Source organism: Onychostoma macrolepis, chromosome 20 (genome assembly GCF_012432095.1).
Source record: "Onychostoma macrolepis isolate SWU-2019 chromosome 20, ASM1243209v1, whole genome shotgun sequence".
In the NCBI taxonomy this organism is placed as follows: Eukaryota; Metazoa; Chordata; class Actinopteri; order Cypriniformes; family Cyprinidae; genus Onychostoma; species Onychostoma macrolepis.
This window is the reverse complement of record NC_081174.1, coordinates 29,430,943-29,503,031: the sequence shown is the minus strand read 5'-3', so window position 1 is coordinate 29,503,031 and position 72,089 is coordinate 29,430,943. Positions and strand designations below refer to the sequence as shown.

Genomic DNA, 72,089 nt, shown 5'->3' with positions numbered 1-72,089 from the left:
TATACCCTTTATTTACCCTCTATAATATATTATACATAAAGACTTTAAGTAAAGTGTTACCAAACTTTTGTACAGTGGACATTTTCCGTTGGATATTAACAGTTCTTCATGGAACCACTGATGACTTTTTTTCAGAGTGTATTGACCTTTCCAAATCACAAAATCATCTTTATAATAGAAAATGGTTCTTTAGATTATTAAAATGTTTTTCACACTAAGAAAAATTGGCTATTAATAGTGTTTTTTTTTTTTTTGTCGTCTTCTTTTTCTTCTTTGAGTTTCTTCTGTAATATCACTACAAAAAAACCCTCTTTTGGAAAGTATACTTTTAAGAGTGTAAGAAACTAATAAAGGTTGTGGGAGTAAAAATGGTTTTAGTTCTTGGCGATTTTTTTTCTTTTCTTTTTACTAAATAAAAGACTATAAATATACATTTGAAAAAATGACTAATAGGAAAAGGAAAACAAGGCACAGGTGTGAACGGGAAACGAGGGCAGGAATCAACCAGGTTAAGCAAGACAATAAAAGTGTCATGAACAAAATATACGAACACAGACAATAACAAGTCATGATTCATGATGTTCCTCTAATGACCTTTATGTGTGTAAAACTTGTCCCTTGTTTTCATTCTAAGCATGAGCGTAGATAGAAATAATGGTCTCACTTTATAATATGTGCTTACATTTAAATTAATAATTTGGTACCATGCACTTATTGTGTACATACATGTTTTTACATTGTACTTATGTTTTTAAAAATACCTATATGTAATTACATCTGTAATTAATTTCTGTAATTACATTTATAATTACACTGTTGACCCATCCCTTACACCGTAACCCACCCTTAAACCTATCCATACCACCAAACCTGTCCCTAACCTTACCCGTATCCCACCTCAATAGCAGCAAAAGTGTTTTGCAACATATAATGAACACAATAAGTACATTGTACTTATTTTTTTATGTAAGTACATAGTAATTAAGGCCACCTAATATAAAGTGTGACCGAAATAACATTTAAATAAGGGATATTTTCAACATGAATAAATAAGCATTTCAGCTACATGTAGTTTATAATAATATTTAAGCCAGGATTGCCTGCGGTGCTTTTTTCCTTATATGATTTATTCAAGGTTTGAAGCCTTGAATCAGCTCTGAGACCAATCACATTTATATCACAGCAAAAACCTTGAAGAGAGATCATGTAGAAGAGTAGAACTATCACACACTTAAAAATAAAGGTGCTTAAAAGGTTCTTCACAGCGATACCATAGAATAACCATTTTTGCTTCCACAAAGAACCATTCAGTCAAAGGTTCTTTAAAGAACCATTTCTTTCTTACCTTTTAATAATCTGAAGAATCCTTCTTTCGCCTTTTGTGAAACAGAAAGTTTTTTCAGATGTTAAAGGTTCTTTATGGAACCATTTAGACAAAAAGGTTCTTCTATGGCATCGTGCAGCACCTTTATTTTTAAGATTGCACCAGCTTTGACAAGAGCTTGTTAACAGGCTTTAAACATAACTCTGAGAATTTGAATGAAGATATCCAGAACTCCACTGTTAAGTCCTATTCTGCAAAATCGAAAGAAAAGATGTTTAACTCTACACCAGGTAGTTCTGGCCCATTACACTACAAGATTTTAAAAGGGTTTTTTTGCAATAATTCCACAGAAGACCATTTTTGGTGCCCCAAAGAACATTTCATATGGCTCTATCAAATCAGTTCTGTTTTTCCCCAAATTAGATTTTTTTTTTTTTTTGTCCCTGAAGTCAGTTTTTTTTTCATTTAAATTTTTCTGGTTTAATTAAATTTTACTAATCAAAATCATGTCTAAATAAATTTATAAAAACAACTTAATTTATTCATTTGTTTAAAATAATAGGGCCCTATGAATTCTTTTATTTTTTTTTTTCAGAAAGAAAGCATAAAATGTTTATTTAATTTATCTTTTAATCAAATTGAATCAAACCCTTTCATTTCTGGGGGCGAACAAAATGCTGCACAAAAGAGGTTTACTGTTAAAATTAAGCCATGTAAAATTATGTGATTTTAGCTTTTAACAATAATTTTATTATTATTATTACTACTACAACTACTTTGAGAAAGCAGTGTTATTATTACAACTTACAATTAATAATACTACTACACAGTAGTAGTAGTATTACTACTTTGAGACATACATTCTACTGTACAATAGTGATATATTTGTCACAATTTCTTCAAGTTAAACCAAACTTTTATTTTGATGGGTTGCCATTAAGACCTTTTAAGTTTCTGTTTATATATGATATTATATGGCAATAAGACATTCACAGAAGTTCACAGACACTAGTCCATAGCACTATTTGATTCTGACCTAATTTTGGTTTATTCATTAAAAATTAGACAAATTCTGCATCATTCCACGATATACAGTAAATTCCATTGTTATGACTGATTCTATGATTTTGTCTGTTTTCCACCCTACTTTCAGTGAACAGTCCTTAAAATAAGAATTTTTTTCTTTATGTGAAGAACATTTTAATAATCTAACCTTTTTTCTCTCACTGTAAAGGACCTTCTATGTGTCGCGGTGTGTGTAGCGGGAAGAACGCAGGAGACAGGAGATGCAGTACAAACGGTCTTTGTTTTAATAAATCCACTTTCAAATATAGCCAGACGGGAAGCACAACGTAAAAGGACGAGTGAACGGACAAAGACTCAGGGAGAACTCAGGACTTATAAACACATTGAACGTAATCAGGGAGAACAGAAATAGGTGAGGAGTGATCAATGAACTTAACAAGAACAGGAAAATAACCAAATAAGGAAACTCAGGATGGACAGGGGAGAAACAAAAAACACGGAGTCCAGAACCCTAACACTATGTTAAATTTTCTTCACAGAACCATCGATGCCAATAAAGAACCTTTATTTTTTTATGAGTACAGCTGTCAATCAACGCCCACGTTTGCAGGCCGATACTCTATAAAAATCCATTTCAAGCGTCTCTCGTCCTCCTCCAGTGAGGTCTGGGCAGGTAAACTCGATCAAACGGGCACATAATCATCTCAAAGGCGGCTGAGCGGTGAGCGGTGGGCGGGACGCGCTGGGATTTTCTCAAAGGCTCCGTTCGGACCTCAGAGGGTTGCAGGCACATCGCCTTGGCAACAGAATAACAGTGAGATTAAAAGGTCAGTGTTTGGAGGGGGTGTAAATATATCATTGGAGTTTGTTCCTCTTCCTGTCGAGTTCAGCTCGTTCCTGCAGCCCGAGGGAGAATTAGACCAGAAATCAATTCAACAAAGAAAGACTTTACGGCGTATGTCTTACTAAAAACACAAGCTCTCATGCATGTCCACGTGCCGATTTCACATTTACAGCCACTGTTTTTAATGAAATTAGTGGTGTTTGCCAAATTAAGCATCTCCACAGCTTTGAATAAAACAAAGTCTCTCTACTTCAAAATTGATGTTTAATTCAATGTGTCATGTGCTGTTTACTTGTAATCAATTGTGAAATTTACTGAGTGAAAATTATTTCTACACCGGTTTTTTGTATTAATCAAAATATAATATGCAATGAGGGTCCATTTGTTAACACGAACTAAAAATTACACACTTATAAAGCATTTCTTAATCTTAATTTTAACATTTACTAATATACAGTTTTTTTTTTCTTCCCAAAATTTAAATTACAACAGATTTTTGAACCACAATTTGCAAGAAACTACAATTTCAAAAACGACAAAGTTTCAAATTAAAAATGCAACACTTTACAATAAAATTACTTTTGTTAACATTAAGTTAATTGCATTAGTAACATGAACTAACAATCAAAAATACTTCATGTTATCTTCATGAAGTATTACAAAACATATATAATATTATACTACAATATTATACTTCAAAATGTTATATTTAATTCAAATGTGTAACTTGCCAGTTCTTTGTAATTATTTACTAATTTTAATAGCAATTAAAAAATGTTGAAAATTGTTTTACACGCTTTTTTAAAATTATTTTAGTAGTATTATTTAATTGATCTAAGCTACATAGTTAACATCAACTAGCAGTAAAAAACACTTCTAAAGCAGTTCTTAATATTAGTTAATGTAAGCAATTAAACTGTTTTTTTTGTTGTTGTTGTTTTTTTTAACTGGTGTACATAAAACAAAGATTATTGGAGAAGAATTTGCAAGAAAATTGTAATACAGTTTTTCTACTTCAAAATTCATGGTGAAAAATTGACTTGGTAACCACCAATCACTCATAACACCCTAGCAACTGTCTAGAACATCCAAGCATCAACAAGCTTATCTCACATTATGAATTCAAGCAACAGTCCTGCAAACTACAAAAATGACTTCCATAAACTGGAAGTATACCATTAACCTTCTCAATTTACAGCTGAAACACGTTTATACATCATATTCCTCATGAATTAGTGCATGAGGTGACTTTTCCTCATCAAAATGAGCTTGTTTTTATGACTGCACTAAAATTTCTCAAGCTCACTGGATTCCGAATGCAGATTTGGAGTCTGGGATGGAAATGACGGACTAATAAAGCACATGCTCGTATAAGAGCTCAAAAACACCTTGGGGGAAGACATCTGGGCCTGAGATTGTGCTGAAAGCAATCGCACACGGCTGTTACCTGTGAGACGTGGCATTTTCTCACAGTGAGCGGTATTTTTCCTGACACAACTCTGTTTTGCTTTTAGAGGCGTTCCTCAACAAAGCAGCAGAAGCGATTGTGCCACTCTCGACAGATGCAACGATACAAGGAAAGGGATGATAACAGACAACAGACACACGGGGGGATGTTAAGAATCACTTCTGCATCTCTCGCATGAGGCTCAACCTGCTCAAAAATATGTTAAAACGAGCAAAACATTTAAATGTAGCATTTTTTCTAAAACATCAAGCAAAAAAATCAATCTGCCAACTGCATGTGCAAAAATGGCCAGGAAAGAATTCTAGCATACATTATTTTCAACTAGTCATTTTAATTTTAGTCCTGCTTTGCAAACTCAAACAAACCAAAATCAACCTTGAACAAAGCTTTTAGCTTAAATCATACTTTAAATTCTCTTATTTTAGAATGGATGCAAATGCTTCTGTAGCTCAAGTGACAGCAAAGAATCGTACAGAATTTAATGACGAATATAATGGGGTTGACTTTGATTTGGTTTCCTTAACCATTGTTTTAGTATTTTTAGGGAAGGAAACTATGCTGATGTCAAGAGTTTGAATCCCATGAAATACTGTAAATTTACTGTAAATGCTGTAAATATTATTTTTGAATTTAAAAATACTTCTTATTCCTTTTTGAAAGATTGAATCTATTTTAAAATCAATTTCTTCTGTACCTGTACCTTTGATCACCTGTTTAAATCAAATGAATAAATGTAAATGCAAGTTCATTGGGCTTAGAAGAAAGAAACATTTAAAAAATAGCATGCAAACTATTAAAAGTGAGATGCTTTTGCTTATACCTGATGCATATCAAGGTTACATTTCATTCTTTAAGATGCAATCACCCATCTTGAAGCTTAATTGACAACTACTGACAAATGCATAAATGTTAATACAATTCTCACTGAAATTTCGAAAAAATAAAAATGCTTACATAAAAAACAGCATATTAGAATGATTTCTGAAGGATCATGCGACACTGAAGACTGGAGTAATGATGCTGAAAATTCTGTTTTGATCACAGGAATAAATTACTTTTTACAATATATATATATTTTTTAAAAATCAGCTATTTTAAATTGTAATAATATTTCACAATATTACAGATTTTACTGTATTTTTAATCAAATAAATGCAGCCTTGGATAACATAAAATCATTTTTCAAACGCAAATGTTACTGGCTCCAAACCTTTGAACGGTAATGTTTCAAAATGTTTTAAAGATGTTCGCAGCTCCTAAAGCAAAGACTTGCAGGTCACATACTACTGCTACCGAGATGAATGTGAACGCAAACGGACAGCTCTTTCCAGGTATAACACTGCCTTCTCAGCTCTAAATCAGCCTAACATCTGATCCCGGGCCTGCTTTTCCATCCCTCACTGCATTCTGCCAAGCAAACAAAACTGATCCGAGCGCTCAGTCATTCCTCAGAGCGTGGCCACTAAATCACTCCGACTGATCCTGAGTCAGCGCTCGGGAGGATATGGAAACAAACAGCTGATCTCGGACCACCGCGAACACCACAAATGGAAGCCATCCTTTATTTTTCCCGCGAGCCCATAGATTCGCCCCTCCCGTTCCATCTCGCTCCCCGGCTGCAATTTATCCGCCAAAATTGGCGGAGCACAGAGGCGTTTATCTTGCCAGCGCATGTACATAACAAATAAATTGATCCCATAAACCCGCAGACGCATATGAAGAAACGGCCCACAGTAAGCCATTAAATTAGTGTACCACACTGCAAAGAGGGGAAGCGAATCGACTAAATGAGCTGAAATGGAACGGATTTTACACCACGGGATCAGGGATTCGACTGGAAAGAGGTCAGTGGGAATAGTGCACCCAAAAAGGAAACCTCAAGTCATTATTTACGCATTAAAAGCGGGTTTGGAATGACTGGATTTCGTTTGCGGATGAACTATTTCATTAATCACAGAGACGCACTAATTTACAAGCACCGTCCGCTGTCATTTAAAATATTTGTGGTGCCAGTGTGTTCTATTTATTTCTTTTATTGCAGCGGCATGTCTGCCAAAATATGGCGGGCTTTGCTGATTCAAGGCGAAAGTCAAGGCTGGAACGGACCGCATGCACCTGAGCGTGCCAGAGACGCTTTTAACACATTGTGACAAACACTCTCACACATTAACACACACACACACACACGCATGCGGGCGTGGGGGGACTCCGGAGAAGATAACCATCACTCATCATCTCGCTCATTCCGTCCATTTCTCCATTAATGCTGAGAGGAAGAGAGGAAAGATCATGATGGAGGAGAGGAAAGGAAAATGAAGACTGTGTGAGACAGGTGAAAGATAGATTCACAAACACCTACCTGTCCACACAGCACACACACACACACACACACACACACATTTGTTTTTGTGAAAAGTGGGGACTCTCCATAGGCGTAATGGTTTTTATACTGTACAAACTGTATTTGTTATTGCCCTACACCAACCCTACACCTAACCCTACCCCTTACAGGACACTTTCTGCTATTTCAGATTTTCAATTCACTCCATTCTGTGTGATTTATAAGCGTTTTGAAAAGTGGGGACATGGGGTAATGTCCTGAAAAGTTACCTTCTCCTTGTAATACCTGTGTCATACCCTTGTCATTATGCAAATTTATGTCCTCATCTGTCACAAAAATGTGCGTGCACACACACACACACACACACACACACACACACGGTCCGTTGGAATAGGTTTATGGAGTTTGGTGATTTTGCCTGGAGCACAGAGTTAGAACGTTTGGCTGTGTTTCCTCTTGCTCTAAAAAGTGTCATATGTCACACTAAAGTCCCCACCAGTTATAACCGTATTTTTTAAAACCAACAATTTAAAAAAAAAAAAAAACATCCTTTTTATTCTATGCAGAGTTAACTAAAACCATAAAAAATTACTTGAAATGAAAATAGGCCTAAACGTTAACTGAAATACAAAAAAACCCACGATTTCAGCAAATTTTCAAAAACATTTCTCACTTTCATTTAGTTTAACTTGATGTACTTGAATAACTTAAACTGAGATAAAAATTAATAAAAACTATACAGACATTTAAAAAAAAAAAAACTAATAAAAATGACAAAACTCAACTATTATTAAAAAGATAAACTAATTTTAAATATTAATAACTATAACAATATTTTGATTATACTAAAATATAACTTACTCTGTCGATAACAGCACAAAGAAATAATATCGTTGGAATCACTCTCAGCACGTCTTTTCCAGCTGATGAATGATAAAAACAAACAAACAATGAAAATCCAATCTGCTTTAAAGATCGCGATTAAAGCAGCAGGCAATAAAACATGCTGATAATAAACTGAATTATTTTGTCTGTTGGTGTGAAGGCTAATATATGTGACCCTAGACCACAAAACCAGTCTTAAGTGTCAATTTTTCTAAATTCAGATGTATACATCATATGAAAGCTGAATAAATAAGCTTTCCATTGATGTATGGTTTGTTAGGATCGGAAAATATTTGTCTGAGATACAACTATTTGAAAATCTGGAATCTGAGGGTGCAAAAAAATCTAAATATTGAGAAAATCGCCTTTAAAGTTGTCCAAATTAAGTTCTTAGCAATGCATATTACTAATCAAAAATTAAGTTTTGATATATTTACAGTAAGAAATTTACAAAATATCTTCATGGAACATGATCTTTACTTAATATTCGAATGACTTTTGGCATAAAATAAAAATCGATAATTTTGACCCATACAATGTATTTTTGGCTATTGCTACAAATATACCCCAGCGACTTATGACTGGTTTTGTGGTCCAGGGTCACATATATTGTCTTCTTTATAGTTATCGTTCTTAAAGGGGTAATGAACTGAGAAACCAATATTCCCTTGAACTTTTGACGCTGTACTATAAAAACATCCTGAAAGTTTCAGAACTCAGAACTTTGTTGTTAGTCTAAAAACAGCTTATATTGAAGGCAGTCTGCCAAAACAACAGCTTGTGGAATGTTCTACTCTATGATGTAATAATGTGGATAAGCACCACCTCCGCAGAAGAAGAATCTACGCCTGCTTCGACATCGCTGCCTGTTTAGCCCCGCCCACCGATTCACGCAAGAAGTGTTTACGAGAGAGAACGCGCAGGTCTACGCAGAAACCAAATGATAAAGATGCTCTGAAGACAACAAGACGCTGTGCAGTGCCAAGCTGCAGAAAACAGTGTTTGCATTGCCTTCCTTCTGATCCCAACATTAGGAACTTTATTTTTAATTAAATTAAATAATCGTTCTAATTGTACGGTGTGGGAAGCTTCAGATTCTAGAGAGTATTTGATTGGACAGAAATTTTGATGAGAAGCTAAAGTGCAGGATGACGTCATCAAAAACGTTGCTCCATATTGGCGGAAGTTAAAGCCTGTAAGTTTTGAATGCTTACAGTATATTTTTTAAATGCAAATTTTGTTATTGTTTTCGACCACACTACTTAATAGATAACCTTAAGGCTAACATATTCGTACTAAAAAACAAACTTCAATTTTGATTTTATGGGGACTGTAAAGTGTCAGATGACAAAACTGCAGCCCACGCTTATAATAAACAGAACATTATAGTGTACTGATGTGGACGATAGTTATTATCTTTATATATATTGTTCTTAGTGTGAACGAGTCATAACATGCTATTGGCCTGTGATGAAATTACATATTTGTGAAATTTCACCACATTAGTTGTCAGAGAGAAAAAAAATACTGAATTTGTGAAATAGGAATTATAATGGAATGAAAATAATAATTTTGCACAAATGCTTTGTGACTGGTGAACTGAGAAATACATTTACTTTCACATATTAAATTGAACCCTGTCAGAAGCATTTTTATGTAATCACAATTTAGACAATCACATCATCATATTAATGAATCGCCTCACAAATATATGAAATTTAAATCATTTCACTTCACATTTGATCATTTGTCCACATGTTCAGAATAGATAAATATACAAAATAAAACAAATAAACATGAACAACCACTAAAGCACCTTAGCATTAACACATCATGGCAGCACATTATGCTCAGGTAAATACTGCTCACATTTCAATTTCTGCAATTCAATGTGGTGCCATTAGTGACAAGGAAATCATATGCTTCACTGGACCTTCAAGTTTTGATATGAATAGCATGGCTACACTCTGATGCACTAGTTAAACCAGCAGTAACCCACATAAACCCGCTCGTCTCTGTTCAGCAGGGCGGCTCGTGGAGAAGGTTTACGGCTTTGGGCGACATTCATCAGATCCAAATATTCAGGTGCATCTTTGAAATGGTAAAGAGGCTGTTTATAGATCAACACGTCTGAAAGACGCTGGCAGGAGAAAAGAGGAACGCACAGGAAGAGAGTGGGAAGAGAGAGACAGAACACGGGTGAGGGTAGAACACAGAAAAAGCACAAAAATATTGCTTTAATATCTTTCTCCTAGAAAGCAACAAGACTAAATTGAGAAGTTTGGCTGAATATTCTCCTGCTTCACAGATGTTTTTTTTCTTGTGTAATCTCTAAAGTTTCAGAACAGGTCTGAATGACGTGTCAAAATGTGCTCAGGTTTGCCAAGATGCCAAAGTCTGCAATCAAACGTCAGAAATCTCAATATGGACTCCAATATTTCTCACAAGATCTGAGCTTCGATCCACATTCATTTCATTTCATAATCCACATTCATTAATTTTATTTTGTTCTATAACAAAATTGTTCTATTACAATGTTTTTGCTGGTTATGAGCAACAACAAACATTCAGGACAATCAGTGTAGTCTGATTCACAAAAGAATGACTCTTAAGAACCAGTTCTTTTAAAGAATCAGTCAAAAAGATTCACAAATCAATCTCAAACTCTTAAAGGGGACCTATTATGCAAAAATCACTTTTATAAGGTGTTTGAACACAGTTGTGTGGCTGCAGTGTGTGAAAACAACCAGCCATGTTAAAAATCCACCAACTAATTGAAAGAAAAAAAAAAACCAATAAATCATGAACAGTCTCTCTGAAAGAGCTGTTCACGTCACCGAGGGGGGAAAGTCCCGCCCATTTGTGACACTCTCTGCCCTATTAGCATAAACAAAGCCCTGAGTGAGAAGCTGCGGTCTGCAATTACTGGAGATATATATATACAATGTCAGCACCAAAGAGAGAGAGAGAGAGAGAGAGAGAGTCAGTAAGCATTGTTATTGTTAACAAAAACTAAAATGTATTTTTTCAATTAATTGAAAAAATTGAAAATTTAATTGAAATAAAACAAATATTAAATAAAATACTAAATGAAAATTTGGAAATGTTACTGTGGCAAGTAACCAAATAAAAGTTAATTTGAGTTAAGTACTAAAAAAAAAAAATAAAGTAAAACTGAACCAAAAATTAATCTATTTAACTAAAAAAAAAAAAAAAATTAAAGTGACAAAAGCATAAAATGACAAAAAAAAAAATATTTTTTTTTAAGTATTAAAATAATATAGAAAATAAAAATAAAAAGCTAATTTAAAGTATTAATAGAAATTATAATAGTAAATTATATTAAATTATTATATTATATTAATCAAATATAAAAAATAAATAAATAAATAAAAATGTTAAAGAACCAAAATTCTTTAGTGGAAATGGAATTATTGAATTCCATAATTTTTTCATTTCTTCTAAGCAAATTTGAGAGGAAACAGTTGAAACTTCAATAAACACCTACATTACATCTCCTGAGCCACAAGAGAGCAATATCTGAGCCATTAGATTTTCCTCTAGGGAAAACGAGTTAAAAGAAGAATGAGTTTCGAGAGAGAGAGAAGAGTGACACAAGAGAGACGAGGGTGTAAAACACAGGAAAGATGGATGAAGAAATACAGTCAAATGGACAGAAAGTACACAGATAATAACACCACAAACTCTTTCTCTCACAGATCGTGACAGTATCTGCAGACACACTCTGACCAGAGGAGATGAAGAAGTGAAAACACACTTCACACCGCACATCTGTCTCGCTGTCATAATACTAAAATATTATGAATAAATCATTCAAACATTTGCTGCGCCTCGTTTTCTGAATGTTTTGGGTTCATCCTGAAACCGAAGACACACGAAGAACATTAGCACAGCACGAACTGAAGCCACATCAGCAAACTACTGCATCTCACGCAGGGAGCTTTGGCTTGAGCCGCACACTCTGGCACATGCACTACATCATCTGAGTGCACACAGAAAATGTGCATACATTGCATTGAATATTGCACAGATATTAAGAGCAGCACTACAGGATGCTATTTCAACCAAAAAATCTGGGATGTCTAGTGAACTTCATTATGCATATGCACATAAGCTTAATTATGAAATTACTGCCCAAATCACACCTCTACATGAATAGTTTTATTAAATAATCTTGAAGGAAAATCCCAATGGCATTGTTTGTTTATCCCAAATAGAAGTCCCGGACAGACCAGCTAAATAAATGCATGAAGTCAATATCAGTGCTGCGTTGACTGTTTTGCTTTCCTCTAAATATTTCATGTTCATAACCAAACCAATCCCCCCGATCTCAATAGATCCATCAAACTACTTTTCATGGAGCACCACTGTGCATTTGGTATTCAAATTAATTATAGACAACAGGAGAAATGCTCTACATTCATCTGCTGAGGTCCTGAGGTGACCTCAGAAGACATAATATTTATTGTAAAAAAAAAAAAAAAATCATATATTTAAAAAAAATTATATCATATTATATTATATTATATTAATTATATATTATTAGCCATGAGGTGACCTGAGGAGATAAAATATATATTTTAATCATTTAATTAAAATGTATTTATAATAAAACATAAAAATAATATAATATAATATAAAACAATGCATAATATAACAAGTAATGGTTTTAGACATGACCTATGGTATAGCAGAAAAACGACGGCAGCAGCAATATGATAAAAGACACCAATTTTCTATGTATTAACATTAATTAACAGAATTAACTAAAGAGACTAATGAAAATGGAAACTGTAGAATGATTACTTTGCTGTTGTCTCTTCTAAAATCTTAAGCTGCATGACCAAAGCTTAAAACCTAAAAGCTTATCTTTAAAAAATTAGAATTTATTAAATTAAATGTTTAAATAATTTATGATTTTTTTAAAATTAAAATCTAATTTATATAATTAAACACTTACTGTATATTAAACAATTCATATAATAAAACAATAATAATCCAACTTGTTTACTTCATTTGCACTTGTTTTATTTTGCGGTGCATTGCCAACACAAATGTCATGGCAATAAAAGCACACTAAATTGCATTGAAATGGAGAGAGAGAAAAAAAGGAAAAGAGAGAGAGGGAGATGTGGGGAGAGAGACAGAAAAAAAAGAAAAGTGTGTGCGTGCGTGTGTGTGTGTGTGTGTGTGTGTGTGTGTGTGTGTGTGTGAGAGAGAGTGAGAGAGAGAGAGCGAGAGAGTGAGAGAGAGCGCAAGCATTCGGGGATGAGGTGAATTGCATCGTGATTTCATCCGAGCGCAGCTGCGAGACACACTGGAATCCAAACGGGCTTTTTCTATCTGCAAACGTTTGTTTCCGAGGCTTTTCCTCTCGCCATCGTCCTCGTGCAGCGCTTCAGTGTTTTCTGTCTCACCACATGAGTTGGATTTTAATACTGTGAAGCCTCATGGAATCAGACGCCGGACGGGTTTGGTCTCCTGCTGGATTAAAAGCATCGTTCAGTCAGATGAGCGGCGCAGACAGACACTGAGAGCTGAGGTGAGATGACCAATGACACCACTCATCTGTGCATACAAGCTCTCAGCCTTCATTAATCACACCACGGGTCAATAACCAGTACTTGTGCTCGGCATGTCACTGAACTAACTAAAAGTAAGAGTATCTGACAGTGGCTCTCAAATGGTTTTGTTTCAGGACTCAGATTTTAGATTTACATTAGGTGAGGACCAAAAGTGTTTGGTCATTTCAAAATTTTACATTTTGCATATTTTTGCATGCTTTTTAGTGATTTTTCTCAAAGAATTAAACCATTTTTAAAAATGCATGAGATTTGTTAAATGAAACATGAAAATGCATTCAAAAGTATTAAAATAGCATGCATTTTATAAAAGAACAGCAGTTTTTAAAAACAAACAAAAAAGGTTTTTAAAAGTAAACATGAAAATTCAAGCAAAAGTATTAAAATACCACCGAAACAGCTGTAAACAGCATTCATTTAAAATGTTGTGCATGCACAAGTATAATTGTAGCAAAAACACAAGATAAGTCAGAAACTGTATTAATATTCAAATATCCAAAATATCAGATATATTGCTTTTGATGTCAAGAGGAAAAAATAAGAGACAGATTTCTTTTTCTTTTTTAAGTGTCCTAACGATGCACACAGCAAGTTGCATTTTATTCTTTTGCATTTACGATAGTTTTTCCCTGCTATTTGTGACCCATCAGATCAAACTCAGACCTGCGACCCACCAGTTGAGACCCAGCGCTCTGAGAGACCGCTCCTGTGCTTTTCTTCGTGTTTTGTGGTCATTTCTGTCTGTACCCGCTGCAGTAGTTTGTTGCTACTGGCTTCTTAAGTTTATTACACACATACGCAGCAGCAGCAGCCCTGGAAGCCTCTCTGAGTACTTTATGATATTACGCAGCCCAGTGTTTGATTTATGAATCCTCAGTGCCGTGGAAACTACTGAGCCGCTGCTTCTCTGGGGAATGACCCTGTTCACCAACACGCCTTGTAAGTGCTACAAAGTTGCTTCAAATAGGATCTGTGATGGGTTTGTTTCTTCTGAGGAGTACGAGACTGGGAAAACAAAGGGGAAAGACCTTCACTAGTCTTCGTAAGCATGTTGACAGTAGAAGTGTTTTCTTGTTTTCTCTAGGCAGGATCTCATCTGCACTCTATACAGCCAAAAGCATGTAGACTTCCACTCTTAAAGAATGGGTTTAGCTATTCCAGTAATTCCAATCCAATCGTAAACCACTGCTACACCATACAGTGAAATTCTAGAGAATTTTGTGCTTCCAACCTCACTGCAGTAGTTCTTTTTATTCGGGTTTCTAACTCTGGTGGGAATGAGCTTGACTGTCCTGCACAAACCCAGGAATAAAGACCCAGTGATGAAGAGGAAGAGCAAGTGAGAGATCCCCAGATCACCCAGCGATGGTCTGGGGATCTGGAATCCCCAGATATACCGTGCTTAAAGGGGTCATCAGATGCAGAATTCACTTTTCAAGTTGTTTGAACATAAATGTGTGTTGGAAGTGTGTGTACACATCCATCCTATAATGATAAAAATCCACCCAGTGTTTTTAAATCCCTATTTTAAAATCCCCTTTCTCAAATCAGGTTGTTCTGAGATTCCTGTCAGAATAGTTCTTCGCAGGCCGCTCCCACGATAGTTGATTGACAAGACCGTCTTACCTTAGACCCACCCTGAGTGAGCTGAGAGCTGTCCGCTATTGAGTCGACTCCAGTGCAGGGGAAGACAAGATGTCTAAGATTAAGCGATTGAGGTGTTTTGTTGTTGGATGTAATGAATGAATATAGCAGTTGTCATTTACTCCCGACATCTTAGCCGCTGAAGACGCAGTGGATTAACATTACTTTCACTTTGAAGTGAATCCGATCCCCAATCTGCCTAAATGCGGCTATGTTCGCACGAATCATTCGTGATCCAGCCTCACCTTCAGAAGAAGTGAGTATAAGGGCTTTTTTATGAATCTTTGCAAATCTCCTTTCCTAATAATGTAGTAGTAAACAGTAAAGTAAACAGTACTGCTTGTCACCCCACAGAAGAGAGGGGCGGGGTCAGCAGAGCTCATTAGCATTTAAAGCAACATGGACTATAATGGCTTGCTAAAAACAGAGCTGATTTTGACACATTTAAAAAGATGTTTTTTACACTACCATTGAGAAATTTTAACCAAAGTATGTTATAGACTTTTAATTAAGACCCTATAGAATCATATCAACTAGTAACAGACGGTACCCAGATTTGAAGACTACAATAAGATACTCCTACTGTTAATAAAATTTTGGTAGGCTACAATGAGATGGATAGACTAAATGTTATATAATTCAGATGGGCTGCCTGTTATTTTTATGGTGTATCAAAAAGTGTATATTTTAAAATGTGATTGTTGGTACATTCTACCTGTCTTCCCCATACTTTCAAAACAAAAAAATTAAATAGGAAAGATATGCAATATGAAAATTATTTAAGAAAAAATCTCAGTAAAACACAAGATTTGGTTTTCAAAAATCCTTTTTCCAAAATAGTCCAGGTGATATGTGCAAAATTTGAGGTGATATGTTCACTTTTTAATAAAAGCATGAAACTTGGTACAATTGTACAGGTTTGGGCCCTGAACATTTTCAGAAATGGAGCCATCGCAAAAACATGTCGTGGTTGCCATGGTGACCATTTTACTTTCCGCCATAACCAAATTATGTATTTTGTGTCATATCTCCTGAACCAAACATGATAACACAGAAAAGGTGATGTCTACCCCTATGTTTTGATGGTCAAGGATTACAACGATAAACTGTTCAGGTGAAGAGTTAATGGTGAAATCAGCAATATGAGAAGGAAATCACAGTATCTGAGCATCACAGTATCACAGCATTTACATTAGCATTAAGTCCATATTATTTCTATACATTTTTCCTTTCTTTGATAATTAACTAATATTTTATTCAATAATACATTAAAAGATTGTTTTCAAGAATACTATCATATATTTCTGAGATATATATAAAAAAATTTTTTATGTATTTTTCCTTACCTCTCAGGCAGAGTCAGGTAGGTGGTAGTGTGTTTCCAATACATTCTTGTTCTCTCTCAACAACGCTCTAACATCACACGCAGACGGCACTCTTGCTAACCTGTGTCCTATCTGCACTTCTTCTGTTGCACCTGCTGTGGTTCTCTGGAATTGTCAGTCAGCTGTCAACAAACTTCATGCTGGACATTGCTTCTCAGTCTGCTCTTAGTATCTTGGGCTTGACTGAGACCTGGATTCGTCCAGAAAACTCCACAACCCCTGCTGTTCTCTCTAACAACTTCCCTTTCTCTCACACCCTCCGTCAGGTTGGAAGGGTACTGGTCTTCTCATTTCTAATAATTGGAAATACTCAACCCACTCTTCCCTATGCAATAAAAATTATTTTGAGTTTCATGCAATTATGGTAACAACTCCTGTTAAACTCCATATTGTAATGATTTATCGCCTTCCTGGTCAACTGGGCACCTTTATAGAGAAGCTGTATGTGCTGCTGTCTTCATTCTCTGTGGATGGCAGTCCACTTGTAGTCTTTGGTGACTTTGAAATCTATCTGGAGAAGCCTTACACTGCAGACTTCCACTTCCACTCCTAGCTTCATTCGATCTCAAATGGCTTACTACCACAAGCACTAACAAACCAGGCAACATCTCTGCTCATTTCTTTACTACATTTAACCTACATATTACTACCTGTGTGCCACCACTTCCTCTACCAGTTACTTTTAGGCAAAACCTACGCTCCCTTTCACCCTTCCATCTTTCCTCTGTAGTGTCATCCTCTCTTCCCTCACCCACCCATTTCTCATCTCTGGATGTAAATACAGCAACTGACACTTTATGATCCACTTTAACTTCTTGTCAAGACAATATCTGTCTAAACAGGCCAGTGCATACTACCCCTTCTAACCTAAAATGTTGCCCCATGTATCATCATCATCTTTACTGTATTTTTGCTGAGCAGTCTTTTGGGTGGCTCACCAATGTACTAGATTTCTCTAATACAAAAAATTAAGTAGGCTTGACCAAAATTTTTGTGGGGAAAATAATTTATTGAAGATGGTAGTGAAGCAGTTCATCAATAGTGACGTTAGCATGTCTTCCTTCAAACAATCTTAATCCTTGTATGAATCCTAGCTTCTCCCAAAGTTCTGTCTGTGGGATATAATTTTATACCTGAAGACAAAAGGGCTAGAAACAACAGATACTGTTAGGACCTTCCCACTGGAGATCCTGCAATCTTCAAGACGTTCCTGAGGAATGCTGTTCCTTTGTTATTCTAATGGATGGACCATTTGGTTCACACATTTTATAGACACAGTTACATTATTTCTTTCACAGAATGACCAACTGAACTTTAACCACTCAGGTTTCAGAAGCGGTCCTTCAACTGAGACTGCTTTACTGTCGATCAATATAGCCCTGCAGATTGCGAAAGCTGATTCCAAATCATCAGTTCTTATTCTGCTGGATCTATCTGCCACTTTTGACACTGTGAATCATCAGATTCTCCTGTCTACCATCACCTGATCTGCACTCCACTGCTTTGAATCTTATCTCACAGGTAGGTCTTTCAGGGATTCCTGGGTAGGAGAGGTATCCAAAAAACATCAACTGGTCACAGGGTTTCCTCAGGAATCAGTTCTTGGACCGCTCCTCTTCACCATATACACTATATCACTGGGACCCATTATACAAGCACATGGCTTCTCCTACCATTGCTATGCTGATGACACACAGCTCTATCATTCATTTCAACAAGACAATCCAATAGTAGCTGCATCTCGGCATGGATCAAGGATCATCACCTGCAGCTCAACCTGGCAATAACTGAGCTTCTCATCTTGCCTGCCACTCCAACTCTACAGCCCGATTTCATCATCCTGCTAGGTTCATCAAAAATTATTCTTTGGTGACCAGCTGACCTTCAAGGACCATATTGTAAAGAAAGCTCGATCAGGCAGGTTTGCATTGCACAACATCAGGAGGATCAGGCCCTTCCAAACAGAGCATGCTGCACAACTTCTTGCCAAGGCCCTTGTAATTTCTAGGCTGGACTATTGCAATGCTCTTCTAGCTGGGCTTCCATCATGCGCAATCAAACCTTGACAAATGTTTCAAAATGCATCGGCATGACTGGTCTTTCATGAGCCCAAAAGGGCCCAAGTCACACCTCTCTCTTTATCTCCCTGCACTGATTATCTGACTATAAGTTCAAGACATTGATGTTTGCGTACAGAACAGCCACAGGCTCAGCACCCTTCTACTTCCACTCAGTCGTACGAATCTACATCCCCTCCAGAATCCTGATATCTGCAAGTAAGCGATGTCTCGTGGTAACATCACAGAGAGGGATTTTCGTTCACCTTTCCTGGCTGGTGAAATGATCTTCCCACAATCGCAGTAATTAACAGAACACCCGACATATTATCTGACAGCAACACTAATTTAATCCCATACCCAACCCATTTGACATAAAAACTGGTACCCGAACCGCACCTGCGTTAAATCTCCTACACGAGGTAGACAAAACTCATTTATTAAAACTTTTATTCAAATTGTGAATAGATTAAACACGGAAAGCAAGCAAAGAGTTCTCCCTTTAATATAATCTCTACAGCTGTCAATCAGTGGCAGCGCGATTGGCTACATTGCTCAGCGTGTACTGGACCGAGTCGAAATAGTCTTGGTTACTGGACCCACAACCTGGCCATGCTTGTCACTGTCCAGCCCGCACTCGCACCACACCCTACACATAAATATTATTCCACCCGTTACATCAAATATTAGTGGTTCACCTGCATGTACCCACCCGCATGCAGGACTCTGGCTTCCCCCTTGTGGACAACATAATAGACAACTCTGGCCCCAGGGAGTGATTGTAAATTGAAAACAATCTTTTAATGTATTATTGAATAAAATATTAGTTAATTATCAAAGAAAGGAAAAATTAATAGAAATAATATGGACTTTTGTGAATGCTGTGATACTGTGATGCTCAGATACTGTGATTTCCTTCTCATATTGCTGATTTCACCATTAACTCTTCACCTGAACAGTTTATGTTGCTGTATATGGTATCATTGTAATCTTTGACCATCAAAACATAGGGGTAGACATCACATTTTCTGTGTTATCACAAAATACATAATTTGGTTATGGCGGAAAATAAAATGGTCGCTATGGCAACCACGAGGAGTTTTTGCGATGGCTCCATTTCTGAAAATGTTTAGGCACCGAACCCCTAATTGCTCCCCGGGCGCTGGAGCAATGGCTGCCCACTGCTCCGGGTGTGTGTTCACTGTGTGTGTGTGTGTGTGTGTGTGTGTGTGTGCATTTGTTCACTACTCACTGCTGTGTGTGTGCACTTGGATGGGTTAAATGCAGAGCACCAATTTCGAGTATGGTTCACCATACTTGACAATACGTCACGACTTAACTTAGCATTATTTTCACATATCACCTAGACTAAAAGGTACATCTGGAAAAAGGGGGGTCGTCTTATATTCGGGTCAATACGGTATGTGTGCATAAAGGCTATCTATCTATAGTTATGACATTCATATCATATTATTGCAAAAAAAATAAATAAAAATAGATAGACAGACAGATAGACAGAATTTCAGAGTTAAACAAAAACACTTGTTTAATCTTTGTAATCTCCTCAGCTGACGATGTAGACACCAGACAAGCATTTTTGTTATGATTATACGGAATACACTGAGCTTTCCCCTCACCATTGTAACGTGCTGCTTTTGCAAGGTTCCGTGAAAAGGTTTTACACCCTGAAGAACATATCACAGGTTCATCAAGTTTGTTGAAATTATCCATCCTCGATGGATAATAGCCAACTTTGACGAAACTCCTCTCAGCTAGCACGTCTTTTCAAAGTGAAAGGAGCCTTGTCACCTGACCTGAATACAGCGCGCTGATTCGCTAAAATGGACTTATCGGCTTCTGTTCAAAAACAACAAGGGCACTTGTCGGCTTCTGCTGTAAAACGTGAACTCGCAATACCTTGAAAGTGGACCGGATTTTTTGACAAAACGTTGTTTAGGGTTCAGATCGCGCTATATGTTGAGAATAATGCACGGCTTTTTGTAAAAAACATTAATAATATTTTTTAAATTTTGCAAAACTCTTCTTCACAGAAAAAAAACAGTGGTGAAACAATTTTCGCTCAAAAAATTGCTATTGAATTTCACAGTTAATTACAAAGAAATGGCAAGTAACACATGGAAGTTATTTTTTTTAAGCAGAATCACCAAAATATTATTTCCTTGTAAAGCATGTATACACTGTAAAAAAAAAAAAAATCAAAAGTTGAGAAAACTTAAAAGTTTAAGGCAACCAATATTTTTGAGTTTTCTCAACTTCTTGTTTTCAGTTTATACAACAAAAAGTTGAGAAAACTGATAAATCTCCTACAAAAACAAGTTGAGAAAACTCAAAAACCTGCTGAAGCTGGTTGCCTTTTACAGTAGGAATTTATTGGATAAAGTGTTCCCATCATTGTTTTAGCATGTCTAGTAAAATAAAATAAAATTAAGTTAAAAAAATGCATAAATACATACATACATATACATGCATATACGTAAATTTTTTATCCAATAAGATAAGGCGCATAAACTACAATGGAAATACTTTACTAAATAAATCCCTTCTTAGTTTGTGACTAAACAATTAGCTCACATGATTGGTTACACATTCTAAGCCACAAGTCATTTATTACATTTAATAAAAGAGCCACAGTGACTCCCCCAAGGGACACAGCTTTCATTTGCATTTCTATTTTAAACCAATTTCCTCAGAATTGATGATTTTGTTCTTTTAAACTCACGGGATGGAAATGCTGCTATATTCAAAAATATTTTTTGTGTTTAAATTGCAATTTGCCAGACTCCCAATTAATCCCAAAGTAGTTCAGGTCTGGGTTTTTTGTGCAAGTCTTTCTCTGACACCAGAGTCAGTAAATCATTTTTATATAGAGCTCACGATAGGACATTGAAAAAAAGAGAAAGACTCTCGTCAAACGGTTGCTACTAAGTTGAAAGCACACAATTCTGTAGCATGTCATTACATCCAATTGTGGCTCGCGAGCAAACGGAGCTGTGATCCGTCACACAGGCAAGTCACATTACCACATACACTCACTTCAATCCAAGTTGGTTTAGCTGGTCTATCATTAGTTCTCCTGGAATGGCTTTTCTTACTGCCAAAAAACGTAATAAAATCAGAAGGAGCCTTTCCTCATCTCTGACTGGTGAATTTAAAAAACTCAAATGGAAGTGAAATAAACTGTAAGATCTTACAGAGATCGCTTTGTTTCAGAAATATTAAAACTCATCATCTTATTTGGGATCATGCGATAATGAGACTGTTTTGCACATAAAACAAGGCAATTTTTCCCTGAGGCCGAATTTTGCCTTTTCCAGCTTCTTCAAATTGAAAGAAAATAAACTGTACAAATTGCCACCCGAACGAAGCGGTTCCAAAACAGAAGAGATGATTTTCTTGCAGCTCGGTTTAAATAGGTTTCAGCTGCATTCTGCGTAAATGTTTCCTCTCTCTGTCGAGTCTGATGTGTGTGACAGATACATTCTGAATCTCTTTTATCAACATTATTGACACTGGCGAGTCCCACTGGTGGTTTATCTCGAGGCCGATAATTGAATGGCTCTATTATGTGTTTGTTTATGGGCCGCTCGCAGAGGAAAAGGCTTTTGTGTGTTCAGATATGACACCCTGTGATAATGCTGCTTGAATGGTAATGAATTCATCTCTAATCTAAGCTAAGAAATCAAAAAGTGATGTGGCATAACGATCCACAAATACTCAATGCACATAAACACAGTCCAGATACTACAAAACCTAGGGCCCTATTAAATCTGTTTTATTTTTTCCCAAATTTATCCAAATTCTATTTTTTCCGTTTAAATTTTTCTGGACTCCATTTTAATTGAAATAAAATTTCAGTAATCAAAAACATGTCTATTTAATTGAAATCATGAAGCTTACTGTCACAGATCCACCCATCACATCAACCACCTACACCAGCTCACAATCACCTGATTACTGATCACCACCTGATGCCACTTACCTGCCACTATATCTTGACACTCACCTCACTCCCTCGTTGGTTGATCTCAAGGTTGCAGGCCAGTCTCATACTGCTACCTACCTTCTGGACTGCTGGAACCCACTGACTCCTACCTCCTACCCGTGTTCACCTAAAGGAGAGCCAAGATAAGATTGATTATCCCTCAGTGTGAAGATCTTATGTTGTGTGATCGTTTTGAACCCATTGTGGAAAGACTATTTCTGTTGAGAATTATTAAAGAAGATTGTTACTGCTTATCCACTGTTTGTCTCTCAGTCCAGACATGACAGAAGATCAACCCTAAAAAAGGAAAACATCCAGACAGAGCGAAACAATCATGGAGGCTCAAACTCCCCCGACACCGGATCCGTTCGCCAAACTGGTTCGCACGCTCCGCGAATCTCTTCTGCCGCCTCCTGTCATACCGTCTCCCTCCGTATGCCCCATGGCCAAACCGGCGATCTACTCCGGCGAGGCGGCCGCCTGCAGTGGCTTTCTGCTCCAGTGTTCCTTGTATTTTGAGTTCCAGTTCGTGAACGATCGGGCAAAGATCGCCTTCATGTCTCTGCTGTCGGGAAGAGCGTTGCAGTGGGCTGAGGCTCTCTGGAATTCGCAGTATCCCTGGATGCTTTTATCGATCATTTCCGTGAGGTGTTTAGTCACTCTGCCTCCACCATCTCAGTGCACGATGAGCTCTTCCAGCTACGGCAAGCCGATATGTCCATTCACGACTACACCATTCGATTCTGCACTCTAGCGGCAAGCAGTGGATGGAACGAAACTGCGCTATTGGCAGCATTTCGACGGGGTCTCGAACCATCCATCCGACAACAAATGTCGATCATCGATGATACCGTGGGACTCGAAAGTTTCCTACAGAAGTCACTGCACACTTAATGCTTGCCGCACTGAAGATGCCTCCGCCCCTGTCTCGCCGAGAAACGCTCCACCAACGCCCGAACCCATGCAACTGGGTCGTTACCACCTGTCCACGGAGGAACGTTATCACCGAATTTCTCAAGACCTCTGTCTGTACTGCGGATCCGAGAATCACTCTCTGTCTTCCTGCCCGACTCGCCCCACACGCTCAATGGTGAGTACGGTCCATCTCCACCCTGATGTCTCTGATATCCCTCATGGTGATGCTCTAATCATACACCTAAACCGCTCTTTTCCAGTCAAAATCCTCATCGACTCCGGTGCCGCTGGAAACTTCATCTCCGCGGTCAGTCTCCGCCAAATCCAACTCCCTCGACTCCGCAGCACCACTTCGTATCAAATCTCCACAATTCAAGGTAAACCGCTGAGGAAGGGGTTAGTGCGTCACCACACTCCGGAGGTCACTCTCCGCGTCGGACACTTCCACGAAGAGCAAATCTCTTTCCTTATCCTGGAGGAAGCCATTGTGGACGTGGTCCTAGGACAGCCCTGGCTCGCTAAACCCCATCCAGAACTGCATTGGGACTTGGGGGGGAGATCCTTCGATGGAGAAATTCCTGTTTTGAGAAGTGCCTAACCGGCCTCCTGGTTCTTTGCCAGGCCATGCCCTCCATCACGCTCGGTTCCACCACCATCGAGAGTCCAACATCACATAAGTCCGTCCAGATTCCCTCAGCCTACCACGCCTATCAGGACGTGTTCAGCAAGGTCGCTGCGACACATCTTCCACCTCACCGGCCATAGGACTGCGTGATAGACCTGCTGCCTGGGGCCAAACTACCTAAAGGGCGTATCTATCCCCTGTCGATCTGGGAGCGCGCTGCCATGGAGGAGTACGTAAAGGAGGCATTACAACAGGGGTTCATCCGTCCCTCTACTTCACCCCGCGGCATCCAGTTTCTTCTTTGTGGCAAAAAAGGATGGGGGACTACGTCCCTGTATTGATTTACAGAGCACTCAACGCACAAACTGTCAAATTCGCCTATCCGCTACCACTAGTACCCGCTTCCCTAGAAGAACTCCGTGGAGCCCGGCTCTTCACTAAACTCTATCTTCGCAGCGCCTATAACTTAATTGGTATTCGCAAGGGAGATGAGTGGAAGACGGCCTTTATAACACCCACCGGGCACTATAAATACCGGGTTATGCCGTATGGCCTTTCGAACTCACCATCTGTCTTCCAAAACTTCATGAATGAGATCTTCAGGGACATGCTTAACCGATTTGTGCTCGTCTACATAGATGACATCCTTATTTACTCACCTAATCTCGAAGAACATCAAAGCCATGTAGCCCAGGTACTCCAACGCCTCTGTCAATATCATCTCTATCTCAAACTTGAAAAATGTGAGTTCCACCAAACCGTAATTCACTTCTTAGGGTACATCATAGATGCTGAAGGAGTGCAGATGGATCCCGCCAAGGTGGACGCTGTAAAGAACTGGCCACTCCCAACTACCATCAAGGACCTACAAAGATTCCTGGGGTTTGCAAATTTCTATCGGCGCTTCATCGCCCACTATAGCCACCTTGCAGCTCCCCTGACCTCTCTCCTCCAACATAAGCCCAAAACACTCACCTGGACACCCCAAGCCACACAAGCCTTCCACCAGCTGAAATCCTCCTTCTGCACCGCTCCTACTCTGACCCATCCGGATCCAAGCCGCAGCTTCGTGGTGGAAGTGGATGCCTCCACAGTAGGGATCGGTGCTGTGTTGTCCCAATGAAAGGGTGAACCCCCCCCCCTACTCCATCCATGTGCATATTTCTCCAAAAAGATGTCCCCGGCGGAGCAAAATTATGACATCTGTAACCGCGAGTTGTTGGCCATCAAACTCGCGCTGGAAGAGTGGCGGCACTGGCTGGAGGGCGCGCAACATCCCTTCGAGGTAATAACTGACCATTAAAAACCTTCAATACCTTCGTGAAGCCAAACGCTTAAACCCACGACAAGCCCGATGGGCCCTATTCTTCACACGCTTCCACTTGACCATCACTTACCGTCCAGGCCACAAAAACCTCAAAGGCGATGCCCTATCCCGCCTTCACCAACCAGACCCATCGCCTGAGAACCCTGAATCCATTCTCTCACCCACTGTGTTCGCTTGCCCTATTATATGGAAGATGAATGATCAGATCCGTGCCGCCACTCGGACAGAACCCGCTCCGCCGGGAGGTCCAGAAGGGAAGCAGTATGTACCTACCACCTTACGTCTCACCCTGCTGGACTCCATCCACACGTCTCCGGGATCAGGTCACCCAGGCAGCCAACGAACCCTCTCACTCCTCCGGAACAAATACTGGTGGCCCAACATGGCCCAAGTTGTCGCCCGTTACGTCCGGGGCTGTTTGCTCTGCGCCATCACATCCACTCCACGCCACTTACTGGAGGGCAAACTGGTTCCACTACCGATTCCACGCCGACCCTGGTCCCATATCAGAGTAGATTTCGCCACGGATCTCCCGCCTTCTAATGACTTCACCACCATACTAGTCGTTGTGGACAGGTTCTCTAAGGCCTGCATTCAATTCACAATCACCTGATTACTGATCACCACCTGATGCCACTTACCTGCACACTATATCTTGAAACTCACCTCACTCCCTCGTTGGTTGATCTCAAGGTTGCAGGCCAGTCTCATACCGCTACCTACCTTCTGGACTGCTGGAACCCACTGACTCCTACCTCCTACCCGTGTTCACCTAAAGGAGAGCCAAGATAAGATTTATTATCCCTCAGTGTGAAGATCTTATGTTATGTGATCGTTTTGAACCCATTGTGGAAAGACTATTTCTGTTGAGAATTATTAAAGAAGATTGTTACTGCTTGTCCAGACGTGACACTTGCACAATTTAGCAACAATTTATCAATAGGTTTTTTTTTTTCCCAAATTCCTTTTTATTTTTTTTCCGATTCTGTGGGGTTTTTTTTTCCATTTTGATTTTACTCAACCCAATTGTAGCGGTTAAATAATTTTAGTAATCAAAATATCTAATTAATTGAAATCATGAAACTTGTACAATTCAACAATTTATTAAAAGTTCAACAAAAATAAATAATTTTTAGGCACTATGAAGTTTTAGTTTGGTATCAAATTCCATTTGATTTCAACTTAATTTCTTTCTTATTATATTATTTTTTCACCAATAGGGCCCTTTGTTTCCCCCAGAAATTCTGTGTTGTATATTTTAATTTTTCTCGTAATTAAATGAAGGCATAAAGCATTAATTTAATTGATCTTTTAATGAAATAAAAAAATGAACAAACCCTTTAATTGTTTTGGGAAACAAAGTTCTGGACATCAAAGATTTACTGTTAAAATACAAAGAATGAAAGACAAATTATGATTCTTCATTAAAAAAATGTTTAATAATTGTATTATCATTATTGTTAAAATTAGTATTATTATTGCCTTGAGACACACATATAATATATTTCTGTCACATTAAACAAGTTAAACCAAACTTTTTTGATGTGCAATTCATTCACATCAAATCATATTTGCAGGAATCATATTTAAATATTCTTTTTGCAGTTCAATATTCACAAATGCTAGGCCATATCTCGGTTTGATTTAAGTTTACTGACCTACTTTTGATTTATTCATCCACAATTTGACAAATTCCATGACATTCCGTCTTATACAGTAAATTCCATTTTTATTAATGGATTCTGCAATTCTGTCCGAGTTTTCCAGGAATCACAGGGCCCTACATGTAACCTAATACGCAAGATATCATGCTGTTAATGCAGCCGGCTCAAAAAGTGAGAATTTTTTTCTTCATGAGCAAAAGGCAGAAGATTCGTGGAGGCACAGAGGAACTCATTTTATCTGATGGTAGCAGACAGAAACCATCCCTAGTGCTGTTTTACAGCCGTGGACCGAAAATGGGTCACAACCCAGCAGTCACAGTGGGTTTGTGACCCATTTTAACCGTGGACAGCAGGGAATAAAACTGTGCTAAATGAAAACGCAACCATAGTTGGAATAGTAAAATAAACAAACAAGGTTATCAAGTTTCAAAGGGAAGGAAAATCACTTCTCATATCTGCTGTTGTTGATGTCAAAGGCTGTGAGTCCAATCAAACTATAGTCAAATTGCATTGATTTCAACAAGTGGTGAATTGTCTCCATCCTAAACAAAATCACACAAGGTATAAATAAATGTAAAAAATAAATGTGTATTTATTTATATATAATGATAGTGTACACATCTTGTTGCTTGCTTTTGGAAAACAACAGGTTTGGCACATGATGGTTGATACATGTTAAACCTATATTTAATAAAGTCAGGGTCATATATATATATATATATATATACACACACACACATACACAGAGAGAGTATATACAGTATATATATATATATATATATATATAATTACCCTTTATCATATGACTTTATTAAATATAGCTTTAACATGTCTGTATCAACCACCATGTGCCAAACCTGTTGTGTTTTCCAAAAGTAAGCAACAAGATGTGTTCACATCTTAAATCACAAAAAAATAAAAGCAAATGAATAAAAATTCAATTAACAAAATTAAAAATACAAACCAAATAAATAAATAACATACAAAAATAAAACTAATAAAAATAAAAATGAAAAATAAAAAAATGAAAATTAATCAAATAAAAATTAAATATAGAAAAAATTAAAAATTAAGAACAAATAAAGAAAAAGAAAACATTAATACAAAAAAATTATACAAATGAAAAATACAATAAATGAAAAATACATTTGAAATTAAATGAAAATTAAAAGGAAAAACGAAAAGAAAAGAAAAGAAAAGAATAAGATAAATGGAAAAATAAAAAAAGTGAATGAATGAACACACAAACAAACTAATCATTCATACACATCGCAATTTATGCATTTAGAAAATTGTCAAGTTCCCTATTCCTTCGATATCTTTTTAGTAATTTTGAACATTGTTGATTCACTGCATTATTAGTGAACTTAAATGTTTTATTTAAGGTTTAAGGTTATGTTTGATTTTGAGGTTTCTTTTTTTTTTTATTTGCATGATAAACACTCCTAAGTAGTACTGTGCTGGGTTGCCACATGGTGTGCAACACAAAATGTGAGTCCTGAAGCAAAGGCAGTGACTGCAGAGGAATCAACTGCTGGCTGATGTGGAGACATGTGCAGAATCGCTCATAATGGATTCCAATCTGGCAACATCCTCGTGTCTGTCAGTGCCTGTGGTGAGTCCAGCGTGAGGTTGCTAATGCAACGGCCTCTTGATTAGCTGCTCAAACAAGCTGGAAACCAGCAGACTGACCAGGAGTCTGCATCCACAGAACAGATCCATACAGCACAATGATTCCTTTCGCTTCCTCAAACAATGCAGCTGTGTTCGTTCAATCAATCTTTCACACGCACTAGTGAAACGCCGAGCTACACGCTGAAGTGTATCGTGATGTTCAGAGAATAATCATCACAATATATCAATGCACAACTGAAAGATACCTCAAGTTATCTGGCCAATATGATAAATGACGTCAATGTTCAATAAATTAAAATGATTAATCTTGTGCCAAGTAATATGGTTCATTAGTTTTACTGTAGACTGTTTATGGTTGACACTCAATCCAGTAAATGAATGTGCGATCATATATGCAGGCTCGTCCAATCAGAATTCAGAGTCAGATGAGTTTATAAGTGAGAGAGAATATACAGCCAGTCATTAAAACAAAATAAACCACAGAGCTGGAAACACGACACAAAGCGAATACGCAAGTCGTCATTAGACAGCTTGACAAATACATCATAAATGGACATAATTAAAACTTCAATTAATATTTGAATGTTATTATGTGTGAAGAGAGTGCAGACTGATCCGACAGGCATAACTACTGCTGCTGTGTAGGTAGAGCTGGGTAAATTTCTAATTTCTGATATTTAGCCTACGTCTAGTCAAACAGGTGTACAATACTGAGACATCTACAACACGTACTTTTGCATGTGATAGTCACCATTAGATAAAAAATTCATCAGATTCACAACGAAACTGAGAAGAAACCAAATATCTCTACTACAAACCACCACAATGAAAGTTAAAACTTTTAAAAATGTAGTGAAATATATTACTATTGTATTACAAAATGTAATTCTCATAGTAATAATAAAAATATATGACATTTTTTTTAGAAACTGTATTTCATTTTATAAATATAAATATATTGATAAATATATATTTTTAACTAACTATATATATATATATATATATATATATATATATAGTTAGTTCACAAGTTATTTTAATTCCTTACATTTATATAGCGCTTTTCTAGGCACTCAAAGCGCTTTACATTGTGTGTGTGTGTGGGGGGGGGGGTCTCCTCATCCACCACCAGTGTGTAGCATCCACCTGGATGATGCGACGGCAGCCATAGTGCGCCAGAACGCCCACCACACACCAGCTTATTGGTGGAGAGGAGACAGAGTGATGAAGCCAATCAGCAGATATGGGGATTGTTAGGAGGCCATGATGGTCAGAGGCCAATGGGCAAAATTTGGCCAGGATGCCGAGGTCACACCTCTACTCTTTTCAAAAGACATCCTGGGATTTTTAATGACCACAGAGAGTCAGGACCTCGGTTTAACATCTCATCCGAAGGACGGTGCTTTTTACAGTACAGTGCCCCCATCACTATACTGGGGCACTAGGACCCACACAGACCACAGGGTGAGCACCCCCTACTGGTCTCACTAGCACCTCTTCCAGCAGCAACCTAGTTTTCCCAGGAGGTCTCCCATCCAGATACTGACCAGGCTCAACCCTGCTTAGCTTCAGTGAGTAATCAGTCTTGGGCTACAGGGTGACATGGCTGCCGACATTAAGGTGTGCAGCAATGTTTCTGTTTTTTTTTAATAAATTTATATATATTAATAATTAATAACAAATAATAAACTGAATATTGATTTGAATATTTTAAAAGACAGATTACCATTTTAATGTTTTGAGATTTTCATTAGACACCATTATATTCAGTGTTATTTTAGTTTCGAGATTTTGAATCACTTTTTTACATTTTCATTTTAATTGTAGTTAAACTTTCAGTAATTTTGTTGTGTTTTTTGTAGCTTTTATATGTAGCTTTTTTATTTAAGTTTTAGTTTTTTTAGTACATCAAATTAAACAAAATTACAAGAAAATTTCCCTTGGAAACTAGCTGAAATAAAAAAAATTATAATTAAAATGATTTTAATTAACATTTATTTTATTTCATGTATAAGTTATTCAAGTTTTATTTCAAGTATATATTTTTTATTTCAACAAAAATGCTCAGTTTGAGTTATATAGTACAGCTATATTAACCCTGATTAAATACAAAAAAAAAAAAAAAAAAAAACCACAATATGGGGGGAAAATAAAACAAAAGGTAACTTAATCTGTGATGAAACTAAAAAGTTGTTTATATTTATGGTGTAACAAACATTTGGAATGAAATGAATATAGTGATAAATACTGATATCAGCTGATAGAGGAAGAAAAATACTGTGATATCTTTGGCCATATCGCCTAGGAAATCATTTACCTGGGAAAAACACTGAAAAGCACAATTGCACAGTTTAGTATCATTACATAAAAATATCTGACCACAGAATGTCACATTTGACCAATCAGAATCAAGCCTTCCAGAGAGCCATAACTGATGCCCTTCAGCAGAATCTAAGAGTCTGTGAATCTCTCTCAAGCTAAAGCAGCAAGACGCTGTAATTCAGGTGAGAGTAGAGTTAGTAGAGCGTGCAGATCAGCGTGTCATCCACACGTGAATCCAGCACATCTGATCTGGAGCTCTTATGGGCAGCGGAGCGCTACTTCTCTGCCAGCATAGCAGGATGTCCTCCAGGGCCACTGGCTCTTCTGCAGGCACAAACAGAGGAAAACAGATACTGCAGAACCCCACAGAGATGATGGCTCCTGCTTTCTGAGAGTCAAAACAGGGCTCCAGTCTGTGAGAAGGTTCTACAGCGACCCAAATCTGCATTAAAAGATTAGAAGCAGCCCTGTTGGCGAAGCACGATAACTGCTGCTCACTGCATCCGACATAGCGTCTGCCAATCCTGCACCTGCACTAAACCTGCTTCCGCAATTACACGATGAGCCATTTCGAGGTCAAGACCGCCGGACTCGAACATAACGACTGCCTGACCTGCTCAATTAGAGTGATCTTCCTCCTCTCTATACAACAGTAAACAACTCGACTGCAATCTGGTTTTGTTGCTCGTCCATTTGAGTCAGTAGAGAGCGGTGTGATGTGGGTGAGAGATGGAAAGTAGAAGGCTGTGGGTTCAAATCCCATAAGGAGTGACCCATGAGCCATAACTACTGGCTGTTGCATCACACTGCATTTAACCTCAGGTTACTTCAGAAAAACTGCACTTGTAACTGTACTGGAAGTAACTTTACATACAAGTATTTACTTCATTAAACATTTAAATTTACATAAAAATTTTAATTTAAACAACCACACACACAACACCCTAAAAGCCATATACAACGACCTAAAAACACTTACACCCTAACAACAACCCACACCATCCTAAGAAGCAACAACACTGCCCTAACCTAAAAATACTTATGTGAGAGTGCATTATATTTCATCTTTATTAAGTTCTTTTTTCTAACTTGCAACTCTAAAAAGTGTGCACTTGCTTCACTGAATTATTAAAACTGCCTAACAAACGCCCACAACACCCTACCCTAAAATCCACCCACAGTGTTCTAAAAAACACTCACAATGCGATATCAACCACCCACAACACCATGAGTTAACAACGGCTCACAATAATAACAACCACCCATAACTCCCTACCCTAAAACCCAACCACAATGCCTTAAAACACACAACGCCCTAAAAACCAACCACAACACCCTAACAACCATCCACAATGCCCTACCCTAAAAACAACGACAATGCCCCAAAACACACTAAACCCTAACAACCACCCACAATGCCCTACCCTATAAACCAACCACAATGCCCTAACAACCACCCACAATGTCCTACCCTAAAAACCAACCACAACACCCTAAAACACACAACCACAACAACAACCACCCACAATGTCCTACCCTAAAAACCACCAACAACGCCCTAACAACAGCCCACAGTGCTCACCCACAGTGCTCTACCCTAAAAACACCCACAACTACCTACCATTCACAACACCCTACCCTAAAACCACCCACAACACCCTAAAAACCACCTTCAATGCTCTAAAAACCATTTGCAATGCCCTAACAACCACCCACAATCCACAATCCTCTGAAAATCACCTACATTGCGCTAAAAACCACCCCCTAACAACTGCCCACAATGCCCTAAAAACCAACAACAACCCACAATGGTCCAAAACCACTCACAACACCATCAAAATCACTCACAATGTCCTAAAAACCTCCCAATGTGCACCCACAACACACAATATAGATTCTTTCAAAGCAGCTGAGCAACCCTAACAATGACCAACAACACCCTAACAAACACTTTTGAGAACCTTTAACAACCACCAACAACCACCCACAACACCCTAAAAAACACCTGCAAAACTCTACAAACCTGGTTATATATAGCATACTTTTAATTTGAGGACACTGGCAAAGAAACTCAATAATCAGCCAGGAAACTACACAGCAGAAAACAAGAATGAATAAACAGGTCACATTAATTCAAGAAGCCAAAGCGGAGCAAGATAATAGAGCAGAATGAAATCACATCAGTCCTGCTGCTGGCACTGAGATAATGCCGCTCACTGGCAGCGGTCAGACCGGCTACAGAGCAGCGGAGCATCCCGCTCTCCCCCACTGTATTGACCCTCTGCATGAAGAGCGATGGCCAGGCCGGCAGGGAAAACATCCCACTCCAATAAGGCTGTTTTCTGCTTCTGTGTGTGTGTTGTATAATGAATGTGCTTAATTACTGTGTGTGTGCACTCTGCTGTGTGCAATTTCACCTTGCTGTGGCCTGCAACGGCTGTGTGAAGGTTGGTTTGTGCTCATGATTTGTGCTGTACCACTCTCTTGAAATACATTTTTCTTCATCACAAATGCTTGAGCTCAGTTTTCTATATTTAGAGGTATTTGGTCAAGCATTACTACTACTGCAGATTATATTTGAAGAGTTCATTTGCAAAAACCGATAACTCCATTTTTTATTATTTTTTTCCAGAAATCACATTTGTTTATTACGCATTCCAAGTAATATCAATCAAACTGCAGTTGGGTTGTTTTGATTAAGTAATAATAACTTAATCACAGGTAATTTACAAATTTAAAGTTAATTGAAAGTATGTTTTTTGTTTTTTTTTACAGATAAAAAGTTTGTTTTATAGCAAAAGCAGATAACTCCACATTTAATGTTTTAGAATAAAAAACAAAAAAAACACTTGTTTAATCTTAGTAATCTCCTCAGATGACAATGTAGATGCCTCACTTTTTGCCAACTTTGACGAAACTCTCAGCTAGCACGTCTTTTCAAAGTGAAAGGAGCCTTGTCACCTGACCTGAATACAGTGCTGATTTGCTAAAATGGATTTATCGGCTTCTGTTCAAAAACAACAAGGGCTCTTGTCAGCTTCTGCAGTAAAACGTGAACTCACAATGCCTTGAAAGTGGACAAATACCGGCTTTTTTGACAAAATGTGTTTAGGGTTCACATCGCGCTATATGTGGAGAATAATGCACAGCGATCAGCTCACTTTTTTTTTAAAAAAGTGGCGTTTATCGGTTTTTGCAAATGAACTCTTCATTTAGAGTTAATGATTTGAACAAACCACTGGGCATTAAGATTTAGAGTGTAAAATCTCCCAAAAGCATTTGCTACAGTGTGATTAATCACTATACAGTATATGGCAAATACCACTTATAGTATATTTTCAATTAATCAATGAAATATTCAAATAAATCATTTTAAATGCTATAAGTCCATCACATTATAATGTACAGAATGAAAACTATATGTTTATACAATAATATTTTTTTAATAAACTGAAGTAAAAACCATGGGAAAATAAGCTTTCACAATACTGGTAAAATCATCAAATACTGCCCAGTATTGTTATTGTTAAAACTAAAACTAATATTAAATATCATTTTCAGCAATTGAAATAGAGCTGAAATAAAATGAATTATAATTATTAGATGGAAAACCAGAAATGTTTGAAAGGAAAATTAGAAATATTTTAAAATATATGTAAAATAACACTGACATCATACGATAAATCATATACTGTATATGTAACCACATTGCAAAACATGCAACACTTCTTTAGACAGTGTAAAAATCTCCTTCTCTCTTTCATTCTGGAGTTCTGCCCATTTTTCCTCCTTCAGTCTCTTTTGCTCTCAAATGAAGCCCAATCCCTACCGACATAATGACTTCTATTTCAATCAATATCAGACTGGCATCTGTGATCAATGGGAGGTGAAACGTCTGCTGAGTCTCTGATGAGAGGCCAATGCAGTCAGTCCAGCCGTTTCACATTTCTATAAGGTTTACATGTACTGTACCAAAAATAAAGTTAGTAATGAAAACATTCAGATGAGAAGCAGCAAACACAACATTAAAGCTGCAGCATTATTTCTACACTATTAACTGGCTCTTTAGATTAGCACACTAGCAAATTACATTTACTATTTTGGTAGCATGCAGTATACTGTACTACTACATTCAGTAAAATGTAAAGCAAACAACACAATATAATAAACAGTGTATATATATATATATATATATATATATATATATACTGTAAATATACTGTCATTTGATGTTGCATATGTATGAAATGCATATTGCATTATGTGCAAATTTTACATGCTAAAAAGTATGCATGCTTTAGGCAGTGTACAGTGTTTACTCTGCAGTCTGACAAACTGAATCTGCATCAGAAGTTACATTTATTCATTTAGCAGATATTTTTATCCACAGCAACCTAGGAGTAAGAAGAACTGCAATGCAATTTGCAACAACATTTGCAATACAAAATGCCAATTTCTACAGTATGCCAGAGTAGTGCACGAGCTGACATGACAAACGCTCAAATGAATAGACTTTCTGAACGAGCCACAGAGTCAGCTCAAGTCAAACTGCTATAGGTGACTCTGCAGAGACTGTATTTTACCATCAAAAATATCACAGACGCCAGCTTTAACCTCAAGTTAAACACACACACACAGAGACGCTCTTCAGGAAGTGCTAGTGGTGATGTACTGGAGTTCTTGGTTTCCTGAAGGCACACAGTAATTAGTTGTGTGATGTGAAATCAATCAGCTCAAGTGGTGAGAGCAGCAGATACATCTACTAACACACACACACACACACACACACTAATAGACAACAGTCCAGCGTACTACTGCCTACATAGACAGCTGACTTCTAAGGGAGTGTCCTAACTGAAATGAAACCTCATCAGGGACTGATTTTGAGTGCTTTACAAAGACTCATTTCCACACATCCAGTGCTCGGCAGTGTTATTTTAGTACCATTGAGATATTATTAAACATTTTGAATTTTTTTATTTTTGCATCAAAAAAAAAACCAATGTAAATATTGAGAAAATCGACTTTCACGAGTTCACACTTACATATATTTAGCACGAGTAACGTAATGCGTATTTGGCGAGTATGGTAATACGTTGTTGGCGTGCTGTCCTGGGGAAGGGCTCCGAGCTCGGGAATTGCCCGAACCCAGAGTATCCCCCCTACTGTGTAGTGAACTTTGGTGATAATGGTGGAGAAGGGGTGGTGGAGGGATGCTGATTAGCCGTCAAATGAAAGGAGGTATGTCAGCTGTATTTGTACCCTTGTGTTGATTAGCCTGATGGCGTACCACTTGTGTCTAATTAGGCTAAGTATCTGACGTGCTCCTCCCGAACTTTGTTAATAAAACATCATTTAAAATTGTCCAAATGAAGTCCTTAGCAATGCATATTAGTAATCAGAAATGAAGTTTTGATATACTTTTGGTAAGAAATTTACAAAATATATTCATGGAACAATTCATGGAATTTACTTAATATCCTAATGATTTTTGGCATAAAAGAAAAATCAATAATTTTGACCCATACAGTGTATTTTTGGCTATTGCTACAAATATACCCCAGCGACTTAAGACTGGTTTTGTGCTCCAGGTTCACATATATGGGTTATAAAAGAGCATTTTAGTTTTCTGTTTATTTTTGCATCCAAATTTTTTGTTTATAAATTATAATGTAATGTCTAGGAAAACAGATTTAAAATGTTTTTTTGTTTATTTTTTTCAAAATAATACACATTATAAGAAAATATTTTTATTTCTACTTCAAAATGTAGTTTAATTCAATGTGTTACTTGATGTTTCTTTGTGATTATTTGTGCAATTTGTAAGTGAAAACTGTTTCAAAGTAAATCATACACCAGGGTTATTTAACTAAAACTATTTTTTTAAAATAAACAATAACTGAAATAAAATATAAAAAACTTACACATTTCAGTTTGTTATATTTTAACAACATAATAATATAGTTTGTATGTTGTTATATTGTCACATTTTTGTTACTTGATATATTAAAATATCAAACTAAAATAAAATAATAAAAACTACGGGTATTAAATGAAGAAACCATATAAAAAAATAATTTAAAAATTTTATATCGATACCAAAATAAAACTGTCCTACTTTTTCCAGTGTAGTGTGGTTTGTTAAGAGAAGTAGCATTGTTAATATTTGGGGGTTAGTGATTGAAACCAACCTCTGAACACATACATTAAACTTTTACAATCCCACAAAAAAACTAGCAGAATAACAGAGAGACTGCTGTGCATCTGTCCTGTTCTGCTGCTGCTCGTTTCTGCCTGTATTGAGTGAGTGTGTGTGTGTGAGAGAGAGAGAGAGACTGTGTGCACGTGCACATATCTTATCCTCAATTGTTATTGATTTTATCTTTCCAATTACCGAGTCCTCGGGCTGAACGAGAAACAGAAAAACAGTGGCGAGAGGTGAAGAGCGTGAGCTTCTCTCTGTGCTGAACACACAGACATCATGAGTTCAGCCGTCAGGAGAGATTTCACTAAGAATAACCCGCACCTGCTCCAAGCATTTCAATGCATTTTGGTGTTTTAGCAGATGATTTCGATTTGCACACAGAAATACTGACAATCGCTGACAATCCCTTTAATCGCTTACTTAAATGAGTAGTATTTTAGCATATACAGTTTTACATTGTTTTTAAAAATTAATACTTTTATTGAGCAAGGATACATTAAATTGAGCAAAAATGGTACAAAGGACTTTAATTTTATATATATATATATATATATATATATATATACACACACATTTAATAGAAAGCAAATCATAATCAGAAATGTTTCGTGGGCAGCAAATCAGCATATTAGAATGATTTCTGAATGATTATGTGAATTATGAAATAATGTAACAAACAATAAAGTAATATGTATTATTTTATAATATTTAATACATAATATAACAAACAATATACAATATTTATTATTAAACACAATAACAACAAAATAATATGTATAAAATCATATTTAGTATAATGCATATGTATTATTCATTAAAAAGTATACAGTTAGTATAATTAATATATTTATTATTCACAATAATATTATATGACATTATATATTTATTAATAAATTATATAACAAATCTAATAATATTTATCATTTATGACTAGTTATATTTATGAATGCATAATAATGTTACAAACAACAAAATAATAATGCTTAATAATAAAACCAATAGTAACATTCATGTAATGTTTATTATTTATTGAAATATTATAATAAATAATTTATTATTAAATAATATTATTACAATTAATAAATACTTAAATTGTTTTAAAATATATATTCAAACAGTTATTTTAAACTGTAATATTTCACAATATTACTGTTTTTCCCCCTGTTTTACTGTTAAATTTACTGTCTTTTTTCTTAAATAAATGCAGTCACGGTGCACATAAGAGACATTCAGATAGTATAATAAACACATGCATACTTCATCCACTGCAGCACATATTCTGACAGTAAAGCATTTCAGATGCAGAACTGCTTATATCTGCACAGTACAGCTCTACATCAGCACATACAGCGTCATATTAAACCGGACTGTGGGCAGATTACAAATGAGGAGGTTTTGCAATAAAACACAGTAATTATTAGTGTGTGTGTGCATCACGCTGGTGTGTGTGATTTAATTTTAGCTCCATTTGCTGTGTGTGTGGGGTGAAGTCGAGGTTATTCTGTCTGCCGTCCTCTCTAACTTTAACAACACCGATAATCTTGACATGCGTGCGTTTGCAAATCCAGCAGATTTCCTCTGGGAACGGGAACGCGTATCCCGAGCTCCTCTTTAAACAGATAAGAGTCTTTTATAATCCATAGCGTCATATATGGATCTGTCCCTTTTATAATTCACTTCCTGTGAAAAGGTCAACTATATTCACAGGGATTTCTGAAAGCATTACGTGAGTCTCTCATAAGAACATTTGTTCGAGCTCAGGTCAGCGGCTCTGCATTAACCCATTTCCTGTATCAAACACTTTCTTTGGCCGTTCGAGTCATCATGTAATTGAACATCCTGTCAGCCGTGGCCTCGGGTCACTGTGATTGGTCAGAAACACATTCTCTCCTGTCAGCGGCGTGATGAATGACTGCTAATTGGGAAATGTATCAGGAAACGATTTATGTAGAACAGCATGATTATATACAGCAACAAAAGAGGATCCGCTCTGATAATCTGTCCTGTATGCATGCATATGTGTATACACACACACACACACACACACACACATATATATATATATATATATATATATATATAATACATATAAAATACACTACCATTCAAATTTGAAGTTGCTCAACTGTTTTCAACACTGATAATCTGAAATGTTTCTTGAGCAGCAAATCAGCATATTAGAATGATTTCTGAAGGATCATGTGACACTGAAGACTGGAGTAATGATGCTGAAAATACAGCTTTGCATCACAGGAATAAATTACATTTTACTATATATTCAAATAGGAAATAAGTATTTTATATTGTAAAAATGTAACAATTTTAATGTTTTTTTTTTTTTTTTTTTTTTAACTGTATTTCTGATCAAATAAATGCAGCCTCGGTGAGCAAAAGTGACTTACCAAGCCCAAACTTTTGAATAGTAGTGTATATAAAAGTCATATCACATGTATTGCTCTTGGTTTGCTGCTATTTTATGTAAATAAGCAGAAAAGCATTTAAGGGAAAGTTAATAAAACTGAAATAAAACATAAATAAAAATAGTTAAAAACTACATAAACATTAACAAAAATCTAACAATCTAACAAAAATATCAAAATATTTAATGATAGTAAATGATATATCAAGTACTGTTTCCAATTATTTAATTTCATATGTTTAATTATATTATTAAACATATGAATTATATTTTTTGTTTCATTATATTTCATAATAAAATATGAAAATAAAATAGAAACCATATAATCTGATATTTCTAATTTGATCTGCTAAAAATGTATTTGAAAATGTTGATTAGTTTTAAGTACTATACAGTCACAGAAATGTTTCTTGAGCAGCAAATCAGTATATTAGAATGATTTCTGAAGGATCATGTGACACTGAAGACTGGAGTAATGAATTCAGCTTTGCATAAAAAAAAATAGATACAATTTTACAAGATATTCAAATATAATACAGTTATTTTAAATCGTAATAATATTTCACAATTGTAATGTTTGTACTGTTTTTTTATTTGTTGTTTGTTTTTTGTTTTTTTGTTGTTGTTTTTTTGATCAAATAAACACAGCTTTGGCAAGCAGAAGAGAGACTTTCTGACCCCAAACATCTCTGTGAACTGACTCCTGAACTGCAAATAGTTTAACCCAGTATGTGCTTCATATAAATGTGTGTGTACAGTAGTTTTTGAAGGTAAGCTTCTGTTTTGTGCATTTCCCACATCCTACAGTAAATGAATTCATTGTCCTCTGAATTCTAACAAACATCAATACATAAACTGTAGCAGCTCACGGCTCAATAATCAGATGCTTCTGAGTCTCAAACAAATGTTTTCTTCAGTATAGATCAGTTTGAGGACTGTGTAACTGTTACATGCAGTGCCACCGTACCTGAATTTGACATCAAAGGAAAATAAACACCCAGAATGCATTGCGTTTTACCACAATCAATGCTGTTGGCATCGTTTTAGCATCTCTAAGCTCATAAGTGGCATGCATGAATGTACTGAACACGATAATTATGGCAGAAATAATAGCAAGTGGTGGAGTTGAGGTGTTGTTTGAGGATCATGTCTCAAAGACGTCAAACCCTAGCTTTGTAAATTCATCAACACAGCAAGAAGAGCATCGGCAGTAAACAGACGCGTTTGGGGTAATGTCACAACACGCTGGGGGAATCAATCGTGCTGTTTATTTCCATGCTCTGTCTGTGTCGCTTTAACACTAGTTCAAGTCACTGGAGGAACTAATGCAAATCAGGTAATGACACAAACACGCCCACAAAATTAGTGCTAATCAAGTACGTCTGTAATACCTGGAGAGAGAGGGAATGGAGCATGACCCCAGAAACACACAACAAGCACGCTGCATCTTTACTCCACCACTGTAATCCAATCATATAGTAGTATTATAGGGCAATTCAATTTAATAAAGTGTTATTATGTGGCTGAAATACCGTGCTACTCTTTGCACATTTATTTTTACACATGCAAAATGATCTACAGTGTTAACTAATACACTTGAATATGAATACTGTAAAATAAATTTTTATCATTATTATTATTATTATTATTGTTATTATTTATGTGATTTATTTTTTTTCACTTGTTTTTGTCCTCATTTGTAAGTCGCTTTGGATAAAAGCATCTGCTAAATGATTAAATGTGAATTATTATTATTATTATTATTATTAGGCTAGTTGTGAAGGCAACATCTCTTATTTTTGTTTAGTTTAATTTAAAGTATAAAAATAACTAGAACTAATAAATAAAGATTACGATACATGTTAAAATATATATTTACTAAATTTCTAAAACTACAGTGGAAAAAGAACATATAAAAACTCTAAATATTAACAAAAACTATAGTATATAAATTATACTAAAATAAATGTACTGTATCCAACAATAAAATAATATGAACTTTGATTCCTAACACTGTCATAATTTGATTTGTCAAAAATACAATCGTTACACTAACGATTTAAAAATCTAAAAAAAAAACAATATGTTATGATAACTTATTTCAATTTCATTTCATATCGAGTACGTCGAGTACATATTTATTTCAATAGTTATGAGTACATTTATTTCATTTGAGTTCACTAAAGAATATTTCCTAAAATACAATTAAAATATTTTATGCATTTTAACTCTCTTATTTTATGTTGCTGAAAGTAATCAGTTATTGAGTTCACATAACTTTTTCTATTAAGTGCAATAAACTTTCAGTAATAAATTAGCGAAATTAACTCAGCTCAATTAATAAATTTGACTGTTAGGTTTTACATTGTGTTTCATTTAAATTCCTGAATTTTAAGTGAACTGAAAGTAGACCTAAAATGAGTTCAAATTACAAGTAATTATATATAAACCCCAAAAAAGGTTGTTTTTTACAAGACCAAGGAAAGTTTGACAGAATAAACTAAAAGTTTATATACAAATTTTAAAAAGTTTTAATGTTTGAGGCTTTTACAGACATTTATTTGTAGACAAAGGCAGAATAACACTTAATTTCCCAGAATACATTACCCATGCTGAATTGCAAATCAGTATTTTATTCCTATCACTCCAAGTCAACTTTTTGTGATTTGTGGACAATTTTATTCAAATTCACACTCGTCAACTGAAAGAGAGTCAATTGTGAATCTTGCATAGCCTGCTAATAAAGCACATTCTATAATCAGCTTCATTTGCATAGAATTTAAATATGCATGGCACAGTGCTAGAGTATTGCCTACCTAACTACCTATAAAGATATAATATATTGCAATGCATCACAGTATCTCTATTGCATCATGATTAAAACTGATATTTTGTGTTTGGGAAAGAGTGAATCTGGAGAATCGGTTTCAATGTTTCATGCAGTTTGCTTCACTTCTGTCCAGATCTCATAGAAGTTGAATTAGTTAACCCGTGTATCTGTGAGACTAATGAGATGAGATCAATAAACACATAAATAAATGCAATATTATGAGACAATAATCATAATATATCAATATATGATAAGGTGATATATATTGAACAAAAGCTACAACTAGTTACTGAATTCACCTCTATATTCTAAAATAATAGAATGCCATCATGTGAGTAACTAAGAGATAATATTTTCAGTAACAATTAATCATCTTGCTAGCTATCAGCACAAATGGATGCATTTCTGGTTAGAAACGGTGAAATGGTATCACTCTGCTGGTAGTTTGTCACGGTACAGCTGGAATCAATGACATTGTGCTGAAGTCTGCTGCATAATTTATTATGGATTTCTGACTGAAATGACCCGATGTAATCAAGGCAACGGGTTCACATGTGTGTATGTGCACGTGCATTTGTCTCTGAAATGCTCAAGTGAGACGGCTGCCGTGATGATGAATGATTTGTTGGTGTCAGTTCAATTGTGTGTAATTGGCCGAGTCTGTGACAAATTTACAGACGGGCTTTTCAGCTGATTGTTAGTGCATGTGTTTTCTGATCAAATTCATCTGCTTGAATGTTACTAGAATAACTACCATGAAAATATGCTGAAAATGTATTCACCCTCAGGTCATCCAAGATGTAGATAAGTTTGTTCATTCATCAGATTTGGAAAAATGTAGCATTGCATGACTTGCTCACCAATGGCTCCTCTGCAGTGAATGGGTGCCGTCAGAATGAGAGTCCAAACATCTGATAAAAACATCACAACAATCCACAAGTAATCCACACCACTCCAGTCCATCGATTAATGTTTTGTCAAGTGAAAAGCTGTATGTTTGTAAGAAACAAATCCATCATTAAGACGTTTTTAACATGAAACCGTCACTTCTGGACAAAATACGAGTTCATATTCATAATAACACTTCTTCCAATGAAAGCGTCCATCTCCTGTTGTCCTCTCACATCAAACTCCACCCACATACTTGTTTATAACTATTTTGGACTGTTTTCACTTGATCTGTGCATATTTCTCTCCTGATTCAGATGAGGCGTCACAACAGGAAGCGTTATTATGGATTATGATTTTAAGTTAAAAACGTCTTAACGATGGATTTGTTTCTTACAAACATGCAGCTTTTCATTTCACAAGATTTTAACTGATGGACTGGAGGGTTGTGGATTACTTGTGGATTATTGTGATGTTTTTATCAGCTGTTTGGACTCTCATTCTGACGGCACCCATTCACTGCAGAGCATCCATTGGTGAGCAAGTGATGGAATGCTACATTTCTCCAAATCTGATGAAGAAACAAACTCATCTACATTTTGGATGGATATGAGGGCTAGTAAATGTTCAGCCAATGTTCATTTTTAGGTAAAAATTAACTATGAAATTTGATAAATTAGTCCTTAAATTTGTCCTTTAAATGTTTTTCTGAATTCATGCAACACCCATATTACCTACTGCCTGCTAAAATATGGAGAATGCAATCAAAACACACTGTATACAGCATTGATACAAAAGAAATAGAAGCAATAATTAACCAAATTGCAATTAATCCAAAACTGAAGCAAAATGCAAAACAACTATTCATTTCCAAGATAATAAATGGACATTACTTACTAAATTAAACATGCAATATAATAAAGTCTAATACTGGCAGACTAATGCAGAATATTCTTTTCAACATATAACTTTACTCTTAGTTATGGATGCTGATCAAGTAACACTGAATCACATTGTGTAATGCACATTTACTGTGGTGTGTGTACAGTATGTGTGCATCCGTTTACAGTGTAAGGTGTCTTTTGCTGAATGACGCTCATTAAACATGCTGCTGTACGACATTAAATGTCATCAGCCTCACTGTGCCGTAATAACCAGCCCATGTTTCATCTGCAGCTTTCAACGGGAGCAAATTATTATTATAAATACACAGGGAAAAAGTATTAACAGCCATAATGATCTAATGGCTCAGTTAGTCAGTTCCTGGGGTAATGTACATAATTTATGATTTGCGGAAAGACATTTTTAATCTCCAGATCCGTCTGTAGATTCAGAGATCAAAGCCAGAGAGATGCACCATCTTCTTCCTGGAGATCTTCACTGGCTAACGTCTTCATTATAGGAATGATTTACTTTCTTAAAACGAGCTGAAATAACTCACTCATCAAAATGTGCACATTGGATGTGGAATATTCTAGTTACTGTAAATGAAAAGACTAAGTACAACAGGGCTCTAACACTTCGTGCATACCACTATATTATTAGATATATTATAAATGATAATAGTATGCATAATTTATAATATATATTTATTTATATGTAACATGAAAGAGGTGTGCATGCTTGTAATTTAAACTAATTTTAATTAAAACTTTAATTTTACATTTAACTATAAAATAAATACATTTAAAACCATTTTTTAATTCTTTTTAAAATTCGCTATTTATATTTTATGTATATTTAAAATGTAAACAAAACTTACAGATAATAAAAAATACATTCTGTTATTTTGATGGATACAAAAAATACATAAATAATCTGGTCTGGTAGTTTTAAAACACACATGAAAACAGCCTGAGAGAGAGGAGTGAGAGAGAATTTGAGGAGAGAAACGAGATTTCAAGAGTAGTTCAGCGGAATATTGTTCATTAAAATGTGCATCCAGATCTCAAGATCGCTGTTTCTGTTGTTTTACACATTACAAAGAAAAAAATGCCAAAAAACTGCAACACAGAACTTGATATGACTAAACGAGCTCTTGCACCAGAGGGTTTTGTGATACCAAAGCCATATTTAAGTTCGTATTGAAATCTCTGACTTTTGATGGCAGATTTTGGTATCTTTGCAAATTTGAGCCCAATCTGAGACACTTTTGAGACCTCTACTGAAACTCTAGAAGAGACATGAGAGATTACTGGTGTATTTTTTCTCGGAAAAACAAAACAAAACATCTGATATCTTAAAGCTATCTAGAAAAAAAAAACAATTATATACCTAATATGTGTGTGTTTGTCTGTCTGCTATTGGCAGATCTTCTGCCATATGTGAGAGCAGCAGTGGAGATGTGTGTGTGTGTCACTCACACTAATAATTAAAAGCTCATAATTGGAGCGGGTTAGACACTCTGAGAGAGCAATGATATTTCCTTGTCCTTTCCGAGTCCTCTGAACTTCTCTAAGACAAGTCTCTAAGACACAAGTTTCATTCCTGTGAGACCGCATTCATAACACATTTTTAAAAATACACTTCTGCTTTTGTCTTATTTTCTAACTTAAGAATAAAATAAAAATACTTTGTTTTCCCCAAAACATTTCTTAAGAATGTTCTTATCTTTCTTCTTAAGATTGTTCTAAAGAATCTGAATTCCTAAAAAAAAAAAGAAAAAAGTCCGTAAATAAACTCACTGAGGCTTTAAAGCTACACTGTAAAGTTTCATGTGGACGACCACATTTAAATACAAGAGTGAATTCCCTAAATTATCATTTTGTTTGTATAGATAAGAACTCACTCTAGAAATTGTGATAGAAATATTGTGCATGTCTGATATCTGCTATTTTTAAACAACAACAAAAAAATATTTCAGCAACAAAAGACTCTTAACTAAACCTTTGCCAATAGAGCCGTTGTGTTTTGTTTATGTTTGGAAGGCTGTTTCACAGAGTGTGCTCCCAAAGTGTTGCCATGTCCACTATTTATAAGCATCTGTTGGCTTGTTGTTTGGGCTCCAGTTTATGGAGTTAATAAAGTAGACAGGCGCAGGTTGTGATATTTTAGTATGTGGCTCATTTAAGTTTGTTATGGGCTTGTTCTTATTTGTTATGAGGTTTTTTTCCTAGCAAGATCTGGCAACACTAATGACTCAAACCATAGCCTGTGATTTCTTTCACAGCACATACAGAAGAGAGACACATCTCCGATATGCATTTAAATACGTCATTAACAATTAGTTGTTCAGGATTAAGCACTAAAAGGTGAATTAACAAAGCTAATTAAGCTGCAATGTGTACGTGGCCAAAGTTGGATAACCTCCAACTGCAAATGTGCACTAGTAACACCATTGATCGATAATGATAAACATAAACAATGATCGGTCATGATTATGCGTGACATGAATTTGTCAGATTTGAAATTCAGTAACAACTAAAAAAAAAAAAAAAAAAGTATAAAAATACAGCCTTTGAGGTGATTTACATCAATCAGCAAGTTTTTGTCAAGAACTGCCATACAATCATATAACACCAAAACAGACATTTTCTTCCCAAGGAGAAGATAATAATAAGTTGCACTTAAAGTTTAAAGTTTAAAATTCAAAGCAACCACCTAGCAACGCCATAGCAACCACCCAAAACACCTTAGAAACTGCAGGGCGAACACAACATCAGAAAAAGTGAATTGACTCCTCCTGTACTTCGTACGTCGCTAACTCAGTTAGCTGGATTTGATTGTTGACGATTTCGCATGATCTTGGATTGGTTGGTTCTTCGAAGCTCATTCCGGAGATGCAGTCATAGCAACAGGTCTGTAAGCTTAAACCTGCTCGGGAGCAGGCTTATTTCATGTAAACAGGATTAGATCGCATCTTTTTAAGCAGAATTGATACTTAAAATTTGTCCCAGCCACCGCTACTTTATTAGAACAGTACCCTACTGATCCAGGGACAGTCATTTAAAATAATAATAATTTAAAATTAATTGAAAAATAATATAATAATGTTGTATCGTCTATAATACTATAGACACAGCCAGTTTTATTCATTGAAATATTTATTCATGATAAAATAATTACTTTATAATTGCATTACTTTGAGTGGTTACAGCTATTATGGGAGTGGCTTGATGGAGCGCAGGAGATGCAGATAACTTGATCTTGACCCTTAAGAAACTTTAATTAATGCTGTCATGTAACAAATCTGCTTCAAAAATAAATAAAAAAATAAAATAAATTGAGCCTCTAAAAATACTAGAAATCGTGAATATAAATAATTGGGAATCATGTAAAGATAAATAAATGAATAAATAAAATAAAAACAGTGCACATTTCCATCGATGTAGTTTTGTCCAGAAATGTGTAAAGTTTTTCTTCAGGTGTCTTTTTTTAATGATAGATGTCATTACGTTGCTGTCTAGCCACCAGCCAATCGCTGCATTGCTGATCGTGGCTTCGAGTATCCATACATCTGCCCTTTTCGGGGAACACGAGAACGCGCAGTAATCTTAGACAACTTAATCCAGAAATTTTAATCAAATCCGCAAATTCGTTTGAAGAACCAAATTAGCCAGAGATCAGTTATCACGATTAGAAGATCTGGCATCTTTCAAATCATCTCAGATGTATTAAGCGAGGCCCCTGATCTCCGAGGGTTTGTTGTGAACACAGGCTCTGGGTCTGTTTTTGATGTTCTTGTTTTTGTTTGTATAGTTCAGTACCGTGTCTTAAGTTAAAGCTGATGTAGTGATGAAGTTGTGTTTCATGAGAACGTGCTGGAAAGACAGGAAAACCTCTCTATCTGTTCATCTGACGGACTAGTACAGAAAGAGCCGGCTGTGTTTAGTCTCAGAGGATGAAGCAGATTGTGAATCAGGAAGAAGCTCTGTCTGTGATGTTGTACAGATCATACAAACACTCAAATCATCACAAACATTACAATCTGCTCCAGAAGCACGTATCCTCAAATTAATGTGTGGATTTAATGCAACATCAAAAAAAGCTAACCCTAACCCTAACTAAAATTCATCCAATTATAAATGTATATTAAATTATTTAATTTACTGCCTTATTTACTTGCCCCTTTTATGAACAAAATATAATATAAATATATAATAAAATAAAGTAAATAATAAATTGTAAAAACTACACACACACACAGAGTATTAAAGTAATATATTTATTATATTATAGAATTATATGTATTTATATTTAACTTTATTATTTATATTTATTATATATATATTATATTATATTATTACATTATCTTTATATTATTATCTTTATATTTAACAATATAAATATTTTTTTTAACATCAAATTACAAATATGTATTAAATTCTAATTTATTGGCTGATTCATTTGAATAAAAATGTAATAATTTTATTACTTTAATACTGCATGTGTGTATAGTTTTCACTATCCAGTTCACTCGTGGTGGTAAAATGAAGTTTGCTCTTAGAATTCTCTGTTTTACTAGTAAACACACCACACTACAATAACTCTATTTCATGTTGACATGTTGAAGGTATCTGTCTATAAAATCATCTTTCAATTCCACGCTGTTTTTTCCTCTCATCTAAAGCTTTTCAATAGCACTCATTCCCCTCATTACGCCTTTGATTTCTGAAGAAAAGGAGAATCTGCATTCACTGAATGGCATGTCAGCTGTCACAGATTCAGCAGCATCGACTCGTTTAGCGTGTGAAAGCTCAAGTGGTTTGACAGGCAGAGACATGCGCTGATCTGGAAAGGGGCTCTGCGCGCACAAATGCAAATGAGTGGGTAATTAATGACTGACGCCTTGGATAATTATCGAAAACAAAGACGGCGTGTGAGCCATTTAATGAAGCTGCATAGCGGTGAAAAGGCCCTGCGTGAAAAAGACAGAAGATACGAAGTCGCTCGTTAATTGAAAAATATGCCTATATGATTTTTTTCTACAAAGGTGATTCTCACAAAACCTGTCAAGAATGTGTCTGGGTCATATTTAATCCAAAAATGACAAAAAAAAATAAATTGAAAATTCCATTTTGTATAAAAAATAAGCTTACTTTAGGACCATTATTATAAAGATGTTATTATTATTATTAATATTATTATTACATATTGCAATATATAGATATATCAAAAGAAAAGCAAATCAAAATAAAATTATATTATACATTTTCTATAATTCTATATAACATTGTATTTAAAAAGGTTTTTTATAATTATATTAAATATCAAATAATCAAAAGAAAAATAAATAGAAACTTATATTCAACATTAAAAAAATAATAATTAATTTTAGAACCATTAAATACATAATTGACCATTAAATACATGATGGCTTTATACTGCCTTTTGCTGATTTAAATAATAAAATATTACAAAAAAAAAAGAGTACAAATCTCCCAAGGTAGTCTTTTTCGCTGTCGTCAGTCACCTGTCAAATGCAAATAAATTCACATTTAATCTCTCACCCCTATTCGTCCTTGAGTTCCTTTTAAAGCCACAGTAATTCCGGCTGAAGAGAGACAGCTGCGTCTCCGATTATCAGCGTCTGGGACGCATTTCCTGTCTCCTCCTCTAGGCTCTGTGCTTCTGTTGTGATGGGACGGCTGGCAGCCGACTTGGCCCAAAGCGGGTCCACTGTCCCTGTGTGTGGAAACAAGAGGATTTGTTATCTTTTGATTATCTCTCAAGCTTCAATAAATAGTTCACCAAAAAAAAAGATATGGAGAAATGCAGCATTACATCACTTAATGGATCCTCTGCAGTGAATGGGTGCCGTCAGAATGAGAGTCCAAACAGCTGATAAAAACATCACAATAACCCACATCACACCAGACCATCAGTTAATAGTGGTGTGGATTATTGTGATGTTTTTATCAGCTGTTTGGACTCTCATTCTGATGGCACCCATTCACTGCAGAGGATCCATTGCTGAGCAAGTGATGGAATGCTACATTTATCCAAATCTGATGAAGAAACAAACTCATCTACATCTTGGATGGCCTGAGAGTGAGGACATTTTTGGCCAATTAAAATTTTTGGGTGAACAGCTTTAATACTGTATAATCAAAGCCTTGAGTTCACATCCCTCATAAGAGTTTCTTCTCAGTTGCCTAATGAACTTCTCAGTCTTAATTGCACTTTGCCTCTTCAGCTGTTGGCAGATCCTTTCACCCATAAAAGGCTAGTTTCGTCCGAAGACATTTCTGGCAAACTGTCAGCAGTTTCTTTTCAAATTGGCACAAGATACCTTATGCTACCCTCCGTTTGACCTCTGTTGTCACCAGTAGTAAAAGACGTGGATGGACACACAGTAATTGTCTATAATCAATTGACCCGGTCTAAATCCTGATGTGAAGACAGAATTGAGCTGATTGACAGAAGGAAAGTCGTTCCAAATCTTTAGCCAGAAAAGCGTCTAGTGCGACTTTTTCCAACTTAAATGGTGCTGGCAAGAAATGACAGCAAAACAAACACGTTTATATATTTAAAAGTCTAAAATTGTTTTCATTTGAGTGCTTTTACCAGCAAATATTAATATGCAATTCACAATGTCAAGCAATTAATTCACTTAAAATGTATATTTTTCAGAAGTAGACTTTCACTAGCGTTCATTTGCAGCCACAGATGGTTAGGTTTCAAACTTATTAATGTCTATTATGTTAGAGTAGCTTCTTCTTCAGCCTGAAGACACAATTCTACATCAGTCTGTATTGGTTTGGATCAGCGATGACCTTGAAAACACACAGAACGCTTTGCATTCTGCTTCTAGTCAGAGTAATGACACGTTCGCTCATTTGATGTTAATAAATGTGTAAATCTGTGATTTGTAATGCTGTGGTGTGAGACTCATCGCTGTCATCGGCACAGCGTGAGCCTCAATGCGAATTAAACATTAAACTTTGATCTGATTCGATTAGCTGGAGCGGTTATGACGTCTGGAGAAAAGCTGCTCTGCGTTACTTTAAAATACGTTGACGTTTGCCATTATTTCCAGAGGGCTCGTGTATAAAACTCTGAATAGCTGTCATCTTAAAAACACACATGAATGAGTTACAAAAGCATACGTGCGTCAGATTCTACGCCAGTTAGCAAAGATTATACATGCAACGCCTTCCCAAATATCATATATGAGGCTTACAGCACTATACTGTATATACACAATTTGCATATGTACTATATACCACATATTTATTTTTATTTTTTTTTTAGAAATTAATAATTTTATCCAGCAATGCATTATCAAAAGTGACAGTAATAACATTTATAATGTTTCAAAAGATTTCTATTTCAAATAAAAACAGTTCTTTTGATGCCATGGGATAATAAAATAAAGTTGTTGTTTTTTCTTGCAATTCACAAATTCTTTTTTTTTTTCTTTTTTTATTTAGAATTCTGAGTTTCTTTCTGGCAAAAAAAAAATGTTAGTGGAGCAGCAAATCAGCATATTAGAATGATTTCTGAAGGATCATGTGACACTGAAGACTGGAGTAATGATGCTGAAAATTCAGCTTTACATCACAGGAATAAATTACATTTTACAATATATTCAAAAAGAATGCTGTCATTTTAAATCATAAAATATCAAATTATTTCACTGTTTTCATGGTATTTTTACTGAGCAGAAGAGACATTCAGAAATCATTTTAAAAGATTTAAAAATGTTACATTTGAACAGTAGTGGAAACGGTTTGTTCCAAATAAGATCTAAAATAACCTTCAAAAATATATTTGCAAAAGTGAAGACGCTGTCATCAAACCGTTCAGAATCAATCAATTCCTGAGTCAGACCTCCAGGTGTTTGAGGTTTTGTGTATGCAAAACGCGCATTGAAAAGTGTGTCCGAAAAACATCAGGTCCCAAATCTGACGGCTCTATCAGGAATGGATTGATCCTGAACCGAACGCTTTGACATTGTCTTCACCTTGGTGGAGTTAATCCGTGAGCGCTGAAGGTGGAATGATTGGTATAATCACAATTCCATGCATTAATTGAGGCTCTGGAGAGCGAGAGAGAGTGATTATCTGAGCTGGATGTGTTTGGTGAATACAGAGCAGATACTTTCATCACTTTATCCAGCACAGTGATTAACGCGACTGATAGAAAGATCAAGTCTTTGCTCTCAGGGGTTAGTCGTCTCTGCTCTGATCTGAATTGCTTTTACCTTCGTTTTAATCTGTCGTTGTTTATTTTTGTTTACTAAGTCACTACTGCTCATAATAGAGTTATCGATCTGAATCAGCCTCAAACTATAACCATGAATCTCTGTAAGCAACTCGTCTCACTGTGTTTGAGCTACAGACTCAAATGAGTCCTCAAATCTGTCACACTGTGTAGGATTTACTTAGAAGTTATTTTTATTATAGAAATTGATAGTAAATTTCACAAATAATGATAAAGAAACAGCAAGTAACATTGAATTAACCATGAAATTTTGAAGTAGACAGACTGAAATAGTATTTTCTTGTACAACATACTCAAATATGGGAGCTTGTTTCTGCCACAAGTTAAAAAAGGTAATTGCTATGAACTATAACATGATATGTTAGAATTGCAAAACAAAATCAGGATTGCAAGAAAATTCTGAATTGTAAGATTTAAAGTCAGAATTGTGACGAAAAAAAGTCAGAACTGCGAGATTAAGTCAGAATTGCAAGTTTTTAAGTCTGAATTGCAATAAAAAGGTCAGAATTTTGAGATGTAAAGTCAGAATTCTAACAAAAAACTGCATGATATAAAAAACGGAATTGCAACTAAGTCATAGTTTATATCTTACAATTCTGATTTTATATCTCTTAATTCTGATTATGAATTTTGAGAAATACAGTCAGAATTGTGAGATAAAAAAAGTCACAATTACCTTTATTCAAAAAAAAAAAAAAAGCCCAGAAATGGGCTTTCATATCGAATAATCTTTATTCACTAATCTTCAAAATATATTTTTTTTAAAGTGTACCTGATGGACAACAGAACAGGTGAAAAACATTCACAGACTTATATTGAAGCATCCAAGTAAGCTATAGCTATCTAGAGACTAAAATACCATTTGCCATGAAATAAACAAACAAACTACTGAAACAAATATGAAACCCAAAGAGAGGTTTAGCAGATGAGTAGCTTTGGCATTCTGACACGAATGTGATGTTAGCATGAAGGTCACAGGTTTAATTTTTAATTGTACAAGCATTGTGCTCTTAAATAAATCACACAACTCAAGCTCGCTCCAACAGAAATTACTGCACAGAAGAGCAAATTAGCACATAATTGTCTGGATGAGAAGCATAAAATAAAATGAAAAGTAAACATAATTAAACTGATTTTTATTAATGAGCTACTTAAAACTATGTTTATTCATTAGTGGTGTTTACTAAAGCTAGAATTAATTTTACACTATTGTGCTTCGAGTCAGTGATTCAAACAAACCCACTCAAGCAACAGTTAAGAACCATACAGAACATAAATGAACCTAAATGTAGAAATACACTAAATACATGTCAGACCAAGTGCATACTAGTAACTCCCGGACAAGCACAAACAAACGCCTTAGCATATTATAGTTAACTGAACCATTTAAAAATAAAACAAAAATTCAGTACTTGAAATTAAATAAATGTTAACTGAAATTAAATAGAAAAAAAGTAAATAAATAAAATAAAAATAATAAAAAATTCAATTAATTAGCCAAGGCAACACATCAAATTTTATTTTAACTTGATGTACTAAATTAATTAGAACTAAAAGTAAAATTAATAAAAAAAATATTTAAACAAAAAAATATATATGTAAAAATGATTTAATCTAGCTGCCAAGGCAACATACATCTTTTAATTTAGTGTAACTTAAACTAAAATAACTAAAACGATAAACAATAAAACTTGATGTACTAAAATTAATTAAACTAATAAAATTAATACTAATATAAAAAAAAAATGACAAATGACAAAACACAATTACCAAAACTTTAACTGCATAATAAAATAAAATGGAAAATATAAAAAAATAAAACTGATTCAAATTATTAATAAAAAAATATAATAGCGTCTTAAAGACACTAAAATAACCTTTAATTTTGCACACTTGAAAACTCCTCACATTTTCTTTAGAAGTGTAAATAAAAAGCTACCATTAACTAAAATCACATGCAGGGAAAACTGAACTAAATAGTAAATAGCCTGAAACTCAACTAAAGTAACATCTAAAAGTTAATGTACTATCCAAGCACATCACAATATGAAAATTTCATTTCTTGAAAGTTTCAGATTTCCCAGCAGACAAAGTTTTGGCGAGTTCCTCCTGTTATTTTTTATGACAGTTTTCTGACTAATGCATTTGCTCATTACATTTGTTATGCTGGCTTGACAACATATCCATAAAACCTCTCATGAAAAATTCAAAGTGAATTTCATCTTGTAGTTTTTAAGCTACATCCACTAAACTCAGAACAGACTTTGCATGCTTTATTTTTCTAACTGATCTGACTCATAATCTTTCCTTATAATATCGACCTCGTCCAATATATTCAAAGCACAAAAAGGCCTATAAAACATTCAAACATCAAGGCCAAGTTTTCTTTTTAAACTGTCAAAGTTAACAAAGTCATGACAAACTATTCTAGTTATTTTTGACAGGCCGCGGTGTTTTCTTTTATTCAGCACAAGAACAGACTATTATTTATGTCTGTTGTTTTCCTTTGGTTTGGCAACATGACCTCAGTGCTCATGAGCAATATGTAGTATAATATTGGAGACGCAGATTAAAAAAAAAAAGATTGTTCAGCACAGCAAAGCAGAAACCCACCTAAAAAATAAAATGAATTACAGAAGGCGATAAAAAGCAGATATTGACATGATAAGATTAAAGACTGCGGATGGGCGCTGGAAAACAACATTTATTGTCCTGAGGGTGAACAATGCTCATCATTAAATAAATGAACAACATTACGTGCCCTACAAATCAATACGCTCACTGTGCGGCTGATATAAGAATTCATATTCAGTCATATTTATTGATCGTTATGTAGTTGTTTTTCATTACGCTTCCTCTTCAAGTTTCATCATCACTTAAATAAAAAAGTAATGTTCAGTAGAACAGTATTTATTTTAATATGCAATGGGGCAAAAAAGTATTTAGTCAGCCACCAATTGTGCAAGTTCTCCCACTTAAAAAGATGAGAGAGGCCTGTAATTTTCATCATAGGTATACCTCAACTATGAGAGACAAAATGAGAAAAAAAAAAATCCAGAAAATCACATTGTAGGATTTTTAAAGAATTTATTTGCAAATTATGGTGGAAAATAAGTATTTGGTCAATAACAAAATTTCATCTCAATACTTTGTTATATACCCTTTGTTGGCAATGACAGAGGTCAAACGTTTTCTGTAAGTCTTCACACACTGTTGCTGGTATTTTGGCCCATTCCTCCATGCAGATCTCCTCTAGAGCAGTAATGTTTTGGGGCTGTCGCTGGGCAACACGGACTCCAAAGATTTTCGATGGGGTTGAGATCTGGAGACTGGCTAGGCCACTCCAGGACCTTGAAATGCTTCTTATGAAGCCACTCCTTCGTTGCCCGGGCGGTGTGTTTGGGATCATTGTCATGCTGAAAGACCCAGCCACGTTTCATCTTCAATGCCCTTGCTGATGGAAGGAGGTTTTCACTCAAAATCTCATGATACATGGCCCCATTCATTCTTTCGTTTACACGGATCAGTCGTCCTGGTCCCTTTGCAGAAAAACAGCCCCAAAGCATGATGTTTCCACCCCCATGCTTCACAGTAGGTATGGTGTTCTTTGGATGCAACTCAGCATTCTTTCTCCTCCAAACACGACAAGTTGAGTTTTTACCAAAAGTTCTATTTTGGTTTCATCTGACCATATGACATTCTCCCAATCCTCTTCTGGATCATCCAAATGCTCTCTAGCAAACTTCAGACGGGCCGGACATGTACTGGCTTAAGCAGGGGACACGTCTGGCACTGCAGGATTTGAGTCCCTGGCGGCGCAGTGTGTTACTGATGGTAGCCTTTGTTACTTTGGTCCCAGCTCTCTGCAGGTCATTCACTAGGTCCCCGTGTGGTTCTGGGATTTTTGCTCACAGTTCTTGTGATCATTTTGACCCCACGGGTGAGATCTTCGTGGAGCCCCAGATCGAGGAGATTATCAGTGGTCTTGTATGTCTTCCATTTTCTAATAATTGCTCCCACAGTTGATTTCTTCACACCAAGCTGCTTACCTATTGCAGATTCAGTCTTCCCAGCCTGGTGCAGGTCTACAATTTTGTTTCTGGTGTCCTTTGACAGCTCTTTGGTCTTAGCCATGGTGGAGTTTGGAGTTGGACTGTTTGAGGTTGTGGACAGGTGTCTTTTATACTGATAACGAGTTCAAACAGATGCCATTAATACAGGTAACGAGTGGAGGACAGAGGAGCCTCTGTGAGAGCCAGAAATCTTGCTTGTTTGTAGGTGACCAAATACTTATTTTACCGAGGAATTTACCAATTAATTCTTTAAAAATCCTACAATGTGATTTTCTGATTTTTTTCTCATTTTGTCTCTCATAGTTGAGGTATACCTATGATGAAAATTACAGGCCTCTCTCATCTTTTTAAGTGGGAGAACTTGCACAATTGGTGGCTGACTAAATACTTTTTTGCCCCACTGTATATATAAAACCAACAATAAGCAATGAAATTGAAGTTTCATTCATTTCACCCAAAACTGTACTCAAATATACATAGATATGTCTATATATATATATATATATATATATATATATATATATATATATATATATATATATATACAGTCATGGCCAAAAATATCGGCACCCTTGGTAAATATGATCAAAGAAGGCTGTGAAAATTAATCTGCATTGTTAATCCTTTTGATCTTTTATTTTAAAAATTCACAAAAATCTAACCTTTCGTTGGATAATAATAATTTAAAATAGGGGAAATATCATTATGAAATAAATGTTTTTCCTCTAATACACGTTGGACACAATTATTGGCACCCCTAGAAATTCTTATGAGTAAAATATCTCTGAAGTATATTCCCATTCATATTCACAATTTTGAGCACTCCAGGGTGATTATGAACATGAAATTATTCAGTCATGGCTTCCTGTTTCACAGAAATATAAATAGGAGGGAAAACAAAGCCCAAATTCCCTTAATCATCCATCACAATGAGAAAAACCAAAGAATATATTTCTGATGTGCAGCAAAAGATAATTGAGCTTCACAAATTAGTGAAGTGGCTTTAAGAAAAGAGCTAGAGCAGTGAAAATTCCCATTTCCACCATCAGGGAAATAATTAAGAATTTCCAATCAACATAAAATGTTAGGAAACTGCCTGGAAGAGGATGTGTGTCTATATCGTCCTAATGCACGGTGAGGAGGAGAGTTTGAGTGGCTAAAGACTCTCCAAGGACCACGGCTGGAGAATTGCAGAAAATAGTTGAGTCTTAAAAAGAAATTGTCAAACAGCACCTACATCACCACATGATTTTTAGGAGGCTTTCAAGAAAAATTCTCCTAGCTCATCCAAAAACAAACTCCAGCATATTCAGTTGTCAAGATGGGTTTGCTGAACACAGGGATAAAAAGTACCCCATGTGTACAATGAAATATACTGCTGTATTTTTGATGTTGTGGGCCTATATTTCTGCTGGAGGTCCTGGACATCTTGTTTAGACACATGGCATCATGGATTCTATCAAATACCAACAGATAAAAAATCGATAAGTGACTGACTCTGTTAGAAATCTTATAATGAGCCATGTTTGGATCTTCCAACCGCACAATAATCCAAACACAAACCTCAAAAACAACACAAAAATGGGTCACTGAGTTGAAAATGAGTGAGTGAATTGAAGAGAAGAAGCACCAACATGGAGCTGTGAATCTAAAGGGTCTGGAGTGATTCTGGATGAAGGAATGGTCTCTGATCTCTTGTCAGGTGTTTTCTAACCTCATCAGGCATTATAGGAGAACATTTAGAGCTGTTAAACTGGCAAATGAAGGTTTCAAAAAGTATTGAATAAAAGGGTGCCATTAATTGTGGCCAATGTGTATTAGAGAAAAACATTTATTTCATAATGATCCCCCATTTTAAATTCTTATTATCCAATGAAAGGTTAGATTTTTGTGAATTTTTAAAATAAAAGATCAAAAGGATTAAAGGGTGCCGATATTTCTGGCCATGACTGTATAAATTAAAATATATAAACAAACAAACACACACACAAACAAACATAAATAAATAAATAGATTTCAAAAATAAATGTAATTTTTACTCAGAGAGCCAAAATGCACTCAAACATACATAAATGCATACAAATAAAAAATATAAACATATATACACATGCACACACATTAAAAAACATAGAAATAATAAAAAATATATAGAGAGAAAACTTTAAATAAGAAATGATAGATAAATAAATAAATGATTGAATGGTTTCTGGAGATGCACTTCAACAAAATTCAATCATTATCACTGTAAATTGTATTGACTAACTTTTACTGTTAATTACATTTTATAACAGAGAAGCAGAATAAACTGGACGTTCATTAATTAATTACTAATCTAATACATGATGTTTGTGAACGTTTGATGTTCTTCTGCCCGTAACTCTCTGAACTCTCACCACGTTTGTTTTTCTCAGTAGGTTTGAGTGACAGGAGGGAGGAATTGCTCTTATTCTCTTCACTTTGAGGATGAATTATTCATACATACAAGCTTTGATCCCTTTGATCCTTCTTTGTGCATAAAGAACACATTCGGATTGACATTTTAACAGAAATGTTGTTTAGAACAAATCAACTCGCTCAAAGGGAGAACGACATTTCTGTGAAATGAAATCAGGCAAGATATACGTGCGACCAGAAAATGAAAGTTTCACATGAATGATTGACGTTACATTCATCAGGCCTGAAACGTAACAAGTGAAATGTGATTGGCTGCTTCACGTGTCAGTCGCAGTCCCTTCCAATCTTGGGCAGGTCTTGACCAGAAAGAGCTGCAGACTGAACTACATAGTCAAAAGAAAAACTCTCAAACTCTATGTCATACAGCTTATGCTGGAAGTTTTTATTGTGGCGCCTCTCATGTTTCTGTCCCTCTAGGATGAATCGCTCTTGTTGTATATTGCTTCATTTATAAGTCACTTTGGATAGAAGCGGCCGCTAAATTAATAAATGTAAACGTTAATCCATTTAGCATTCTGATTTGGCTTCATGTTAATACATATTTGATTAAGCACTCATATCTTTCTTTCGCCTGTAGTCATTTTTTAAAGTTGTTTTTTCAAGGATTATTTATGCTATTAATTATGCTAAATTCCCAAACTCTTCCATAATGGGCAAAGAGATGTTTACAGTACAATTGCTTTAAAGGAAATGTAAGTGGTGTTGTTTTGGTCCACTCCTACATGTTTTGTTCATCATGATAGTCACAACTTTTAAAGCCCAAATGCAATCAGCAGAAGTAAAAAGCTAAAATAGACTAAAAGTGAACTATGCTGTGGTTACATGCATTCAATGTCATCATTAAGCTTCCAAAAACTCTAAATTTATCAATAAAAATCCCTAAAAGTTTGAGTTTGCAAGAGTGCAATTATAAACACAATGGCTATGTTTCCATCCAACTTTGTGAATTTAACTTACTCGCAAACTTAAAATATTGCATAAAACATTTCAAAAAGAACAAAATGACCTGGGAAACTACCGCAAAGTATCAATAATAAAATGTAAAGTTGCTGCAACCAAGCCTGTGGCTCTTTTCTTCCTACATAATAAATGACTTGCACCAGACAAAATGCAATAACAAACGCTGGAATGTTATTGGATGACTGATGTTTTGGAATACAGTTGTGTGAGACAGTTATGGTGATTATACCAAATCGTTTTGATAATAGACTTATTAAAATAACATTTGAGTGTGCGATGAGATTGGTGTGCTGGTTAGCTCAGTAATCAAATGATCTGTTGAGGCAATGTCACATGACTTTTTTGATGCGAATCATGAAATTTATTCAGTAAATGTGTTTCCATCATATTTTATGCATAAAGATATTACAAAATAATTACCTGACCCAATTGAGCGCATAAGCTTTTTATGTGCATTTTTAGAATTTATGCATATTTTAGCATTTCCATCCAGCATTTTTTATGCATAAAAATAGGTGGATGGAAACACAGGTAATAAGGCTGTGAAAGCAACTAGTTAGAACGTGCATTTTCTGTTCAGTCTGTTGATGTTTAACGTCCTCGACAACGTCTGTAGTCCCATTAAGCCACTTGTTAACAACGTCCTTTTTCAAAACAAGTAAAAGCTTTAATAAATCACAAGGGAGTATTTCATGTTGGAGAATAAAACTTGAAAATATCTTGAGCTTATGATAACCACAGATCTTATTTCAGGCATTTAACTAAAAACCCATTGACTTTGCAGTACTAAAGTACTAAAATACAAACTCATTTACAGGTTTTGGCCAACAAAAAATACATCATGCAAGCACTCTATTGCCACTGTGGTGGTTTGGTTTACAATTAATTGGGTTTTAGGTTTAATCAAACCACTAAGAATAAGCAATAGCAACAGTGACACTTGCCTTCACAACAACCCTCAACCAGTCAGGGCGAATTATCTCTGAAATGACTTCAGGTTAGTGTTGAGAAGAGATTTTGCATGATTTTAATAAGAGCTCAGCATGGATGCAGCATTTAATTTCATGTCTTGACTCTAGTTTCCTTAAAGTGACCGAATAAGAATAAGCCATGAATAATTACACAGGACTAAATGAGAACACCCTAGTGTGCCAACATTTTCATGACCTTGCTAATGCCTTTGAATTAATATACATTTAAAATGATTTCTGCTGGGGGAGTGAAACAACCGGCCCTCGGGTAAACAGCTGGCACAATTGGCTTAAGAAAAATCACAAGTCGTATATTTAGCTGAGAGCAAACAGACACACGAACGCTAAACGCAAGGCTAGGACGTCCTCACGGGCCACAGAAAAGAGTTTTCCGATGAATATTTAACACTTCAGAAATGTCTTTTCACTTCATTATGCTGTAATGCTCCAGAAAGTCCATATTAGTGTGTTTGCTTTTCATAACGGCTTGTAAAACAGACATCTTGCATGTCACGCAGACCGTGTTTTGTCAGCGTGAAAAGTCAGAGAAAGCCTTTACAATTATAAAGGGATGTCAGGGGACATCTGCTATGCCAACAGAAGTGCCAGCATAGCATCTGGAAGCCATGTTCACGTAATGGAGACAGCATAGTGTACTTCCTTGACAAACCGTTCACATACTGTAAGCTGCTGAGACACAGACGCACGCTGTGGACTTCATTAGTGTTGAATATGGTGGCGGCGACTGCAGTGATGTCTAAACATTGGCATCAGTGCCAGATGATTCACTAAGCTGGACGTACTCAAACTTCTCTGGCTGCTAGATGCTTTATTATGGACATAAAATCTGGTCCACATTGCAGATTATTTTGGCCAAAAATGGCCATTTAGAAAGCAAGAAACTTTCTATGGATGTCTAGTCCAAGGTAACTAAACACTCTTATGTCTGAGAGCAAAGTGGACTATACAGTAATGGTTGATAGATATGAGCTTTCATGCACACTAATACATTATATATATATATATATATATATAATTAAACAAACAAACTCAATAAATCCAAATCATGTCAACTTAATAGAGAGCTTAAACTCAAATGCTGAACTGTGATCTCAAGGCATAGATATTTTATATTGGGGCATGTTGTCACATATTTCATTGCATTTACTTTTTTTATGAGTTTTAGCTTTTAACTTTTCAATAGAGATATGTTGTTGAACATTATGCTTTCTTGTTAATATAACTGTACAACTACATAGATATTCAGAGAGAGAGAGAGATATCCTTTACAGACGTTTTTAAAAATTATGTTGTTTGTTACTTTGGATATTCAATGTAGGCCTAAATAAAAATCACTTCTACTGAAACCAAAGGCCTGTCATATTTTGTTTGATCAGTCTGCTCAACGAACAATCAAATTATAATCACATTTTTGCGTAGCCTACACCTAAAGCTCTTTTTAGAAACTTTTGAGCAAATGTCACATACATATTATAATAAAATACTACCCTAAAAGCAACAAAGCAAGTGTCACGTGAATCAACCGGGTGTTTTCCGCATCTTCAAGCTTCTCGATACCACAAATAGTCAGGAAATCTCTCCAGCATCATATCCTCATAAAACAAAAGTTCACTCTAAGCTCCAGGGTTTGGCTTATTTATTACGAGTATGAACTTTTTAATCAGGTGGTTAATTGTGAGGTTTTTCACACACGCGCTCTACAAACACGAACGCACAAACCAGCGATGGCGAACGAGCAGGTGCACAAAATGGCTATTGACATGCAGTGTAAGTTAGAAAGCTAATCAAATGTAAAATATATTAATTACCATAAAGACCTTAAAATCAACTGAAAATCTATAACTCTTTTAATGTTCAAATATTATGTTATATCTGACAAATTATTACGACGGATGAAAAGATGAATTTACCAAACATGGCTCACGCTTTTGCGTGACGTCATGAGAACTAGCGTTTGTAAAGAAAAGGAGCGCTCTGAAACCTAACCCTAAATACTAATTCACACTACAAAAATATATGAAAGGCCTTTTCGTCAGAATCGTGAGAAATCAGTTTTTTCTCTCTCTTTATCTCGCAAGTATCGCAGTATTAGCCTATTTCAGCATTATTTCAGAATTGTGAATGTAAAAAGGGTCGAATTGTGAGATATAAACTCAGAAGAAAAGTCAGAATTATGAGATAAAGGTGCAATTACCTTTTTATTGACTTATTTTAAGTGGCAGAAACAAGCTTCCATAAAAATAGCATAGCCTAATCACAGCAACAGTAATACAGCAACCCATAATTTATTCATGACGCTGCACATTGCTGGGATCAGCTATTATCAGACCTACTAAAACTTTCAAACAGCTGATTTGCTCAAAAAATTGCTCACACTTTGTATAAGTGATAAAAATTAGTCAAATGCTCGTGGCTCTTTCAGTCTTTGATGCTTTTTTTGACTAAATTTTAGCATGACTTCCTTAAGAATAGTGAAGTCAATGTAAACTACATAATTACAGTGCTTATTTTTCATACTTTCACTTAAAAAGCAATAAACCACGTCAGTTTCTCACACCAGAATGTATTTGCACCGGTGGGCTCCATGTATTTTCATGAACTCGCTCAGAGTTTCACACACTGGTTGGTCCCGTTATCTCTAATATTCAGTTCTGCTCATGAATATCTTGTTTACTTGATACCAAGTGTCTCCAATAAAACTCCTGGATATCTTCCAAATGTTTGATGCCGTGAACCCCGCAAACTTTGGCAAATGCAGCTGGTTCTTCTTCAGAAGCAAGATTTTGTTTACTGATGGACTGATAAAAACCTGTGCAGTGCATTCTGAAATTAATTGGCACCGGTGATTTCAACCAGCTCTTGCTGTTTATCTTTTGATAGCTATATGGAAACACATCATTGTCTGTTAGTGAGCAAATGATCACTGCTATTTTGATATGTTACTAGGCTGTCTTTAGTAAAACACTTTGGATAAAAGCTTTCTGCTAAATGACTGCTTTACTCTTAGATTCAATTTTGCATGATACATTTAAAATGAATGATCGCTGACTGGTCCCATAAGATTTTATGAACAAAAAGAAGTTTCTTTGAATTTTACTAATTAGGTTTTATCAGGATACTTTTAGTCTCTGAGAGCAACGGATCTGGCAGTTAATCAGAGTTTGAGTCATTTTGCAGCACTTGATATAGAAAAGGACAACTGACAAAGTGCATTTTTAAATTACTTGTCTTTATGAATATTCCAGAATTTTTCATTATGCATTAGGGCCTTGAAAGAGGATGTATTTCATAATTCATTGTTTTAATTCAGGCAGCGAAAAAGATATGATTTTTGTCAGTGAAACAGCTCCTGTCTGAGAACAGCTGTGCTCAGTATAATCTTGTCTTCACTTTGAGGGAAGTAACATTGAAGGGACATTAAGTTTTCACGCAGCCAAGTTTGAACAGTTGGAACATTTGTCTGGTTTGCTGTCGGTTGGTTTGTTTCATCCATCTGCAAGGGCTTTGGCATCAACTTTGTCACAGATGTTGAAATACAGTTATTTTATAAAGACATAAAATGAATATGCAAAGAAGCATATTGTTTGATGAGTGAATGTTTGAGTTTATATTGAGATCTCTGACTTTTAATTGCAGGCTGCCTTGGAAAATCTGTAGCAATATCTTCATCAATTTGAAACGTCTCTTTTGAAACTCTAGGAGATGTATGTCAGACAACTGGGATCTTTCTTAGAAGAAAACATCTCAATCCCTCTCTGCCATGATGTCTAGGAGAAGCAACTGAATAACTTTTAAGGGTTTTTTTATTATTTATTTGTATCTGTCGCTGTCTAGAAGCTGTCCCACGATATAAGCTAGTTATGTTATATTGTTACAAAATATTGGATTCAGTCTTTTTAGCAACTTTTTTATCATATGCCTCATAGATTGAGTTTTTGACTGTACATTGCCAAATCAGTGAAGACTTGTGCAAACTGAAGGAAAACAAGTTGACAACAATATTAAATCCAAGATTTGGTGATTTTTACAAGAAATCACAAGGAATACCAAATTAGGTAAAGGATTTTCAGCACAGCACAATGGTTAAATAATTGTTCTCATTCCAAATAATGTGATTTAAATGTAAATTTGCAAATGAAACATTTTACTGTAAAATTGTACGTTTACACATCTAAGTAGTATTGTAAATTAGTATTGTAAATGACAGTGTATGCATACTAATGTCACTGGGTTTTGCATGTAATTATTTAGGAAATTGTTGAAAAGAAAATTAGAAATTAATATTTTTTCAAGAATAACAAAGCAGACAGAAAAAAATCTATGTTTTCTTATTTAAGTAGCATATTCATGTTTTATTAGACTGGATCAGAGTGAAGTATCTATCATTCTGTAGACTATTACATTGATTTAAATCTGCCCCCGTTCTGAGCTGACAGGCATAGAAATGAGATCTATGTCTGCTATCTGTGTACTCTGCCAAATGCTAATAAGATTGTGTTGGACATGACAGAGAGCTTAACTCATCTCTTGATGGTCGGCATTAAAAACACACTCAAATTACGTGGTCTTGATTCCAGTTAAATCTTTGTTGTTTTTCTTCCATTTTTCAGATTGATACTTTCATTTGGGATGCGACGAGCGGAAGAGGTTGTGCTGTGTTTCGTATCGAGTTTTCATTATTTGTGCTTAATTTTAGTGAAATGTCAGCCCAGTGTGTTGATTAGCACTCCTGCGACCTTGGCTATCAGACAAACGCCAGCGGCTCGGTGTGTGAATATTAAACAGGTCGGTCTAAATGGATCTCCAAACACTGTTCCACAGTCTCTCAGCTTGAATTATTAATAATGGAAGTTTATTGACCTGCATGAATCCATCAAATGCATGATTAGAAATTTCATCATTCTTGGACAGACAGGCCATTCTTACATTTGTTAAAACATTAGCCTTTAAAAATAACATCTTTTTCTTAGAGTAAAAAAAACATTTTTGGCTTTGCGTTAATTTTTTGTGTGTTCCTTAAATATTTCTTTCAACAGTAATTGAATCTCACCTTTTCCCTCAGCCAACTTTCAAGTTCAATGATCCTGTAGAAAAGAAAATGTGATGCTGCTAATAGCTCGATTGTTTCTCTTTGACAGAATTTAGATTAAATTGAGAGCAAATGTAAATTGAGGGTAATTTTTTTGCTGAAGTCTTCTGGTCCTCCGGAAAAATTACCCAAGTAATCTCGTCTAGAGTTTCAACTATGTCTCAAACCATGTTCACTTCTGCCAAGATACCAGCGTTTGCAGATCCTGATGTGAACACAACACTTCTAATCCAATTCTTCCCAGATCAAATTATCTGAACTGCTATTCACATTCATTTTATGCCTCTTATACATTTACTGAATTATATGAGAAACATCAGAGACAAAGTTGATACTTAAAAGAAACAAAACTGAGATCTCATTCATGTCTGGTGTGTGATGAAAAGGCAGTTTTGAGCAATAAAATATTTATCTGTGATTAAATAAATGTCAAACATCAAAGACATTTCATGGACATCTCATAAAAAAAAAAAAAATACGCGCACTTATGACATGTTAAATAAAAGTCCAAATTATAAAATCTGTATCATCAAAAACTAAAAAAGGTTTGAGTGGATTCTTACAGACCCTTTGAGCTTTTTCTCTCACAGTTCTCACTGCAAAATCTCAGTATTTTTGTCTTTCCAGTACAAAAAAAATATATACAGTATATCACAATAAAGTAAATTAATGCTTAAAACAAGTATGGAGGGGTATGAAAAAATATATGTTTTTCTTACTCCGCCTACATTTTTCGCATTTTAAGCATAAACTTTTTTTGAAGAAACAAGACTTTTCCAGAAACAAGTCATTCTCCTTGTAAAGTATCCTGATTTAAAAAATTTGAGGAATTTGTAATGGAAAACAAGACCAAAAAAAAGAAGAAGAAATCATTTTTGCACTGCTTGGCTTCAACTCTCCTGCATGTGAAGCTTAAATCAATGCTGGAACATTGTCTTGGTTTATTGCACAGGATTGTGCAGTTTTGTGAGCATCCCCTGTATTATTAAAAAAGTGCAAATGAATAAGTGGCCGTGTAACTGTGTATTTCCCCAATGTTGTTATCACATGTCTTTAAATGATGCTGACACAATGGCAGGACCGGATATGCCGTTGGCTCCAAGCGGTGAGCCGTGATTTATTATCCACTTTGTGCTGACAGCTCCTTTTCTTTCCTCTCTTTCCAGGTCGTGTCAGAAGAGCAGGCAAGGATGAAACTGAAGCCCAGTAAAAGAGATTCCCCCTGGGGGAGCCATAGACAGATGTGGAGCCCCTGGAGCCACTGACCCCATGTCCGGATGATCTATGGATGGAGACCACCAGCCCTCAAGAGTCAATCTTCCACTGCTGAGCAATTCCACATTGGCAGACGCAAACAAATGTTGCTCGGTAATTGCTGAGTATCTACAGTCTGAGCGTTCAGTTCTTATGCTCGATTTTCGCAAAGTTACCTTCCTGTTACAAGAAAAATAACCTACCACAACCATACTTAGCCTGGAGAACTCTGACCCACAATCCAGCAAATGCATGCAAAGCTTCTGGGAAAGCTCATGTATCCTCACATCACCTTCAAATCGCATGACCGTGAAAGAGGAAAGTTATGGCATCTCATCAAGAATGCTGAGGTCGGGCAGGCGTGTGGTCTAACAGGATCAATACAACCTCGCTGATTAATGGCCAGATTTCTCTTCCATTTAGTGCGCTCGGGAAGAATCATCTGCCAAGACCAAGATTGTGAAATCAAGTCCCTTCGGTCCTTTAAGAGTTGTATTTCCATTGCAAAGTAACCCTGCTCTTGACCTTTTTGGCTCTTTGTATCATTTAAGACTATTTATTCAGATTTACAGTCAATACGGCTCTTGCAATACAGTGTGAATTAAACTGTCGGTCGGAAGCAATTGGCTTTTTGGTAGGATAAGTTCTTTTTACTTTGTTCCGAAATATAACTTTACGAAATATTGGAAATGCAAATACCTTCAAAACTCACAGAACAGGGTTAAAAAAGCAGCACCTCCAACCAGCAACACTTGACCCTGCTGATTAATAGGCCAAGCCTGACCAAGACTGTGAAACAGGTCTCTTTGGTTTTCAAAAGTTGCATTTCTATTGAAAAGTAATTCTGCTTTAGACCTTTTTTGGAACTTTGTATCATTTTACACAATTTCTTCAGATTTACAGTTAATCTGAGAATAATCATCTGCTGAAAACCAAGACTGTAAAACAGGTCTCTTTCTTTTTCAAGAGTTGCATTTCCATTGAAAAGTAATCCTGATCTGGATCTTTTTTTGAAACTTTGTATCATTTTTTGCTATTTCTTCAGATTTACAATCAGTTCAACCCCTCACAAAGCAGTAAATCAAACTGTCAGTTGGAAGCAGCTTGCTTTTTTGGTAAAATAAGTTATTTTTACTTTGTTCCTGTGTCAAGTTTACAAAACATTGGAAATGTAAATGCCTTCAAAGTAAGCAGAACTGAGTTGAAAAGGCAGCCACTCCAACCAGCACAGTAAAGCTTGGCCCTGTTGATTAATGGGCAGATTTATCTTCCATTTAGTGAATCAGGGAAGAACTATCTGCCAAGACCAAGACTGTGAAACAGGTCTCTTCGATTTTCAAGAGTGGCGTTTCTATTGAAAAGTAATCCTGCTCTGGACCTTTTTTGGAAATGTGTATAATTTAGCACTGCTTCTTGAGATTTACAATCAATCAGAGAATCATTTGCAGAGACCAAGATCGTGAAACTAGGTCTCTTAGGTCTTCAAGAGTTGCATTTCCATTGCAAAGTAGCCCTACTGTATACATTTTTGGTCCCTTGTACCATTTAACACTATTCCTTCAGATTTACAATCAATAAAACCCTAGAAAAGCAATGTGAATCAAACTTTCAGTTGGGAGCAATTGGCGTTTCTTTTTACTTTGTTCCTGGGTCAAGTTACGAAATACTGGAAATGTCTTCAAAGGGTTGAAAAACAACCACTCCAACCAGTCCTGCAAAGCTCGACCTGCAACTTCAAGAGTCCCTCGAACCCAAGTGCAACAGAGTGGACGACATTGCTGTGAGTGAGTGCATGCGGTGGTGGCCCTCAGCATGGTGTTGCCACCACCGGACAAGCGGCATGTGTGTCTTACCACCTTTGTTATCATGACCAGCATGGCCTTCATGGATGCCTACCTGGTGGAGCAGAATCAGGGGCCACGGAAGATCGGCGTCTGCATCATTGTCCTTGTTGGGGATGTCTGCTTTCTTATTGTCCTCCGGTATGTGGCGGTTTGGGTCGGAGCAGAAGTGCGGACGGCTCGACGAGGATATGCCATGATCCTTTGGTTCCTCTATATCTTCGTGCTGGAGATCAAGCTTTACTTTGTCTTCCAGAACTGTAAGGCCGATCGCAAGAGTCTGGAGACTGTCGCCCGGAAGGCTTTGACTTTATTGCTGTCCATTTGTGTGCCAGGCCTCTACCTGGTTCTAGTGGCTCTGGACAGTATGGAATATGTCCGTACCTTTCGGAGGAAGGAGGACATGAGGGGTCGGCTTTTCTGGGTGGCTTTGGACTTGCTGGACCTGCTGGATATGCAGGCAAATCTTTGGGAGCCGCAGCGGACGGGTTTGCCCATTTGGGCGGAAGGTTTGATGTTCTTCTACTGCTACATTTTGCTTCTGATTCTTCCCTGCGTGTCCCTGAGCGAGATCAGTGTGCAGGGTGACCACGTGTCCCCTCAGAAGATGATGCTCTATCCTCTTCTCAGTCTGGTCACCATCAACATTGTCACCATCCTCATACGTGGCGTTAACATGGTGCTCTTCCAGGACAGCCGGGTTTCCACCATCTTCGTCGGCAAGAACGTAGTGGCCATCGCGACCAAGGCGTGCACCTTTCTCGAGTACCGGAAACAGTCACGAGAATTCCCGAATCGAGAGAACGCAACCGGAATTCCCATGGAAGTCCAGCAGAACTCGGTGGGACATGGACAAGCTCTTCCGAATGCTACGAGCCTCCCACATGAACCCACTCCAGCACGGGAGATTATGGATACATGACCAAGGAACCAAAATAGAGGATTTGGAGCCAACAAGGAGCATTCGAACCACCAGATATGAACTAATGAACTGTTTTGGGGTACTTTGGTCCAACATTATGAGGTGCTCCGTCCTGTTATGGACTGAGGTAAATCAGCCAAATATGAGCTGTGTTGTTCAATAGAAAAACATTCAGTGTTTTATAACTCGCCCACCACAGTTGGCAATGAAGAACCAAGTGCTGTTTTCTTTCTGTACAATAGCAAAATGACTGTGGTGCAAAATACTTATTTGAGAGACCAAACTCATGTTTCCATCCACTTTTGTGTGTGTGACTTCCTGTTGTTGAGGTGCATCAGATATTTGCCTCTCTTGCAAGTAATGAATGGGGGAATGGAAAAAGAGTGCAATGAATTTATCATTGAGCGAACTAGTTAGGTTCATGACCAAATGTTGTGGAATAGTCCTACATGCCTGCAGTATGTGTTTGCGCTTGTGCTTTATGATGTGTTGACATTTAAAGAAATGAGAATAAGAGGAAAAAGTAAGAAATGTGTGTGCGATGACCTTTATGGAATTGTTTAGGAAAAAGTCAGTGAATGCACTACCACTTGATTGGTATATGAATTATTATTGCTATCATTGTTATTATAATTATTATATATATACCACTTGTGTACTTGCTTTTTTACATTTTTGTTTGAGGATTCAGTTGTATTTAATAAAAAATTAGAAAAAAAAAAAAAATTTGACATCTGCAAAGTGTTTTTATGCTAACAGAATTGCTAGTGCCAGGGTTGCTAAGTCTGCATTCCCTTGGAATTTTTCCCCCGCGAGTTAATGGTTTGACATACTGCATAAATTATATTATGAATTTAAATATTTTATATTCTACAAATGATAAAACTGTGGTAGATGTTAAGTTTTTAAGGACAGCCACTGGTAAGGAGCCTTTGAGCTGTGTTTATGATCACTACAGTATAGTGGTTTTCAATTTACATAACAATGACAGTGAAATATGTCTTTTAGGTATGGCAATTGCATATTTCGAGTTTTAATATTTCGGATATGGTCACTGGGCTATTTTTGATTGGCCAACGGGCTAGTTTTGTTACGCAGACCTGCAACCCCTGTGCCAGCTGACCACCCCACACATTTTCTCCACATGAACAGAGGATCACAGCGTTTGTATCTCAGGTCCTGTTAAATCAGCTCTTCTAATGTTTGAGTAAACACACTGTGTCTGCGGAAGCGGATGGAAGGGTAAATGGCATCTGGGAAAATGAAATAAATTACGCATGGCCCCCATCAGCAGGGACTCACCTTTCTAAAGCCACACAGCATGAAACTGATTCCTAAAACACTACGGCCTGGACACTGCGGAATTAAACAGCCTTCCCTCTGTAGGTGCGAATGCGAAAACCATTTACCATCCACGTCTGTATGTGGCGACCTGATGTATTCTATTTCAGCAACATTAATTTATTGCCACCTGCATATGGTGGGCGGTCTCAGTTGATGTTGACTCACTCCACTGCGTATTGTGTTTTTTGAGAATTTCTCTACTTTAGCGTCCACCCACAATCTGACAGCATGCATTTCTCTCCACGGTACAGTGTTTCAAATGGCAACATACCATTTACTTTAATACTGTTTAGAAAAAACACAACCCTGATTGCATTTTCTGAATCGTACCAGAGAGAGATATTCATGCACTAACAGAAGACGCATGCCCCAAAATCATAGTCATAGTCATTTAGCATTACACACATGTACACGTGAGAATGACAGATGAGAAGATGAGAAATTGCATAAATACTGTAAAACACATTTGTGCCACACTTACATTTTTATTTGCTGCATCTGTGACAAGTTAAACAGATTCTGTTGTTCACAGATCAACTATTTAACATAGTTTTACTGAAAAAAATGAGGATCAAAGGCAAAAAG

The 72,089-nt window shown here is 36.0% G+C and overlaps 1 protein-coding gene across 1 annotated transcript; it reads left to right on the top strand.

Annotated features, from left to right (window-relative positions):
* The first annotated feature begins 13,222 nt into the window (after positions 1-13,222).
* On the top strand, positions 13,223-70,839 carry tmem121ab (transmembrane protein 121Ab). Its single transcript, XM_058756126.1, has 2 exons — positions 13,223-13,451; positions 67,310-70,839. Exon 2 carries the CDS (start codon positions 69,210-69,212, stop codon positions 70,158-70,160), a length of 951 nt encoding a protein of 316 aa, XP_058612109.1. The 5' UTR covers positions 13,223-13,451; positions 67,310-69,209; the 3' UTR covers positions 70,161-70,839.
* The last annotated feature ends 1,250 nt before the right edge of the window (positions 70,840-72,089 follow it).

Bases quoted from the DNA above. Each gene is read 5' to 3' on its own strand.
- tmem121ab (XM_058756126.1), top strand. From the start codon at position 69,210: ATGGTGTTGCCACCACCGGACAAGCGGCATGTGTGTCTTACCACCTTT.